The 71,933-nt window shown below is 46.4% G+C and overlaps 3 protein-coding genes and 1 long non-coding RNA gene across 7 annotated transcripts; 2 read left to right on the forward strand and 2 right to left on the reverse strand.

The window, feature by feature from the left end:
• Positions 1-2,594: 2,594 nt before the first annotated feature.
• On the reverse strand, positions 2,595-8,565 carry LOC136476476 (uncharacterized). 4 transcript variants are annotated; one of them, XR_010763587.1, is made up of 7 exons: positions 7,655-8,565; positions 7,005-7,072; positions 6,870-6,926; positions 6,482-6,559; positions 6,197-6,333; positions 5,530-5,625; positions 2,595-5,246 (listed from the first exon to the last, which is right to left on the reverse strand). It is a non-coding gene; the product is annotated as an uncharacterized lncRNA (long non-coding RNA). The 4 variants fall into 4 exon arrangements; XR_010763588.1 differs by lacking the exon at positions 6,870-6,926 and having other exon boundaries at positions 7,655-8,564; XR_010763589.1 differs by lacking the exon at positions 6,482-6,559 and having other exon boundaries at positions 7,655-8,564.
• A 3,614-nt stretch (positions 8,566-12,179) lies between these two features.
• On the forward strand, positions 12,180-14,272 carry LOC136472233 (BTB/POZ and MATH domain-containing protein 1-like). Its single transcript, XM_066469961.1, has 2 exons — positions 12,180-13,034; positions 14,168-14,272. The coding sequence occupies exons 1-2, from the start codon at positions 12,305-12,307 to the stop codon at positions 14,173-14,175; spliced, it is 738 nt and encodes a 245-aa protein (XP_066326058.1). The 5' UTR covers positions 12,180-12,304; the 3' UTR covers positions 14,176-14,272.
• A 12,915-nt stretch (positions 14,273-27,187) lies between these two features.
• Positions 27,188-27,508, forward strand: LOC136469155 (uncharacterized mitochondrial protein AtMg00810-like). The gene has a single exon (XM_066467463.1). The coding sequence runs from the start codon at positions 27,188-27,190 to the stop codon at positions 27,506-27,508; it is 321 nt and encodes a 106-aa protein (XP_066323560.1).
• A 9,069-nt stretch (positions 27,509-36,577) lies between these two features.
• On the reverse strand, positions 36,578-38,137 carry LOC136472234 (uncharacterized). The gene is made up of 4 exons (XM_066469962.1): positions 37,987-38,137; positions 37,513-37,902; positions 37,201-37,434; positions 36,578-36,871 (listed from the first exon to the last, which is right to left on the reverse strand). Exons 1-4 carry the CDS (start codon positions 38,116-38,118, stop codon positions 36,686-36,688), a joined length of 942 nt encoding a protein of 313 aa, XP_066326059.1. The 5' UTR covers positions 38,119-38,137; the 3' UTR covers positions 36,578-36,685.
• Positions 38,138-71,933: the final 33,796 nt, after the last annotated feature.

A 71,933-nucleotide genomic window follows, 5' to 3' on the forward strand; every position in this document is an offset into this window, starting at 1 on the left:
ACCCAAAGCCTGCATCCCCAAGCTCATAGACGTTTCGGAGGAGAGGTCCAAGGTCACTCGACGACCTTGTTGCCCCACGCAGTGAGAGGCTAATGACTCACCCAAAGCCTGCGCCTTAGAGCTCACAAACACCTAGGAAGAAAGGTCCGAGGTCGCTTGACGACCTCAACACCCCATGCAGCGAAAAGCTAGTGTCTCACCTAAAGATCGCGTCCCTGGACTCGTGAATCTAATCCCGGTCAAATGGGTCAAAAGGTCAATGAGGTCTCACTCGGATAACATGACCACAAAACGTGTGCGGTCAATCTGCATGTAGCGAACACGTAGAAGCTTCACAAGTCGCGGCCAAGGTGCCCCCATGGAAAGGCCAAAAGTAGCCCCGCAACCTCGCTACCTAGCGCAGCGAGAGGCTGACAACCCACTCAAAGAACGTTGGTTCGGCACCTACAAGCCTAAATCTGGCCACCACGGACATTCCCTAGAGGAGCAAATGACGGGAACCACGCAGTTCTCCCCAAGCTTTTCTCTCCCATTTCCTCGCCCTCTCAACAGAAAGGTGAGAAGCGATTTGTGTACACTGCCATGAGTGGTTCGAACGAAAGGAAGGCCCGTATTTATAGGCCCAAGAGTGGACTGAACAGCCTAAGACCCCCACGCCGCGTGCTGAACTAAGGGAGGTCACAACTAATGTCGGATGCCCACGTCAGATTGGAAAAATTGAGACCTACACAAAAGGCAGGGCCAGTACAGCGTCGACGTGACCACTCGGCCCCGCCTAGATCATGAGCCCTGATACAAAGCACACTGACACGGTAGGGCTCAGCAGTCACGTACCACATCATCAGGGCATCCTAACGGGGCAAAGCACAATGGTCACCAACCACATTGAACCCACCGGCCTACAAGGGATCGAGCCACGAAGCTTGAATGAGCCGGAACTACAACATCATGCTCAGACGCGCATGCATATCAGTGCTTTCACGATCACTCCATTATCAAAAAATACTCGGGGGCTACTGTCGGGGTTATAACCCTGGGGTGTCTCAAGGAATCAATTAGTCGGCAGGCCACACAGCCCGCAATACATCAGCTAGCGAAGGCCCGAACGACCGAGGCCCAGCTAAGCCAAACAAACCAAGCCGAACGCTAAGGCCAGGGTCGTCCATGACCTCTTCCTCTTACCTTAGACGCATGGCGCTCGAAAGGTGCACGACCTCACCCCCATCACGACCCCTAGAAGGGACGAGGAGAGGTCGAGCCTAGCAAAGCGCGCCCACTATGACCAAGACAGGCATGCCTCACTGACCTTGCATGGGCTGAGGGGATAGTAGTCACCTTGGTTCGGTCAGACGCCAACCCTGCGCGACACTGATCGGACAAGACAACATCGCCCCAGGGCGGTGATGACGGGTACGATGACCACCGGCTAGATACGGCCTGACAAGATACATGTATGATCTCACCCACTATGGTATGGGTTCCACGATGGGGGCCTTGACATAAAAGCCACCTAGATCGATGAGAGCCATGACCCCAATGATCGGGATCGTGGCCTTCAGCTCCTCAAGACAACCAAACGATCGACGACATAGGGGCGGCTACTAACTCTCGTACTACGCCCCAGGAATCTAGGAGACGATGATGAAGACCACGGCGGAGATCATGTCGCATAGGATGGTTGGCGAACCACCACCATGCCTATAGTGCTGCCATGGTCAGCACAATAAGCACCACGCCACACCATGCCGCGACGTGTCCACAAGACCATGACGACAGCCATGCCTGAATGTACCCTACAAGACGGTGTAGCTTGCAAGCCAAGTTAGCCAGGGTCTCCCTCAGCCTCACGACCCTTCGGTCAGGAGAACCTCCTCTTTTGTATGCACCCTAGCCCCGAACTCTATATAAGGGCAGCCAGGGCTCCCATCATGGGATGAAGACACATTCTGAGTCCCCTACTCATTCACTCATTCTCCATCGTAGTAAGGCTCCTGAGGCTTCTCTTCGGGCAGCCCATCGCCTAGCTTAGGTTCTTCTACCTCTTCCACCATTCTTGCTCCCCCATTATAAGAACTTCAGAGCATTTAAGCGAGGAACACGTACTCGATCATCTCTGAGGCTAGACGTAGAGCTCCAGCCTGAACAAGTATAAATCCTCATGTCTTTTAGATGCTACCATCATCTTCCTAGAGCAGCGCGGTAATCATATAAGTTTACTAGTCCGATTTATGAAACACTGACACTACCCAACTAGAAAGACTACCACAAGCTCTACACAAGGTAACTAAGAATGTAAAACAAGGTAGAGGCAAGGTGATTATACCGTCATGGCAAGAGACAATGGATGAACAATCAATCAATAAGCACCAAGAGATGACACCAAGATTTTTACCAAGGTTCACTTACTTGCCGGCAAGCTACGTCCTTGTTGTAGCGATTCACTCATTTGGAGGTTCATGCACTAATAGGCATCACACGCCTAACCCGCAATCGGGTGTCGCACAACGAACACAAGATCAGGATCCACAAGCTACAAGCAATTCACTAAAGTACCTTTTGGCTCTCTACCAGGAAAAGGTCAGCATCCCCTCACAAATTACCGGGAGATGGCCACGAACAATCACCAACCCGTACCAATGCTCTTTCGCTGCTCCAAGCCATCTAGGTGGCGGCAACTACCAAGAGTAATAAGATATCCCAGAGCTCACACGATCACTAGTGCCACTAGATGCTCAAACACTAATCAAATGCACTAGAATCACTCCCAATTTCACAAAGATGATGAATCAATGATGTAGATGAGTGGGAGGTATTTGTCTTAGCTCACAAGGATGCATCAATGATCAAAGTGTACAACAGAGTGAGTTAGAGCTGGCCAACATATTTATAGAGCCCCAACAAGTCACATATCTGTTGGGCTCAAGTCTCACTATCTGCGTACTGACCGAACGCGTTGCTGGTAGCACCGGATGTGTCCAGTCAGCAGCGCCCAGTCACTCTTAATCCACCATGTGTAGTTACCGTTAGCGTCCAATGGTTCCCACGTGCGCGCTCACTACCTTCTGATCAGACTCGCTGGTCCCCTGAGCGGACTCGCTCGCCCTGACGTCCGGTCACAACACAGAGAGCATCCAGATACGCTTAGTGCTAACCAGACTCCACTAGATTCCGACAAATTATTTTCCAAGACAGAGAGCACCCAAAACATGACCGGACGCGTCTGACCCCTGAGTTCGATCGAAGCCACAGCGTCTAGTCAACTCTGCCTCGTGTTTTCAGTTGATGAACAGTGCGCTCATCATGTCCGATCGCGCCCTTAGGCCAGCGTCCGGTTGCCTCGGCCAGCCAGGTCGAGCCTAGGGTTAAGCACCGGATGCGTCAAGTCCTCCTAGGGACAGTGTCCGGTCACCCTAGTGACCTCCATTTCAGCTCCAACTTCATCCCTTGTGCAAATGTGTTAACTCCACCAAGTTTCATCACTTGTGCACGTTAGTTAGCATTTCACAAACATGTTTTCAAGGGATGTTAGCACTCACTAGGTCCTAATGCACACGCATGTAGTCAAATCACCTAGTGGCACTTACACAACCGTATTTGCATCGAGATCACCCCTCTTAATAGTATGACTATCTATCCTAAACCCACTTACACCCTCTATGGTGTCTTGAGTGGCAAAACAAAATGACCCTATCAAATATAACTTTGTCTTGAGTCCATTTTGTTTTTCTCTTTCTTCTTTTCAAGTTGGAGCACTTGATCTTCACATTTGGCCATCACCGTCACCAGGACCATCATCTAGCTCCTTCACTTGGTGTGTACCAACCTACCTCATGTTAATCACTTAATGACAAAGTTGGTGATGGAGAAGAGGTAGACATTTGGAATGACCCATGGCTTCCAACTGATCATACCCAGCGACCGGTAACACCAAGGGGCAGGAACCTTGTTCGCCGGGTTGCTGAACTTATTGATCCTATCTCTAAAGATTGGGATACCCAGCAGGTCTTGGATACTTTCAGAGAGGAAGATACAAAAGTAATTTGGCCTTGCCGGTGAATATTTCGATGAGTGATGCCCTTGCCTGGCACTATGACCGTAAAGGGGTCTTCTCGGTTAGGAGTGCCTACAAGATATATAGATGGAACTTACTGTCCAACCAACAACGTAGCGGAGGAATGGCATGCTTGAGCTCAACAAACCAGCAGGAAGATATGTGGAAGATGTGGAGCATGGAGGTTCCGAATAAAATCAAACACTTTCTGTGGAGAGCTGCACATAATAGCCACCCTCCAAGGTCTAATCTAGAGCATCAAGGAATGGATATCATCAATATGTGTGTTGTCTGCAATTGCGTAGCTGAAGACGGTGGGCACCTCTTTTTCAAATGTGATATGGTGAAAGAACTATGGGCTAGGCTAGGGTTGCAAGGCCATAGAGAGCAGCTGGCAGTCATAGAGTCAGCAAGAGAGGTCATCAGGTATGTTACAAACCTGAAAAGGGAGGAGCAGCTGAAAATGGTAATCGGCTTATGGTCATGGTGGTCAGAAAGAAAAAGGATTAGGTAGGAAGGACAGAGGAGGCCCGTTCATCTTATTGTAAAGGATGTGGAAGTTTATGCGAGCCGAGGGAAATCTTGCAGTTTCTGACCAAGGTACATAGAAGCCAAATTGTGAAACAACAGAAATGGAGGAAGCCTAGTCCGGAGGTGCTCAAGCTCAATACTGATGCATCTTTTCGAAAGGAGAGTGCTTATGGTGGCTGGGGCTATATTATTAGAGACAATGATGGTTATACTGTCATTGCTGCACTACAGCAGCCAGTGGCTTCCCCGAGTGCCAGTTGCACTCAGGGAAGGCCCAGTTGCACTCGGGGAAGCCTTCCCCGAGTGCAACACTCAGAGAAGACCCTCCGGCTAATCCTCATCCGGTACAGGCGTCTTTCCCGAGTGTCGAAAATCATGCACTCGGGGAAGGCTTTGCCGAGTGCCGTGCTGGCACTCGAGAAAGATTTGACGCCGTTGGCCGACGGCCGACGCCGTTTTTTATTATTATTTTCTTCCCCGAGTGCAACACTCGGAGAAGATTTTTGATTTTTTTTAAATAATCTTTGCCGAGTGCCGCAGCTCAGGCACTCGGCAAAGAAATTTGTTTTTTTTTTAAAAAACCCTCTTTGCCGAGTGCCGCAGCTCAGGCACTCGTGCGATGCCGGCGACCCTCCGACATGGTTCGACGCCGCCCCCGATTGTGCTGCAAAAAAGAGAAGAGATTGCACGTGAGTGACAAGATAAAAATGTAAGGAGTTTAAAGAAAAGTTGAAAATTTCGGTAGCACCTCCCGTGCACGGGGAGGTTTCCAAAACCTGCAAGAAAAACGTCGGCACGAAGGCCGACAACCACATTTCCGGCACAAAGGCCGACAACCACATTTCCGGCACGAAGGCCGACACATCAACAAATCCGGCACGAAGGCCATCACTAGGTTTGACACTAAGCATGAGCAAAGAAAGTAAAACATCCGTACTCATACTCACCGGAGTAGACTCTCGACGATGTGGTGGTGGTGGTGGTGCAAGCAGCTGTGCTGGGATCTCCCGCTGCCCAAGTTGTTGCTGCCCAAGTTGACCTGTCTAAAAGATATTTTCAGAAAGAAAAGATCAGTAAAAGAAAAGGAATGAAGTAGCACACTTTAAACATCTTGAAAAGCATCACCACATAAAATATCTAGCAACTTTTAGCACTGCAGACGGTAGAGAAAAAGTACCTGTCAAATTCTAAGCTCACAGATTGAAGGCATTGTGTATTTCATTAGAGGAGGCAGATTGAAGGCATTGTGTATTTCATTCAGAGTAAGCTAAGTTATAAAATATAAATATATACAAATAGAAAATTTAACAACTATCAATGTATTTAAGGTTGCATCAGACTGCTAAATGAAACCAGTTACAACTGTACACTAAGCCTGCATCAGACTGCTGTGAACTTTTCATTTAAGCCCGCTAGAATTAGACCTGAACCATCTTGCCACCTCTGAATTCTCTCTCATTTAAGCCTGCTAGAATTCGTCAACTTCACCAAACATAAACAGCATGAAATTCTCCCAGTTAAGGCAACTTTTAGCCAACTTATAGAAAAGGTTTGGAAAAAGTAGTAGTAGTAGAATAAAATGCATCTGGTAACTGAAAAAGAGCAGCAAGCCACCTTTTAAACAGACCAAAAGAAGAAAAACTGTAGTTAGAGAAATGGGAGTTGGCCTTGAGGAAGCATTGAACTGTCCAGCAAAGTTCAGTGAATCCCCTCTGTCAACTGGTCACAAGGCAAAGTTCATCTCCAAATGTCTGCAAAACAGTAACTAATGTCAATCTTTTGCACTTGGTGTTAGCACATGCATCATATCATAAAGGAACAAATTCATTTTCTACAAGCTCTGCCCATTTGATAAAAAACAAAAAAAAAAATAGAAGAAAGGATATTAGTTTGTTTCACCTAGTATATCCGGGAAAGTTTGTGAAATAGGTACATTGGGAAAGCTTGTGAAATTTGATCCTAGTCGCACCTTGGTATCTGGAAGGAAAATAAATAAATTTCAAATTAATGGGCAATGATTCTTGTTTCGTTGTACTGTCCATTTAGAACAAAAGAAATTCCATGAAATTTAGCAAGCATAAAGATGAAGATGATGCAAGCAATTTATCCTGTTTACTTATCTACATGTACTGCTTATTTTCCAAATCGTACTATCAAATCATAAAAAGTCATACTTGCTGAGATAAACATATAGCATACAAATCTCCTCTACATCACCCTGCAACTTGGTTTATCCAAATGATAGGCATGTATTGATTTGTATGTTTGACTGATCGAACTATGCAACCTTTTCATGAAGAACCATGATCCCGAGCAGCTATAGGGCTGGAATGAAGAGCATGTGCTGCACAGTGATAGAATTATATAAAAGATAGAACATAAAAAAGCTGCAACAGGGAAGGAGATATGATTCATAGTCTACCTTCTTTTCTTCACAGGCTTGATTTTAGTGATGCCCCCAAAGACTTTCCTGACAACTTCATAGTCATCCTGCTCAATGATCAAAAAGAGATATGATACTTGTCAGAAACCCAAATTCAATGGGTTGGGAAAATAGAACTGCACAATAGTAAAAAGGTCTAAATTTTTCAGTCACAGCATGGCTGTCACAAGGACTAAGAGTAATTACAAAATGATTTAAACCAGGATATATTAATAATTAATAAATTAATTAATTAATTAAAGCATGTGAATAACAGCAGCCATTACTTGACGTAGACATAATGTGCCCCTGCAGTTCACAAAGCAACAAATCAGGTGCATTGGACAAGAGTTGAGATTAAACTGAAATCTGCACCTATCTCATTTGTTGAAACATCAAAATCAGAAAAAATGTATGTTCTATGGGACTAAACTTCAGAACAAATTTGATGAAATTTAATAGTAAATTAATGTAACCCAAACCTGATCTGTAGTGGTGGTGCCCCTACAGTGCATTCTAATTGAGTGACAAGCATTCTAATGTAGCTAAAGCAGTAAGAAATTAACCTGAAGTTTCAACTGTGAGCTAGCCCCTACTTACTCAAATGCTCAAGTTTTGAAAATATAAATGTATCTCAAGTTTCAACTTGCCTGCTCTGATGGTTCACTCTGAAGTCTGAAAACGATTTGCTAAAATTTGATACATTGAGCTGGCAGCACTCCCTGTTTAAAGATTCAACATGGAAATTCTGAAAGTTGCTGACTCTTCGTTCAGTTCAGGTGAACTCGACTGGGATAAAGAACTAACAAGAAATTTCAGTCTGGACGTATCACATTTTAGGCAATATATATGTGGAATCCGATATGATGCAATGTCTATTTTGTGTCCTATTATTCAAATCTTCTATGAGGAATGTGTATGCTTAAAAAACTGACAAATTTGCATGACTCACAGTTGCATCGATGGCTCTTTGATAAATTTGCTTTTTTTGCTATTGAATCGCAAACTGTAACCGGCAAGAAAAGGAAATTATTAGCTAAACAGGCAGATATTAGGGATTGGGTTCCTACCAATGCATGGTGGTGATCCTAGAGAGGTCGTTGCACAGCCAACCCCTCGAGCACCATGTGGCCGAGCTCCCGCTCCTGCGATGCGTACCGGCGCCAAAGCTCGGAGATCTGGATCTGGGTCCCTACGAACTTGAGCTCCGCCATGGGCACCCCTGCGGCGAAGCGGCGGCGGCCGCAATAGCGCAGTGGAGCTGCACGCGATGAAGTGCTCGAGCTCGTGGTCCACGGGAGAGCAACCCGCCCTCCCGCAACCCCTTCGAGACGAAGGATAAGGGGCATGGTCGCCCACCCGGCTCCGATGCCCGCGATCCCTTCGATAGGAAGGACAAGGAGCGTCGCCCGCCTGGCCAAAGCTGCCGCCGCTGATGGAGACCGATGGAGGCTGCGACGCCCTCGTCCGCCAGCCGATTCCCCGTAGCTAGGGTTTTCCGATTTGGAAGTCATGCGGCGGCAGGATTTGGGGACAACAGTACGTTTGCCACCATGAGTCGATGGGCTGGGCCAAAATTTGCGAGGAAGCGGGGCAGAGATGGGGGCGTGCAAGGTGGGTCCATCTTTTACCGTCAGATCATTCAACGATATAGGTTTTTTTTTAGCGTCAGAGAATCAAACGGTAATTGTAAGTACTTATAGCGACAGACAATTAATCGAAAAAGTACCGTCAGATGATCAGTAAGTTATCTTTAGCGTCAGATTATTCATCGATAAAAAAAGTTTTAGCGTCAGATGTCTGATGCTGATGCGGTGTTGTGGTGCAGTGACCATAACATGTCAAGTGTTACTGTGTCAGCCCGCGGCTCTACAACATAACTTTATTTTGGTCCCTAAGGCCTCCTTTGCATTGGAGGATTGGCATAGGATTTTTTTTAGGATTCAACTTCCTAAGGATTATTTCCTACTCCCTCCATCCCAAATTATAAGTCATTCCAAGAATCTTGGAGAGTCAAAGCATCTCAAGTTTGACCAAGTTTATATAATAAGATAATAACATTTATGATGACAACTAAGTACCAATAGATTCTTTGTTAATTATATTTTTATAGTATACCTATTTGATGTCATAAATCTTTGTAATTTTTTTTTATAATTTTGGTCAAACTTGAGAAGCTTTGACTCTCCAAGATTCTTGGAATGACTTACAATTTGGGATGGAGGGAGTACACAGTACGTCCTTTGGTTCACAAGAAAAAGGAAGGAAGAATTCCATAGGATTACTTTCCTATGGCTCAATTTCACAGGAATCTAACATGAGGTGAGATCTGAAGATGTGCGTCACCTTGAAGTTTTGCTGACATGGTATACTACTGCAAACTCAAATATTCCTGTCGGAGCTGATAGCCTGATACTGCAAGGTTGCTGCACGCACGGAGCCACGGAGGATCAGTGGCATGCCACCATTGGTGACCCTTGCACTATATTATGGTGTCTCTGTCTAGACGAAACGTCAAGTGGTGAAATAGTAATGTATAGAAAGACCACGAGAAAAAGCAGGGAATCTGATCCAAAATAATCAAAGCATGAATTGAATCCAGACCACCCCGACAACAAAGGCCAGACATGGTCTATCGGGCACGGATCCTCAGTATGAAAATGGAGGACCCTACCTGCTTTGTTTTCCTGGCCTTTGAGTGAGGCGGTAATCCTAGGATTACTGCTGTGTAACTTGTTTTAACTAACCTGTACTCTGCTTCTCTTAATAAAATACGTGTCATAAGGACCCACGCGGTCGTGAAAAAGAATAGTTGTCAATCAATTCAATCCCTGTATATATTGCAATATGTAATGCTGTGGCGATGGCTATCATCAACCATATTTAAAAGAGCCAGGGGGCGTACTGGAAACAAAAAATACCCTGTCGGTTGGTCCCAACCCAACAGGAAAATGGTGAATCACCTGCCATTCATCAATCGGGCCGGGTCAGCTCAGGAGTTCGGACACCTGCAAGTAAACATCGATCGATTCGCTGTCTATACAAGCTATATGTCGTGCTAACTTGACAAATTAATAGAGAGCATGCACAACATGCATGGCATGTGGTAGTAGTGTGCCAATGGAAATATCTTTATACTCTACTGCTCGCTGATCTGTACATGCTCCAATGTCAAGAATCGTTCAAGGAGTTAATATTAATACCACCAGATCCAAGGTTTAGGTAGGCCCTACCCATTCGAATCAAGAAACATATTAATACCAAAGATGAAAAGAACAGATCCCGCTGCGTACTGTACTGGGTTAATTAGAAGTCTCAGATCGAGGTCAGGAATATATGTTTGCAATTAACCTCCACTAATAAAAGCCAGCCACATCATCACGATCCATTTCTCGCCGATCAATGAGAGGGAAACAGAGTGAGTTTTTTTTAGCTGAGCTTCAGTTTCTGAAAGGGCCAAATAATATAGATATGGCCGGTCAGGTTATTATCAAAAGCAAGAAAAGGCCAGGTAGATGTCTGTGTTTTAGGCATCCGACGTCACAACTTGCTCGAAACCTTCTCAATTTTTTATCATAGCATCTACATGCGATAACATGACGCCCCGACAAGTTTCATGATTTTCGGACTTTGTTCGGATTTTATATGATTTAAATACACTTTTCCCGCAAGTACCTCGTCATGTTACATCAACAAGATGCTCGACATTTCATGTGAGTTCCTAGATACGGCCTCAACATACACCGAATATCATTAATATCATTTTTTGAATCACCAAATTCCATTATTTCATGCACCTGCAGTTCAAATTTGAAGTATGCAAAAAAAATTCAACGAAACGAAAAAAAAATAACAAAATATACAAAAAAAGTCAAAATTGTCCTAAATTTGAACAAGGAGTTTTAAATAATATGAGAAGACATCACAAAAAAATGGAGCAAAAAAAACAAAAAAAAAAATCTTCCCCGAGTGCCTTCCCGGGCACTCGGCAAAGAGGCCCTTTGCCGAGTGCCATGATAGGGCACTCGGGGAAGCCAGCCTCTTTGCCGAGTGTCAGGGTGCGACACTCGGCAAAGCAATTTTTTTTAGTTTTAACGGCGTGGGCGGGCTGGGCTGTCAAGTAACATTTTTCTTTGTCGAGTGCCGCTCTTCCCCAAGTGTTGCACTCGGGGAAGAGGGCATTTGCCGAGTGCCGCTCTTTACCGAGTGCTAGGCACTCTGCGGCACTCGGCAAAGCCTCTCTTCTCCGAGTGCTATTCTTCCCCAAGTGCAACACTCGGGGAAAATTGGCTTTGCCAAATACCCGATTTTTGGCACTCGGGGAAGCCTGCGACACTCGGGGAATTTTGCCTCTCCCGTAGTGCTGGAAGGGGTAGATTATCACATCTCCTAGATCCTTTCCAAGCTGAGCTAATTGCATGTTTGCAAGGGATTCAAGCTGCCATAGATATCGGTATTAGAAAAATTATTGCTGCAAATGATGCTGTGATGGTGAAATTTACGGTGGAAGCGAAGGATTGGGCTTATCGGTGCCAGGTAGAATAATCCAAGAGATCCAGGAACTTGCTAGTTTAAACTTTGTTTCTTGTATTTTTTCTGCAGTGCCTAGAGAGTGTAACAAGGCTGCCATGTATTAGCAGCTTTGGGGTGTGAGCGTGAAGAAGGGGACGTTCCATTCTTGGACCTCTTCCTGACTGTATTCGGTCGATTGTAACTGCTGAGATCGATTGTAATGTAACTGCTGAGAGTGCAGTACATGAGTAATGGAATGCATTTCCATTTAAAAAAAAACCCTCCCCTGACGATGGGACGACGCCACCACTGGATGTCGTGCACGTGCTGTCTATTTCCTCCAATCACCAAGCGACGGTATCGGTCGCGGCGGTGGTTGAATACACAGATTTTTGCCACGGCATGCACTAACCGACTCGACTGAAATCAAGGATAACCGACATTCATCAAAACCAGCTCTGTCCTCGAATTGCAATCAATCACGATCCGATTTGGACCTGGAGAGAGAAGAAGTCTTGGACGGAATAATCTGCATGCTGACATGCAAAGAGTCCTTTTTCAATTTTATTCCGATATGCAAGAGTTCTCTTGCCGTGCGTAGCACATCCTGATCTGCAATGCAACCGACCTAAAGTGATCCATATATATCGACGACGTCTTGAGGGTTCCAGGCATCGATCATCCAGAAAACCAAAAACCAAACCAAACCAAACCGCAAGGCTAGGACTAGGAGCTGTAGATTTGATTTCAGCCGGCGGCCATCTACCTTACCACCAACGCCGGCAAACATGTCGTCGGTACCGCCGCTACTGTCCGCCCCTGGCGCCGGCAAGCCGTCGCGCTCCGCTTCGGCCGTGGTCGCCAAGGCGACGAGGGGCTTCCAGGTGTTCCGCATCGACGGCTACTCGTGGACCAAGGCGCTGCCGGGCGGCGAGCGCATCACCTCGGAGCAGTTCAACGTCGGCGGCCGCTTCTGGCACATCGACTACTACCCCAACGGCACCGACGGCTCCAACGACTCCGCCGGCTCCATCGCCCTGTACCTCCGCCTGCAGAACACGTACAAGAAGGAGCGAGTGCGGGCGCAGTACAAGTTCAGCCTCCTCGACCTCGCCGGCAACGAGGCCTACGAGCTCCCCGCCGAGACGGGCATCTTCAGGTCCACCGGCCGCAACCCGCACAACCCCGGCGAGGAGTCCCCGGAGGACCCTGGGTGCGGCTACGCGGGCTTCATCACCAAGGAGGACTTGGAGAAGCGGCGCAACAGCCTCCTCAAGGAGGACTGCCTCGCCATCCGATGCGACGTCGGCGTCACGGAGGTGACGACCATGGCCGTCGGGCCAAAGAACGGGAGGCCGGCGACGATGAGAAACTACCCCGGCGGCTACGGCTACGGCTACGCTGGCGGCGCCGAGTCTCCCGACGAGGACTTGGAGGATGACGGCGGCTCGCACAAGGGCAGGCGTAGTGAGCCGGATGACAAGGAGTACATCCGCCGCTGCCTCTCTGCCCAACGCCGTAAGTAGTGACATTGGATCAGATGCAATCGAATTGGGTGTTATGTTAGGGATTGCATGCGTCCTGTTTTGATTATTTCTTAATAATAAATAATAAATTTTGTTTCTTTCCCTTGTTGTTTGGTTTCTTCATTTAAATTATTTTTGGGATTATTTTTTGCATAAATTTCTTGTTTACTCATACCTATAAATGAGTGCCTACATATAGTCAATAAATTCATGCAAGGAAGTAAAGTTCAACTAAATAACGATCAAGGTGTATATAATAAGTTAAAGAAATTCTGCCTTAAAATATTGATATATTAGAGGTTTGTTCGGATTCGAACAAATGAGCTTCACCTCATGCAAGACCTCTCTACTATTGCACTATACACTTATTTGTGAGTACTTGTAATATGTTATCTTTTTATCAACTTTTTATAATTTTGTACTCCCTCCATTTCAAATTATAAGTCATTCCAATTTTTTTGGAGAGTCGAACCATCTTAAGTTTGACCAAAACTATAGAGAAAATTACAAAGATTTATGACATCAAATCGGTATTACTATGAAAATATAATTAAGGAAGAATCTAATGATACTTATTTGGTATCATAAGTGTTATTATTTTATATTATATAAATTTGCTCACACTTGAGATGCCTTGACTCGCAAAAAAAGTTGGAAGAACTTATAATTTGGGATGGGAGAGTATTGGATATTTTGGCCACTTGTTGGTTATCATTTTTGAAATTGAAAAAATAGACAAACAATCTACATGTATCATGAATATCTCAATATTAATGTTTCTTTTGAATTCAATAGTAATGGCCATATCAGGAGGACATAACTAAGGTCTGTTTGTAACACCCTAAAATTTAACTCTTTTGAAAATAGGTGTAAAATGATTTATTTCTGAATAAACTTGTGTAAAATGATTCATTACTCATGTTTACCTGATCATATGTGTATGGGTTTGTGAATAAACTTGTTGCCACCCAATTGCTAAAAGATGACTCATCAAAAGCTAATCGCAGTTAAACCAGTGTCAGCCTTTTGAGCCTCATGAACCCCATGTTATATTTGTTGAGTACGACATGTACTTACGCTTGCTTTACTTTTTAAATCTTTGGAAAAATCCCGGATGGGTACCAGATTGCTAGAGTTTGGAGGAATTAGGCTTGTGATCAACCAGTCAATTGTCCCTGTGGATTTGGAGTCTTCGCCTGAAGATCGGAGTTGTCTTTCCGCTATCTATACTCTAAGGTTATATTCTTTACACTAAGTACGTTATATATTGAGCATTGTCTATTGATATTACCCTTATTTGTAGCTATATGTGAGATTTGACTTCCTGGGCTCACATATGGTGTGTATCTGGTTTTGTTCTTAAAACCGGGTGCTACAGAGTGGTATCGGAGTAATGCTGACTGTAGGACGCAAGCCTAGTTAGAAATTAGCCGTCTTAAGGTTTTGAAATTGCTATAAAATCCTTGTTCTATAAATCTTGATATTTTCTTCTCTACTATATCTCTATCCTTGATATTTATCTCCTCCTTGATGCTTATTTTAAAGTCTTTGTTCTCATCTTTACTTCTTGGTTTGATATGCTTTTAGAACTGTTTCTCACCACTATCTTGCGTAATCCGAAGATAAGTCTTAGGATTGTTACCCCTAATACAACAAGGACGATAGTATCGTAAGTTGAGTCAATGATTGAGTTGTGCACCTTTATTGCTTTGTTGAACTGTCATTATGCTTATGATTGTTTTAGATTTTTGTAATAATTGCAATGATCTTGTTGGGTGTCCCCATAATTTCATTTAGTTTATAGGCCTAAGGTATAAGGATCAATGAAATAAATAGTTGGGCTATGGTTTTCTTCTATTTTCCCTATCCTGTCCTTTCAGAGCAGTCTGCACTCTTTAGCTTTTATCTCTATTCTTGTACAACCAAAAACCATGAGAAAATTCTGGACAATAGAACACTTCAATATCTTTCTTTGAGCGCAAGAATCAGCCTGATAGCTATTTTGGTTATGGAGATAAGAAAATCATAAGGCGATGAATCTGTGCTGTTTGGAATCTAGAGTAGTTTCTATAGTGTACTACTTTTGTCCAAGTTAACTGCAGAATTTAGAAAAGTATTCTATAAGGAAGTTGTTGAGGATTTGATAAGCTTTCCAACGATATAAGCTACAACTTCATTGGATTAACAGAATGAGAGTTACAGCTGTTTTACGGCACTGTTGTTTTTCTGCTCGCGAGAAACTTTAGATTTCTTATTCTTGCCCCTACACGAGAGTTTCTTTGCGATGTTAGGATGACCTTATGCTAGTTAATCCATCTAGAAGAAGGTGCAAGCTATCCTGATGATCTTTTTTTAAGGGGGGTAGCCAAGTTAAAGAATTTGTAAGGTGAAGTATCCTACGTTCTAGTTTGCACAGCAGAAGCGTGGTGGTACCCAAAGATGTGAGAGAAACTTAGAGTTTCAATGATGTTTGATTAAAGATTCAAGAGAAGTTTATTCAAGATTATCAAGATTTTGGTAGAGCTACCAGAGAAGTTTTCAAGTTAGCTTGGATCGAAAGACCTCAGCTGAGTGTTGATGGAGTACAAGAAAAGATTGAAGTAAAACTTATGTATTAGCTTTGCTAGATCTAGATGAGAGCTTCATATCTACAATGATGCACCTTGTCAAAGGTGTGGGATGTGTCCTTAAACCAGAAGAAAAGTAGTGGCTGGTTCATTAGGTCCACTAATGAAGCGTGAGTTGAACTACCTAACATGCTAACTGTGGTTATCCATCGTGGAGCATGGAAGTAATATCTACTTAGAAGAAAAAGTGACATATAGGAGGTTCACAAGAATCTACAGGACATCTTCACAAAGTTGGCCTTGAGTTTGTGAAATCCTCGTTGGAATGAGCTTGTGACATCATTGTTGGATTGAAGCCTTCAAGGTTTTATGACTTGGAAAAGTGCTATCACCTGGATAAGTAAAAGTCGTAGCCAATGCCCTTAGCAATGGAGAGTCATGCTAAGAAGGTTTGGGTGACACCAAGAACTCAGAATTGTATTCCAAGTTTGAGCCACTTAACCGGAATCATGAATGATTTGAGAGTTGGTAGTAGAATCCTCTTTTGACTAAGAGATTCATAAGGTTTCATTAGAAGGTGAATATCTTAAGAAAAAGAATTGATATTATAGACTAAAAAGGAAAGGTAGCCTAGTGATTGGAGTTACCTGAGAGTTGTTCAAGGTGCCTATCAGAATATTGGAATCAGTTTGACAAGTTACTTGGAGTAAGATTTACAGGTATGCAAAGTAAAGTGGGATCCTTATCAAGACGATGGAACTACACGAGAAAGTAAAGAAGAATTCAAAGGCAGAGTATCTCTATCTCCTGGTCGACGACTTCCGAATCTCGAGGACGAGATTCATCTTAAGGGGGGTAGAATTGTAACACCCTAAAATTTAACTCTTTTGAAAATAGGTGTAAAATGATTTATTTCTGAATTTTGTGCTCATGAAATATAGGAAAGTAAAAATTTTCATTAAATTAAAATTTAACATAAGGCATAGCGACATGTTTGTGCATACATGCCCTTGCATTTGATGTATTTGGTTGAGTGGCTTTGATTGAAAATTTAAAATGGTTTAAATTGCTTTTGCAAATGAAATTAAAATTTACTTTGAAATAAAAGAAAAACAATTTGAAAATAAAAGAATTTAAAAAGGTTGTAAAATTTATTTTTGAGAACTTACTAAAATTTCTCACTATTAGTCAAGTTGAAAAGTATACTCAAAATTCTAATTGAATTTGGTCTGAAAAAGAAAAAGGAAAATAGAAAAGGAAATTTGGAAAAACTCTCCCTCTCTCTTCTGGCCCATCGCCGCCGCAGCCCAGCTCCTCCTATCCGCCTTGGCTTCGGCCCACGCTAGCGCACAGCCCAGCCCAAAGCACCGCGCCGTGTGTCCGTGTCCGCTCCGCAGTGGCCCAGTCGAGCGCCGGCCCAGGTCTGCGACGCGCCATGCCCGCGCGTCTTGCCTCCATCCCGCTGACGCGCCTGGCCCCGATGTCAGAAGCAGCTTCTTCCCCGCGCCGTATTCCGTCCGGACTCCTCCGCCATGTCCGTCTCCGCCTCCGCCACGATTCCACCCGGTGGAGTGCGCCCCACGTCGCAAGGACCATAAATATCAAGCCATGGCGCATCCTGTTTTCCCCACCGCGTGCCGTTCCTTGCACTAGCTACCTTGCGTTGCCACCTTCGGATAGGATCTCGCCGAAATTGTCGAGACGCTCACTGAAGCCGTCGCTGCCGCCGTGCTCGCTGTTTGCTGCCTCGCTGCTGCCAAGGACTCCGCACCGGTTTTCGCTTCAAGGAAGGTCGCCGTCGCACCGCCGAGCCCTGCGTCGCCTCGCTCCGTCCCCGTCCATTGTCTGCCATCGAAAATCCCCTCGGTGAGTTCTCCTTGGTGCTCTCTGTCTTCCCATACACTTGCCGCAGGAAACCGTGATCTCTAGGCCCCGTTCGTGTTAAGCCTGTGAGCTCTCGGCGTTATCCATGGACGATCGTCACGCCGGCGTTCTTCACCGGTGCCGGCTGCTCTAGCGGCGCCGTGCCCAACCCACCGCCGAGACGAGCGCGCAGCTCCCTGTGCTCACTCCGCACGCATGAAAAAAATAGACATGTCGAAGCACCGGCCGTGCGCCGTGCGTGCTCTGCCCTGCTCCAATTCCCAGCTGTTACGATTGCTAGCTCGATGACATCATATGACGTCATGGATACGTTTTGTGGCCGTTTTTCTTTAAGAAAACAACTCCAGAAATACAATAGAAATACGTAATCATCCTGAGCCGTCCGTTTTCAGATCTGTGGCCCAGATTAGAAGATACCCTTTCACTGGTATTTTTATTAAAGAGCCCCTCGGTTTCTTCCAATTAGATGCCGCAGTCCAAAGCGCTATCACAGATTACGTCTTCTTCTTTTGAAAGCGTAGTGTCGTCGGTTTAGATCTAAAATACGTTTTCAGTTATTTACAGATTTACCACTGATTTTGTTTTAGCCATAACTTTTCCGTTTTAACTCCGATTTGACCCATTCAAATCACGTTAGATTCGTAATTTCATAATCTACATGTTCATACTACTGTTAAGTAGGTTTTCAACTTTTAAAATTCGTGATTAGATTTAATCTATTATTTTAATAAAGGAAATCTTGTTTATTTCATATCTTTTGCGTTTTAGATCCGTTTTAGTCCATCCAAGTTGCGTTAGATTCATAACAACGAGATCTACGCGTTAGTAACAATGTTTATCATGTCACTAATACTGGGATTTCCTGGTTTAAATCATATCTTAAATAACAATTATGCAACTGGATTTATAAATAAAATATGATTTGTTTCACTTTGGATTTATAATTCAAATCTAAATTTGACTTAAATTATAATCTCTATACAATATCATATATATGTTTTTATATAATTAAAACACATGAAGCTAATAGTTTTATGAGTAGATCTTTCGGTAGATGGATCTTTTTCACCATAGCTCCGATTAGCGTGCTTTTCGCGTCTGTGTGTTCGTAGCGAGACGTAGATTCGTTTTACAAACTTTTCTTCTTGATTTTATGTTTGGTGTACTGTTCTAATATAGATCTATTGTTTGCTTCGTGTATGATTGTATGGATGCTTGTGTGGTGATATATGGTTCAGTCAATTGGTGAGGTTCACGTGGTGATTAAGAAGCTATTCTCTGAAGACTAGAAGCTGAGAATTAGAAGCAGAAGATTGAAAGTTGAATACTAAAGGCTTTCGAGCGTACTGCTTTGGGGGAAAAGCAAGTTAAGGCAAGTATAGCATGGGATCATCCTTGTTGTCCTATACACATTTAATCATTTAATTCATACTGCATGTGTCTACCTTGACTACCACTAAGGATATCCTAGTCTTTTGTACTTGTATCTTGACTCCTATGGGGTATTGCATTGGGTAGTATGATGCTAGTGCTCAACTACAACCATGATCTTGTAACTTGACTAATGGATTATGCAATAAACATTAAAAGATGCTTTTTAGCAACATGGAACAAGGGGGCTAGAGCATTGGGCTGTTTATGGTGCTCTAGATTCCTCTCCCTAAGGACTTATCTGTAAGTGATCATCCGGGACTTACAGTACAGCTGTGAGGGCTACATGGCTCTGGCTTTAGCTCAGTATGAGGACCTTTTCTAGCTTGTTAGTGGTTACCCTTGTGGCGCAAGAGGGGTGTGTTCCGGGTTGGATATAGTGCGGCCTCTGTCCGTCAGTGTATAGGCTGCGCGTCATTGTGCCTGCCGGAAGGGGAGCTCTACATTCGTAGGCCACAGAAACCTAGCGGCCCTAACTTGTTAGACGAACATTTGAAAGGCTTCATAGTGAACCCTGCCAACCTTCCTTGGTAGTGGGTCAAGAGGCTGATCACCTCGGGCAAAAGGGTAAATCACGACTCACAGTGAAAGTGTACAACCTCTGCAGAGTGTAAAACTGGTATATCAGCCGTGCTCACGGTCACGAGCGGCCTTGGAACATTTACGGAATAGATGATGAACACTGATGATACTGATGATGAAGATGCTCATTAATGGTTAATTGTTTATGCTATTCATTACTCATGTTTACCTGATCATGTGTGTATGGGTTTGTGAATAAACTTGTTGCCACCCAATTGCTAAAAGATGACTCATTAAAAGCTAATCGCAGTTAAACCAGTGTCAGCCTTTTGAGCCTCATGAACCCCATGTTATATTTGTTGAGTACGACATGTACTTACGCTTGCTTTACTTTTTAAATCTTTGGAAAAATCCCGGATGGGTACCAGATTGCTAGAGTTTGGAGGAATTAGGCTTGTGATCAACCAGTCAATTGTCCCTGTGGATTTGGAGTCTTCGTCTGAAGATCGGAGTTGTCTTTCCGCTGTCTATACTCTAAGGTTATATTCTTTACACTAAGTACGTTATATATTGAGCATTGTCTATTGATATTACCCTTATTTGTAGCTATATGTGAGATTTGACTTCTTGGGCTCACATATGGTGTGTATCTGGTTTTGTTCTTAAAACCGGGTGCTACACTGTTACATTATCTTAATCAACATGATAGCTTCACATAAGAGCAACTCCAACAGTTCTCTAAAGCTTTTCCTAAAACTTGATTTTAGGCATGACCAAGATGCACGCCCACGGGACTCCATATATGTGTTTTGCACTTCTTCGTGGCTTCTTCTCCTCATCCCCGCTATTTTTTTTCCATATATGGCGCCAAGTCTTTGCCATCCCCATCCTCTGCCCTTGCTATTCCAACCATCCAATAAACTCCAATCAGCGCCTCCACCATCCCTAAAAAGAGGTAAAATTGGTTGTTGTCCCCCTTCTCGTGCCCCAGCCATGGTATGGCATGCCCTAACATGGCCTCATTTAGCCGCTTGTAACCGCCATTGGTTGACCAAAACCACTGCCTGCATGACATGTTGTAGCCAATGCTAGGCCTACCATGGACGGCTGTGGCCTAGCTAGCTGTTGCCGACTGCCAATGTCATAGCCACAACGACAACACCTCTAGTCGGCTGTAGCCGCCATCGGCTGGCCACAGCCGGCGCCAGACGCCCTCTACCATCTGCGCTCGGCCTTGGTTGGCTGTGGCCTAGCATGGGGCGGCCATGGATGGCCAATGGCGACTATAGCCTAGCTAGGGGTAGGTGTAACCTGGCTGAGCTTGGGTACTACTAGCTGTGGTACAACAATATGGTTATGATTCAATATTTTGTTGTTGTTTCATGCGTATGTCATGTTGTCAAACCTGAAACGATAGATCAGGAATTTTTTGGTTCACATGTGCCCATCGTTGATCATAGAAAAGGATAATTGAATTATATAATTTATAGCAAGTTTGTACATGTATTTCATTATAGTTCCAATGTTAACGATTCAGCATGTAAGATATATTTGTATGATTAAATTATTCAACATTTTGCTTCTATTTCAGCTTGTATCAAAGTAATATGAAAAATTATCTAATGTATATCTCATTGTTTTGCGTTTTTTATAATTTTTATTGCAATGTCGGGAGGTGGAATTTGAACAAGCATGGTCATTGGTGTGGTTGAGGACATGTCCTTCAATGACCTCAGTATCCCACGTGATGTACAACCATCAGAGGTACATGCTTATGAGGTGCAACCACTTCAAGTTACACGTTCTCGAGTTTCTAGGCTAAATTAAAAAAAAGGGCGTAACCAATGCAGAGAGCTCCCGCTTTGTGTGGGGTCTGGGGAAGGGCGGGCCTGGTGCAAGCGGTAGAGTCTTACCGCCTGTGACCGGAAGGTCCCGGGTTCGAGTCGCGGTCTCCTCGCATTGCATAGGATTTAGGCCTTATTTGTATGTTGTCGTATTTGCATCAATCCACATGTGTTGGGGTGCAGTGGCCATGCACTTGGTACCACCGGCCTAGCTAAGGGCGGTTGTGAGTAGCTAGAGCTGGTTTGGGTGGCCAGAGGATCGGAGGAGGCAAGCAAAGTTGGGAAGAACTTGGCCACATATGGCCTCCTCTCTAACTGCGTTCAGTGACTTGGAGGCTACAAAGTATCCCTACCAGACTTGGGGGTGTATGGTGGCCGGGTCTGGCTCGCTGTGGTCACCTAGGATGAGCAGGAATCCATTTTGGTGTGTGTCCTACCTGACCGCAGGGGGGGATGAGGGTAGGCAACTAAGCATGGGGCGGCGACCAGGGCCATACCTACGATTTGGAGGACCCTGAACAAAATGTGTGATGCTGCCCTAAAATTTGAGAAGAAAACTAAGATTCTTTCACAACATATGTATCAAGAGCACCCCTTTGAGTTTAAGCTGCAGCTTCTAATCTTTGTTTCTTGTTACGCTTTTCATGGCCAGAATCATACCTCCTATTTCTAAAAGAAATGATGCAGATCAATGAAATAAACAAATCTCCTCTCCAATTCTCCATGTTTATAATGCAAACTTTCAGATTATCTAATCGACTAATCTGCTATCCAAGATACAACAATATCCAAGACACAACAATAGGCCTTACATTGGGCCAATACTCCACAAACCAGTGATTGCAGGTCTGGCCACATGTTATCTTTTCTATTAAGGATTAACTATTGCTACTACTTAGTGTAAATTTGGTGGCCCTGTAATTTTTGAGGCCCTGAACCATTGCTCCACTTGTTCCTGTCAATATACGGGCCTGGCGGCGACTGTGTACTGTGTAGGAGGGTTGACAGTGATGGGCGTGTTATGAAACCTAGCATGCCAATGAGACCGAGGATCTACAAGTGGGTCCATGCCTTTTGATTTTCTAGGAGCAAATTATTGAAAATTGTTTGTGTTAAGGGTTATTTTTTTCCAATATTTGTTAATAGAGTTGCAAAACCAAAAACTTGGAATTATTTTTTTAATTGTTGGAGATGTTGTAACAAATCTTACCCAACAGAGATATATAATACATAGTACTAAAATAAATAATATGTGGAGTAACGTATATATAAATTTTTTTTAGAGAAAACATATATATACATAATCGACAGTTCCATTGCAAAGGGGTGGAGGCAGAAATTATACAGAGAGAGGCCAGCCTCGGTGAAAGAGATTCCAAGTATGCTAACCGAACTGGATGATTTATTTATGTTCTTGTGGTGGAACTTGACCCTTAGTCATCAATGTAGTTGCTACTATTTTTCTAGACTTATTTTAGTATTTAACAATTTCACAATGCTATTCTTACCGTATTAGCCAACCGTGTCTGTCCACAGCAGGGCGCATATGGTGACTTACGAATCTCGAAATTTACGGGCTTAGTATTTTAATGGTGCTCATGGTGAGGTAAAATAGAAAAATGTTGTTCATTCTGCCGGCTCGCTTGGCTCCGGCCCTTGCAATTTCAACATATAGCCGGCTAGGGCGAACAGGACTCCATCGATATAGGATCCTATCATCTCATTCCCTCTTCGTCAACTCTCCCATCTCATCTCATCTACCCTATTCCTAGCACAGCGCCGAAGTCAGCAACACGATTCCCCGCCATGTCGGCACCGTTGTTGCTGTCCGCCGCCACCGTCGTCTCGCGTTCTGCTTCGTCCCTCGTGCCCAAGGCGGTTAGAGCGTTCCAGGTGCTCTCGCATCGACGGCTACTCGTTGACGAAGATGATGTTGAATAATCTACAGCTTCCTTGTAGTCACTGTAGCCACAGTAGGGGCAGGCACCAGAAGTCCTACTGTGTTATCTAGTCACTGTAGCAGCATGACAGCTGTACTAGGACTAGATGGATAGAGTTGTATATATAGTTTGCCACTGCAATTCAGTAAAGAGAGAGTTCAGATTTGCCATCTCCTACATAGGACTCTGACCAACGCTGGTGTCTCTGCTGTGTGTGTATGCTCTGTTCTCCCTCCCTTCTTCTACCTCTAGCCATAGAGTGTGGTCGAACAACATCTGCCATGGTCGGCAAGACTGTTGAGTGATCGACTCACCTGAGCCGGTGATCCTGTGGGCTAACAGGTGGTATCAGAGCTGTACAAATGCCGTCGCCGGACTAACCGTTGGCGATGACGCACGGTTCAGAGATGGGCGACAGCAGTGGCACTGATGTGGCTGCCCAGTTGGTCGATGCCCTATGGCTGCCCAGTTGGCCGACGCACGGCTCCCTATTCGCACGGTGCGGGAAGTCAGTGGCACCAGTTGGCTGACGCTGACTCGCACCAACTATGGAGAGTGGTCGGTGACCATGAAGGTCAAGCTCAGAGCCCAACGGCTCTGGAATGCTGTTGACAAGGGCACCAAAAATAAAGAAGATGACATATCAGCGTTGGAGGCTATCCTCGCTGCTGTATCGGCGGAGTATAGGGAGCCGTTGGGGGCGAAAAGCTCTGCTAAGGAGGCGTGGGAGGCTATAGCGGCGATGCGCGATCTTCTAAAGCAGGAGTACGCCAACCTCAAGTTCAAGGATGGTGAATCGGTGGAGGACTTCTCTCTCTGCCTGCAGACGCTCATCAGCAAGCTGAAGAGCCACGGCGTCACCATCGACAAAGAGGAGGCGGTCTCTAAGTACCTCCACTTTGTGCCGGCAAAGTGCATCTAGATCGCTCTCTCCATAGAGATAATGCTGGACTTGTCCACCCTCATCATTGAGGATGTGATAGGCTGTCTACGGGCAGTGGACGAGCGCCTAGAGCAGGCAACAGCACCGAAGGACAGCAGCAAACTATTGTTGATAGAGGAGGAGTGGGCTGCTCGGAGGAACTCTGGGGTAGCCTCCTCTAGCCGCGGTGGCAATGGCAAGCGCCGCGGCAAGGCTTCCTCAGAGAGGAAGACGCAGGTCGACCCCAACGCCTGCTGGCACTGCGGGAAGATGGGCCATTGGGCATGCGAGAGCCCAAACCGCAAGTAGGAGAAAAAGGCTCAGGCTCATCTGGCGTAAGCTGATGATGAGGATGAGGTCACTATCCTAATGGCGATGTTCTGTGCACTGCACGACGTCGAGGCCGAGGAGAAGGAAGAGGTGATGGCGGTGGAAGGACCTAGGAAGGCCCTGAAGGCTGTCGACCTCGATGAACCGTGCGCCCAAGTCCTCCTTGGACGAGTGGGCGGCGAGCAGGAGCAGCGGTGGCATCTGGACTCTAGCACCAATAACCACATGACAGGCTCCAAGGCAGCCTTCTTCGAGCTCTACGACGATGTTACCGGTATGGTGAAGTTCGATGACGGCTCAAGGGTGAAATCCGAGGGCGCGGCACCATCATCTTCAGGTGCCAAAATGGGGAGCACCACGCGCTAACAGATGTATATTACATCCCGCAACTGCGTTCAAGTATCATCAGCATTGGCCAGCTAGATGAGCGCGGTAGCAAGGTACTGATCATGGACGGAGTCCTTAGGATCAGGGACTGAGAGCAGTGACTTCTCACCAAGGTGAAGAGATCCTAGAACCGGTTGTACCTACTCGACTTGAAGGTGGAGCAGCCAGTATGCCTGGTGGCAAGGCACACCGAGAAACCGTGGTTGTGGCATGCCCAGTTCGAACATCTCAGCTTCGACGTGCTTGGTCGGCTGGAGAAGATGGTCCGAGGGCTACCCCACATCGAGCACGGAGGAATCGTGGTTCAGTGATAGTTGCCTGGCCAGGAAGCAGAGGAGGCTGCCATTCCCAAAGGCGGCCAAGTATCGCGCGGCGAACGCTCTCGAGCTCATCCACAGTGATCTCTGTGGGCCGATCACGCCAGCCACAATTGGTGGTCGGCGGTACTTCCTCCTGCTCATGGATAATTGCAATCGCTACATGTGGCTGCAACTCCTGATGAGCAAGGACGAAGCGGCGGTGGTGATCAACAAGTTCAAAATACGCGTGGAGGCCGAGAGCGGCAAGAAGCTCCGCGTGCTGAGGACTAATCATGGCGATGAATTCACTTCAGTGGAGTTCGCTGCGTACTGTGTGGATTAGGGTGTGGTGCGACACCACACTGCGTCGTACTCGCCACAACATAATGGCATGGTGGAGCGACGGAACCAGACGGTGGTCGACATGGCTCGATCCATGATGAAGGCCAAAGGAATGCCGGTAAGGTTCTAGGGTGAGGCAGTGACCACGGCAGTGTTCATCCTCAACCGTGCTCCCACCAAGGTCCTGAAGGGCAAGATGCCATTCGAAGCTTGGTATGGACAGAAGCCAAGCGTGTCCTTCCTACAGACATTCGGCTACATCGGCCACGTCAGGAAGACGAAGCCGATCTTCACCAAGTTGGAGGACAGGAGCACACCGATGGTGTTCTTGGGCTACGTGGAGGGATCCAAGGCGTACCGGCTCTATGACCCATGCGGAGACAAGGTGCTTGTCACGCGGGACATCGTGTTCGACGAGAAGGCGGCTTGGGACTGGAACAGTCCAAGCACGGGGGAAGCTGGTGGCTTCACTAGCACCTTCGTTGTCGAGCACTTGGTCATCCATGGTGGTGGAGACGCTAGGGAAGAGGTGCTGAGCACTCTGGGAGGGATGCCGAGCACTTCTGGGGCAATGCCGAGCACTCCTAGAGGGATGCCGAGCACTCCAGGAGTGGTGCCGGGAGATCCTTTAGTGGTGGCGACCACTCCAGGAAGGGTGCCTAGCACTCCCGTAGCAAAGCCAAGAAGTCTCGTAGTGGCGCCGACCACTCCAAGACTGAGACTGAGCACTCCTACATTGGCGCCGAGCACTATAGGAGCAGTGACGAGTGGTCCAGGAGTAGTGTCGAGCACTGCATCTAGGGTGCGAGCACTCCAGGTGCTATGTTGAGCACTCCAATGGAACAGGGAGCTCCATCAATGTTGATCGAGTTCGCCTCACCTCCAAGTGACATCATTAAGTTCGTGGATGCCTTCCACGAAGGTGAGGAGGTGCGGTTTCATAGGCTGGACGACATCGTCGGTGGCACAGGGCCCTCATGCCTGGCGGGTAGGCTGCTCAACGACCCTGAGCTACTTCTTGTCAGTGCTGAGGAACCACCCACATTCACGCTAGCCGAGCGCGATGGAAATTGGCAACGGGCGATGCTGGAGGAGATGAAGGCGATCGAGGAAAACGAGACATGGCAGCTCATCGATCCACCTCTAGGATGTCGTCCGATCAGTCTGAAGTGGGTGTACAAAGTCAAGCAGGACGAGCACGGCGCCATTGTCAAGCACAAGGCGCGCCTCATCACCCGAGGCTTTATCCAGCGCGAGGGCATCGACTTCGAGGAAGTCTTTGCGCCGGTAGCGCGCATGGAATTTGTTAGTTTGCTACTGGCTTTGGCAGCAGTAGAGGACTAGCGCGTCCATCACCTAGACGTTAAATCGACCTTCCTCAACGGCGAGCTAGCGGAGATGGTCTTTGTTAGACAACCTCTGGGTTTCGCCGTCAAGGGAGCGGAGCACAGGGTGCTTCAACTGTGCAAGACACTCTATGGGCTGCAGTAGGCCCCACGAGTGTGGAATGCCAAGCTTGACACCACGCTAGGTGAGCTTGGGTTCACACGGTGAGCAACCAAGCACGCGCGCTACACGCGGTGATGGGGGAAGGAGGAACTCATCGTCGGCGTGTATGTGGACGACTTGATCGTCATCGGCACGCGTGCGGAGGACATCGACAGCTTCAAGCTCGAGATGGCGGCTCGTTTTCGAATGAGCGATCTCGGCGTGCTCTCCTACTACCTCGGCATCGAGGTGAGACAGGGAAAGGAGGCGCTCGCGCTTGGTCAGAGTGCGTATGCGTCGAAGCTATTGGAGCGGAGTGGCATGGCTAAGTGCAAACTATGCATGACTCCGATGGAGGAGCGGCTGAAGCTAACGAAGGCTAGTACCGCGGTGAAGGTAGATGCAACACTATACCAGAGTATCGTCGGTGGTCTGCGCTACCTAGTCCACACGAGGTCGGACATTGCGTTCATCGTGGGCTACGTCAGTCGCTTCATAGAGGATCCTTGAGATGATCACTAGGCTGCAGTGAAGCGGCTACTATGCTACATCAAGGGGATGGTGGATCAGGGGATCATCTTCCCCAAGACCGGCGGGAGTAGGCTGCAGCTCACTGTGTTCAGCGATGCAGATATGGCGGGGACATCGACGGACAGCGAAGCACCTCTGGCGTGCTCGTCTTCCTTGGGTCAGCTCCAATCTCATGGCTATCGCTGAAATAGAAGGTGGTGGCGCTATCTACGTGCGAGGCAGAGTACGTAGCGACGGCCACAGCGGCGTGCCAAGTTGTGTGGCTGCGCTGGCTACTGGGCGAGCTGACCGGTGTGGAAGCTCACCCACCAGCACTGATGGTGGACAACCAGCCCGCCATCGCCCTCGCGAAGAATCTGGTTCTCCATGACCGGAGCAAGCACATCGACGTGAAGTTCCACTTTCTCAGGGACTGTGTCGATGAAGGGCAGATCGTCATCGAGTTCGTTAAAACTGGTCGGCAGCTCACGGACGTCCTCACCAAGCTACTCAGACGTCTTCGGTTCACAGAGCTGAAGGAGATGATCGACATGGAAGGGTATAAGGGATAGCAGTAGGATTAGGGGAAGAATTGTTGAATAATCTACTGCTTCCTTGTATGAACGAACTGCAAGAGAATGTGGCGCCGAAAAGGCTCCCTACTGTGGTACTGTAGCCGCTGTAGGGGCAGGCGTCGAACGGCTCACTAGCCGCACTATAGCCACAGCAGGGGTAAGCGCCAAAGTCAGCCCTGCTGTGTTATCTAGTACTATAGCAGCATGGCAGCTATACTGGGACTAGATGGATAGAGTTATATATATGTTTGCCACTGCAACTCAGTAAAGAGAGAGTTCAGATTTGCCATCTCCTACATAGGGCTTCGACCAACGTTGGTGTCTCTACTGTATGTATGCTCTGTTCTCTCTCTTCTTCTACCTCTAGCCATAGAGTGTGGTCGGACAACGTCTGTCGTGGTCGACAAAACTGATGAGTGATCGACTCACCTGAGCTGGTGATCCTATGGGCTAACAGATGATTCCCTGCGGCGAGAACATCAGCAACAGTTTCCTCGTCGGCAACCGCGTTTGGCAGGTCGACTACTACTCGAACGGCGCCGACAGATCCAAGGACTCCGACTACATGTCCCTGTACCTCCGGCTGCTCTTCCGCAGCGGCGGCGGCTACAACTACAACTACAACTACGACAAAGACTTGGAGCGCGTGCAGGCGCAGAGCAAGTTCAGCCTGCTCGACGCCGCCGGCAACCCCGCATACGAGCACCCTGCCCAGATGAGCATCTTCACCTGTTCCCGCCATCCGGAGAAGGACCTGCAAGGGCTCGGGTGCGGCCATGGCGAGTTCATAAGCAGGGAGGAGCTGGAGTGGCGGCGCGAGAGCCTGCTCAAGGACGACTGCCTAGCCATCCGGTGCGACGTCGACTTCTTGCAGCTGGAGCAGCTGCCCCTAGGGCAAAAGTACTACAACTACAACACCGCCCCCGCCCCCCACGACTACTTCGACTGGAGCGACTACGAGTCCGACGACGAGATGCTATGCCGGAGAAGGAACAGTCGTCAGCCGGACGACAAGGAGTACATCCGCCGGTGTCTCGCCGAACGGCGCCACCGCAAATGAAATGAAAGACCCCAATTCAGTCACACCTTGATTGCCGAAGAGCGCCGCCGCAAATTAGATCATAATATAGCAAATTAAAATAAATTGTTCATGGGATTCTCGTATTGTTATTTGTGCTAATTAACTGAAACGGGTTAAATTCAGAATGGGATTGAATTGTCTAGATTTTATTTCAAATCCAATTTATCTTACCTGTTTGGATGTGCATGTTACTATTTTTACCTGTATGGATGTGCATGGAACTATTTTTAGGATTTAAATTACAAATGTTGTCAATTCGGATATCATTCATCAAATATGAAATCATGGTCACCCCAACATCAGTTTCATTAAATTAGTACAATGCCATTGTATAATCAACAACTTTATTCTTGCAAAAATATACCCAAAGATGTAAAAGATGACATAGATTAAAAAGTTTCAGCAAAGCAGGTCTTCATCAACCATAGTTCAAGACTCAAAACAATCCCTTATAAGAATCCAACCGTAGTTCAAAAATCAAAACTCAGGGATTGAGATGTCATACTTAACCCCACGAGCATCCCAAGAATTTCACGAAAAATCGTAGAGATAGTTTCAGAGTTGGGACACATACTGTTAATCTAAATTAGTTTATTCGCACATGATAATGTTTCTGGAAACCTCAAATGAAATGATTTAGTTTTTTTTTTGAAATGCACAAAAAATTCTACTCTTGATCTCTATTCGCATTAAAAGACCAAAACGCACAAGCATGCAATCCGATATATAAAACAATTTATTTTTAGCAAAGAATATTTTGCTAGCAAATTTTGCCTATTTTCACTAAAAAATGTTGGAAAATGTATTAAAATATGAAAATCAATAGGCCTGCAATCCAATATGTAAAGCAATTTATTTTTAGCGAATAATAATACTCTCTCTGTTCCAAATTATAAGTCATCCTAATTTTTAAAAAAGTGAAAGCATCTCAAGTTTGACCAAATTTATATAATAAAATAATAACATTTATGATACCAAATAAGTATCATTAAATTCTCCATTAATTATATTTTTAGTATATACCTATTTAATACCATAAATATTTATAATTCTCCTAATAATTTTGGTCAAACTTGAGATGCTTTGCTCAAGAATGTTGGAATAACTTATAATTTGGAACAGAAGGAGTATTTTACTAGCAAACTTTGGCTGTTTTAACTAAAAAATGTTGGAAAAGCTGTTCCAAAATATGAAAATCAATAGTTTTTGCTCTGATGAGTTGGCGTGCATGCTCTCCGGCTCCTCCCTCGTTATATAACTTGCGTTTTTTTATCTCATAACTTGTGTTTTTCTAGTATGTTTTTTTTAGAATAATATCACATCAGTAACGATTTGCCCTTGAAAATGAGGTTCAGAAAAGGATTACACGGCACTATACCTAATTAACCCTAAGCGTTTGCTTGCATCGTACTCAACTGAAGTTATATCATGCAGCGGATACATTCATCCCAAATTATAAGTTATTCCTTGCGAGATATATATATCTACTCCCTTCCCATCCGTACGCCATCAACATATATATCCAGTATCCACCGCACCCACCGCACTACCGAAGCACCCTATCAACAAACAATCATGCACTACGGGAGACGCGCTCTTTGCCGAGTGCTCGGCGCTTTGCCGAGTGTCGAAACACGGGCACTCGGCAAAGAGGTAGTTTGCCGAGTGCCGCACTCGGCAAAGCCGGCACTCAGCAAAGGCCGTATTTGCCGAGTACCAAACACTCGGCAAAGAGGGATACTCGGCAAACGTCCTCTTTGCCGAGTGTCAGGCACTCGGCAAAGAATAACCCTCGGCAAAATACCTCAGGCGACGCCGGTGGCCCCTCCGTCATCCTTTGCCGAGTGCTGGCCGTTAGCACTCGGCAATCGTGCTGTCTTTGCCGAGTGTCTGGCCTGGCACTCGGCAAAGAGGTTCCTTTGCCGAGTGCCAATTCCAACACTCGATAAAATATTTTTATTTTTTTTTATTTTTGTTTTCAAATTTTTTCAGTGGCATTTATCCTGTACCTTGAAGCACATGTTCCAATTTGGAACTTTTCTATGACTTTTTGGTATATTTTTTAAATTTTTTATGTTTACTTGAAATTTTCTCGAAAAAGTAAATTTGAACTGCAGGTGCATGAAGTATTGGAATTTAGCGATTCAAAAAATGGTATTCATGTTTTTTAGTGTATTTTGAGGCCGTGTGCAGGGACATTCGTGAAATTTCGAACATCTGTTTCACGAAACATGACCACCAACTTGTTAAAAAAGTGTTTTTAATTATATAAAATGCAAACGAAGTCCGAAAATCATGAAACTTGTCGAGGTGTCGTGTCATCGCATGTAGAGGTAGTGGTAAAAAATTTAGAAGTTTCCGAGCAAGTTGTGACATACGATGCCTAAAACCCAGACATCCCCACATGTGATCACTCGGCAAAGGAACCTCTTTGCCGAGTGCCAGGCTTGCAGCACTCGGCAAAGAAAATTCAGAATTTTTTTCATCTTTTGGATTAAAAGAAACCCCCCCTGAATTTCTTTACCGAGTGCCCGCATCTCGGCACTCGGTAAAGGGCCGCCCCACTTAACCCTAGCGGGCCGACCGGCCCGCTCCCACTCTCCCTCTCACAGTCGTGCGCCCCGGCCCCGCCCCGCCGCCGTGGACCACCGGCGCCGCCGGACCTCCGCCGCGGTCGGCCCGCGCCTGGGTCTGCCCTCCCCGGCCGGTGGTGCGCCGCCCTGCCCTGGCCCCGCCCCGCCGCTGCCCGACCTCCGCCGCAGCCGGCCCCGCCCTGGCCCCGCTCCGCCGCCAGACGCGGACCCGTCGGTGGTGCCCTACCCCGGCTGCCCCCCGCCCCTGAACCGCCAGAGTGGAGGAGAGGAGAAGGGAGAAGGAAGAAGGAGAAGGGAGGAGAAGGAGAAGGGAGGAGGAAGGAGAAGGGAGGAGGAGGAGCCTCGGCCGCCGGCCACGCCCCTTGCCGTTCGTCCCCGCCGTCGTCCCCACCCCTCGCTGGAGACGAAGGTGATCCTGGCACCGCGTCGCCCGACTCCACCGCCACCCAAGGTATAAAGCCCCCTGGTTGTTGGCCTTCGTGCCTTGTATGTCATTGACCGCCTTCGTGCCGTATGTGGATGTGTGGGCCTTCATGCCGTATATATGCTGTCGGCCATCATGCCGGCTTTTTTCTTGCAGGTTTTGAAAACCTCCCCGTACAAGGGAGGTTCTGCCGAAATTTTTAACTTATAGTATTATAATTCTTCTTTTGCAGAGCAGGACCCGTCGGAGGGGACCCGGAGTACGTAGGCGACCCTGATCGTCTTCGTCGGCGCTGCGGTCCTGCCTGCACAGCGTCGCCTCGCCACTGCCCCGCTAGCCTGACTCCACCGCCACCCTAGGTATAAATAACCTCTCTTCCTTATCGTTGTCGTAGATCTGTGTAACCCAGTTAGGTGTCTCCCGTTCGAAACAGATACGGTTGCTGGGAATATATTGTGGACACCTGGTTAGACGGGGACTGGCAGAAGAAGCACGAGGAGGCCCGCGATAGGCGTTTGCAGATGCCAGGTGTACCTCACCATCAGGACAGCCGCAGCCTCAGCAAATATGCAAAGGCATATGTAAGTCTCCGCCATTGCTCTAATCTAGCCGTGCTCAATTCTGCATTATTTCTAACCACATGTTGTTGTCTTTCTCGTAGTCGGATGCACACGGTGGCCAGCCAGTTGGTCAACTCAAGGCATATGCTCTGGCTCACATGGGCAAGGCGACGGCCGACATCGAGTACGACCCAGATGCCCTACTTGAGGCGTACACCAACTCCAGCGTCCACACCTGCCTTTCTTCGTACACAGAGGCGGCAAGGTCAGTCCATGGGCCGGGCTACGATCCGAGAACCGAGGAGCGCCTTGATCCTCAGCTCGTGATGAGGGTGGGGCAAGGCAAGAAGCATGGGCGGTTCTGGATTGGCGATGGCGTCCTCGACACGGCCTCTACTCCTCCTCTCCACCAGCTCCGAGCAGCGAGCACGAGCTCAAGCGTGCCCATACGCCAACGGCCGACCGCGGTGTCGGCGCTCTAGGTAAGCATTCATGTTTCATTCATCGTTCTTTGACTTTTACATACCTTACCTATGCATTATTGAAACATTGGGGTCAAATGCTGCAGGCCCAGGTGCAGGAACTGTAGGCCGAGCGGGAGGCCGAGCGGCAGAGGCTACAGGCTTTGGAGGCCCAGCGGGAGCAAGATCAGCGGCAGATGGCCGAGATGATCAAGTTCATGCAGCAAATTGGCCAACAATAAGGTTGGGCGATCCCACAGACGCTGCTTGCTCTAGATCTACCTCCACAACGTCCTGATTCTACCCCGGTGAGTATAAGTACGAAGTTTTACTTTCTATGCTGAAACTTAGAGAAACCTAGTGAAACCTAGAGAAACCTAGTGGTGGTGGTGGTGGTGGTGTGGTGGTCATGGTGGTGTGGTGGTGGTCACGGTGTTGTGGTGCTCATGGTGGTGGTGGTGGTGTGGTGGTGGTGGTGGTCATGGTGGTGATGTGGTGGTGGTGTGGTGGTGGTGGTGGTGGTGGTGGTGAAGTGTTGGTGATGACGGTGATGTGGTGGTGGTGGTGGTAGTGGCGGATATTTATCTTACATATTTATCTCTTCTCTTGTCGCTCACGTGCAATCTCTTCTATTTTATGCAGCATCAAGCGGGGGCGGCGTCGAACCACCTCGGAGGGTCGTCGGGATCGCACGTTGGGCCATCCCAACCCGGACCGTCGCCGTGAGCTTCAAATGGCAGCCGTTGTGATATAATGCACTTGTGAACTTTGTGAACTATGCTTGTGTGTTTGGACTTTGGACTTGGGAGTCAAGATTGTGATACTTGTATGCTATGTTTGTGTTTGTGGTGGATTGTGATATACATTTGTATTATATATATATATATTTGTGTGATATATAGTTGTGTTATATATATATATATATATATATATATATGTGTGTGTGTGTGTGTGTGTGTGATGTATATCTTGTTTGCAACAATGGAAGACTAAAAACCAAAAAAATTGAATTTTTTGACACTCGGTAAAGCTGGAAATCTGGGACACTAAGCTTCCCAGCTTTGCCGAGTGCCATGGTCAAGGCACTCGGCAAAGAAAATTAAAAAAAAACTGCTTTGCCGAGTGCCTACCTACAGCACTCGGCAAAGAAAATCCAAAAAAAAGAAAACAAGCTTTGCCGAGTGCCAGATGCAGGCACTCGGCAAAGCATTTTAAAAAAATAAAATAAAAAACACATTTCTTTGCCGAGTGCCGACGCGTGGCACTCGGCAAAGGGGCCGTCATCGTGACCTGGCCGTCATGGCGGCTTTTCTTTGCCGAGTGCCGTCGTGGCACTCGGGAAATCCTTTGCCGTGTGCCCGACATGCGGCACTCGGCAAAGAAGCATTTGCCGTGAAGGGATATGCCGACAGCTCTTTGCCGAGTGCAGCACTCGGCAGAGGCTTTGCCGAGTGCAAAGCCATCTTTGCCGAGTGCAATTGCACTCGGCAAAGCACGCGTCTGCTGTAGTGATGTCAGCGGCGGCGCCGCTGTTGTACGCCACCGGCGGTGTCGGCCAGCCGGCGCGCTCCGCTTCAGGCATCATCGCCAAGGCGGCGAGAGGGTTCCAGGTGTTCCGCGTAGATGGCTACTCGTGGACCATGACGGTCCCCGGCGAACGCATCACATCTGATTCCTTCCCTGCAGGGGCGGATCCAACGCGGGGGGGGGGGGGGGGGGGGGGGGCTCAAGCCCCCTACCGATATCGGAGTAGTGGAGCCCTTCTGGAGCTCCATGAATTTTTAGGCAAGGTTCTATGGTGTATGTGGAGCTGAAACTTAAGATCGAGCAGCAGTCGGAGTTATGTGAAAAATCAGCCCCCTAAAATTTGTCTTGCTGCTGCTTCCCCGTCGGCGGGCGCCATTGGTTCATCGAGAACTACCCGAACGGCGTTGACATCTCCAAGGACTACTCGGACTCCAGCTCCCTCTACCTCCGGCTCCACTGCGCCGGTTACGACAGTTATCGCGTGCGGGCGCAGTACAAGTTCAGCCTGCTCAACCTCGCCGGCAACGCCGCGTACGAGCTCCCTGCGATGGAGATCACGTGCCAGCCGCCAGGAGACGTGCCCGCATTTTTCAGAAGGGTCGTCTGCGTGTGGCCACCGGGAGTTCATCACGAGGGAGGAGCTGGAGAGGCGGCGCGAGGTCCTGCTCAAGGACGACTGCCTCGCCATCCGCTGCGACGTCGGTGTCATGCAGCTGGACAGGGTGTCCGTCGCGCCTAAGGACAAAATCACCAATAAGCACGACTACAGCGACGATTCCGACGGCGAGCTCTCGGGCGAGAGCAGGCACCAACGGCACCAGCAGCCAATGGACGACAGCGAGTTCATCCGGCGGTGCCTTGCTAAAAACCGCCGCGTGTGAATGAAAACGCAGGTGGCACCATGCATCTCCATCCGGCCAAGCTAGCTAGCGCAAGCAGTAGCAGGAAAATGAAAAAATGGTTTTCTCCTGTTATAAGATCATCAATTTTTTGCTTTTATTTTGTTCATTCACATCATTAGCTGATGGCGACTATCTTATCTTACCATGCAAAGTATCGATCTAATACTTTTGTGGTACAAATGGTGTCTTGTTTAAAATAAAAGACGCTATAGAACACAGCAGTACAAATGGTCATTCCCTTTCAATTTTAATAAGGCCAATCTCAATGGGACGGCTCCGCCTTGTACCGAACCGCTGCTCACAACCGGATTCCCCTCCTTTGCCGAGAGCCCGAAGCTCTCGGCAAAGAGGATTTCACTCTCGGCAGATCATTTGCCGAGAGCTGCTCTCGGCAAAGAGCGGTCGGCAAAAGGTCTCCCGGCAAAGGTTTATTTGCCGAGAGCCCCTCTCGGCAAACTCTTTGCCGAGAGCAAAATAAAAACTCTCAGCAAAACCTAACTCTCGGCAAAATATCACCGCTGTAACGGCAACCCGCCCGTAACGGTCGTCCCATACACTTCTTTGCCGAGAGCAACTCTCGGCAAAGAATTTAAAAAAAAAAAATAAAATAGATTATGGGGCTGAGGTGGTTTAAAAAAAAACTTCTTTGCTGAGAGCCAGCGCTCGGCAAAGGAAAGGTTTGCCGAGAGCCAGCTCTCCGCAAAGGAAAGCTTTGCTGAGAGCCCTAGAATATGCTCTCGGCAAAAAGTCATATTTGCTGAGAGTTAGGTGCTCGGCAAATCTTACTCTTTGTCGAGAGCCCAGTTAGTTGGGCTCTCGGCAAATATTAGCTCTCGGCAAAGAGTCCAGAGAGCATTTTTTTTATTTTTTTTTATATTTCCAGCTTCAACATCACATATTTCACAAATATAACACATCATATATATCACAAATATCACATATTTAACAAATATGCCATCCACATCACATGTCTCACATAATCCATCTTAACATCTCAAATCCAACAGTTCATCTCACAAAGTGCACGACAATACATTATGAAGAGCAACAAGCTCACCCCCAAGCATCCCAGTCCCTCGACCCTCCCTCCGGCGGCTGCTGCTGCTGCGGCGGTGGATACTGCTGGTACCCCGACGCTCCCGACGGCTGCTGATGCGGCGGAAGTGGTGGATACGGCGCGTGCCACGACCCTCCCGACAGCGGCTGCTGAGGCCCCTCATTCGAACCCGCCGATTGATTCTGCACAAAGGAGAAGAAAAATTAGTAATTATAGTAATACTAAGGCATATAATTGTAATCTAAGCGTACACAAGTCAATATTTGCAGAACTAGGTATAAAATTGAAATCTAAGCCTAGACACATCAAAATTTCGGCAGCACCTCCCCTGCACGGTGGGGTTTCCAAAACCTGCAAGAAAACTAACGGCACGATGGCCGTCCACCACATATCAACGGCGAGATGGCCGGCACACATATATATGAACGGCACGAAGGCCTCCCATCACATATCAACGGCACGATGGCCGACATGCACAGTAAAGAGCTTTTGTTAGAGAAGTTGAACTCACGGATGGGTAAGGTGGGTATGGGTAAGGCGGTGGAGGAGCGAACAGCTCTGGTGGCGCTGGACGACCCATCGTGACGCCAAGACTTGCCACGTACTGAGCCAAGGCGTCAAACCTCGTCCGCTCGGCCTCCAACCTTTGTCGCTCGGCCTCCATCCTCTGTCGCTCGGCCTCCCGCTCCCTCTGTCGCTCTTCCTCCATCCTTGCCTTATGCTCCTGGAGCGCAAGCACCTGGGCCTGTAATTTTTCACCGCATTGTTACAAGCAGTTTTGAGGAATGTAAAACCAAAGAACGACGAATAAAACAGAAATAACCTGTAGTGCTGCCACACGATGCGTCGAAGTGTCCTGCCTTGGGCGTATGGGCACGCTACCGCTCGTGCTGCTTGCCCGGACCTGTGAGAGAGTGGGAGTGCTGTGCGGGTCGAGCGTGCTGTTGCCGATGAGGTACCGCCCATGCTTCTTGCCTCCTCCCACCCTCATGACGATGTCGCCGTCAATGTCCGCGGTGTGCGGATCCCAGTCTGCCCCATGGACCGTCCTTGCCGCCTCGGTGTACTGACTGATGCGCTCGGGGATGCTCTCGTTGGTGAAGGACTCGGCTGGGTCGTCCGGGTTCCAGTCGATTTCGTCTGTCGCCTTACCCTTGTGGGCCAGAACCCATGACTTGAGCTCTCCGCATGGCTGGTTTTGATGTGCAGCCGACTGCGACAAAAACAACAAGACGGTTACAAATCATGCAGGAATAAGCGTCTGAAAGAATAATTGAAGCTACACCAAGTCACGTACCCATCTTGCCCCGTATTCGTGGATGTTAAGGTTGCCCTGGTGGTGTGATACACCTGGCATCAGCAAACGCCGTTCCCGGAGGACGGTGTGGTTATCCGCCCAATCGGCACTCACCCACCTGTCGACCATCATCTTCCAGGCCCGCGTTTTATTGGCGCACCAGCTAGGAGGCACCTGTACGACATCAAGTACATTGACAGATATAAGAACAATTCAAGCTACCCAATCTCAGAAGAAATCAATATTGATGTTGTATATTTACCTTCAGGTACTGCTCTTTGGTCAGATGCATTAATCTTGCATCTTCTTTCTTCACCTTCCGAGCCTCGTAGACGGCACAGTAATCGATGATGGCCTGGAGCCGCGCCTCGTAATGCATGTCTGAGATGCGGCATCTAAAAGATTTGGCCAACGCCTTGGTCGCCCTCTCCTCGTAGCCCTCGGCGCATCTAAAGAAGTCCTGCATATAGAAAAGATGTATCAATACACTGGTTCAACAAACTCTGGCGAATGCAATGTATTGAGCAAAGTAGTGGGAGGAAGACTTACCCAAAACTCGGTCATAACCCGCTCCGCCACGCTGTCGTACGTGTGGCCCGTCTCGTCCTCCGCATCAGGGGCGCTGACGTAGTGCTCGTACGTGTAGGCCAGCTCTCGCGCTCCGGCGTGGGTAACCAAGCCTAGGAAGTGTTCCCTGCAGAGAAGACCCATGATGCCATTGGGCAACCTTTTGTGAGCACCTGGGACCACGACCTTCCAAGACCTGCGTAAGTGATTAAGAAAAAACTGTTAGTTTCCATTGTGATTCTATCATATGTAGTAGCAAAAAATATAAAAGTTACGTACTTTTGCCCAACGGGTCGAATGACCGGGCGTAGAGCCTCAGGTATCGGCCGATCAGGTAGTCTCGCCGCACCTCGTTGGTAGACACCCGAGGTTGCGGTGGAACTGGAACCTCCTACCTCGGCCTCCTGCTCGTCCTGCCGCTGCTCCTGCTTGTCCAGCTGCTCGGCCTCGTGCTCGTCCAGCTGCTCGGCCTCGTGCTCGGCCTGCAGCTCGGCCTCTCCCTGCTGAGCCTGCTCGTCCACCTGCTCCTCCTCCAGCTCCTCCTCGGGCTCTGGTGCTGGTGCTGCTACAGGCTGAGGCGGTGGCGCCCTAGGCCTCCTCCCGGCCGCCCTCCTCCTCCTCCTCCTCCCTTAAGGCGGTGCCGACCCCTCAGCTTCACCTGAGGGCGCTGGTGTACCGCTCCCCGTGTCGTAAAGCGACCTGAGCTGCCGCAAAGCTCTGCGGCCCGCCATCTTTGCACAATCACCTACACGACATAAACAATAAGATCGGATTAGCTGGAAGTGTGCTTCGTGAAAGTCATCTAACCAATCTGCTACCCCGGCATCAGCATTATAATCCTCGACACGTGGTCTCACCACCTCCTCTCTCACATGATCGGCTTCACCGTGGTGGGTCCACTGGGTATAGTTTTTCGTAAATCCATTCCTAGCAAGATGTGAAGTCATCACCTCCTTTGTCTGCCTCTTTCTGTTCTTACAGTTGGTGCAAGGACAAAAAACGGCAACCGCTCCGGGAGCCTGGTCAAATGCTTGCTCGATGAAAGCCTCGGTCCTGACGACCCATTCTCTGGTAATCTCACGGGTGCTCCGGCGGCCCGAGTACATCCACTCACGGTCATCCATCCTCTAACATATATATCACCAAGTAATAAATATGACCATGGACTTGCATCTACACGTCGTTCCTACCATCTAATAGGTAAGGATAGGTCCTAATCCCACCTGAGGATGCATAGATGGGGTTAGTTCCCATGGTCTAGTCCTATCCAAGACAGAAATTCGGCAGCACCTCCCCGCTGTTCTCCAAATACACGTCCGGACAGGGAGATTGTGTATCCGGAGAACAACAGGAAGGTACTGTCGAAACTCTGTCTCGGATCGGAGCAGACCATGGAAACTAACACCATCTACGCATCCTCGGGCTGTCCAAAAAAACGTGGACAATTCAAAACAAATACGGTTATAGATATGCAAAGATCTGCATATTTGTAACCCTATCTCTTTCGAACGGGAGACGCCTAACTGGGTTACATGGAGATACATGCCCAGGACAAAGAAATAGTGGTTATACCTTAGGTGGCGGTGAAGTCAGGCTAGCGGGGCCGTGGCGGGTCGGTGCAGTGGCGAGGCGACGCGGTGCGGGCAGACCCGCAACGTCAAGGAAGACGAGGTACTCTGGCTAGCCTCCGACGGGATCTTCTCTGAAAATCAAAAGGACACAAGACCATCAATTCAAAATTTCGGCAGCACCTCCCCTGCAGGGTGAGGTCTCCAAAACCTGCAAGAAACAAACGACACGATGGCCGGCAAGCATATATATCTCAACGGCACGATGGCCGGCATGCACATATACAATTCCAACATAAACAACAATCGACAATCCCAAACGTCGAAACGCCATCGGCACACCACCGCTGAAACCTCCGCCGAAACCTCCACCACCACTTCAACACCACCCCAACACCACCACCATGACCTCCACCACCCCAGCACCACCGCCACCACTCCACCAATCCACCACCACTCCACCACCACCCCACCACTACCACTACCACTACCACTACCAAGAAATACAAGATTGCAATACCTAGGGCGCCGGGCACGTAGAGCGGAGACGGGCGGACGCCGGCGGGGGCGGGGCTGCGGCGGCCGGGGGGATGCGGCTAGGGCGTGGGCGGGCGGACGCGGCTGGGGAGGGCGGGCGCGGCCGGGGCGCGAATCGCAGGGGAGCGTTGCGGTGTGGCCGTGGCGGTGAGGGGCTGCCGCTGTCGGCCGGGCGGGCAGGCGCGTGCTGCCGGGCGGCTCACGAGCGCGGGCCCGCGTCGTTTCGGCCGCGCCATCCATCGCGGCGACCGTGCTCTGGCCTTCTTCCTTCCGGGTCCGGTCACTGCACTCCTGCCGTGCGGCGGGGTTGTCCCGCGCCATCCAGCTTCGCGCTGCCAGTCGTCAGCCTCTGCGGCGGCCTGACGCGGGCGGCGTTCTGCGGCGGCTGGACGGCGTAGGCGGGCAGCGGCGACTGCACGGCGGCGGCGGCGAGCTCCACGAGCGGCGTCGGCGAGCAGCAGAGTGAGCGCGGGCGTGGTGGCGGCGGGCAGCAGTGAGCGCGGGCCTGTGGCGGTTGGATAGCCTTTGTGTCGCGGGCGCGTTGGATAAGACCTGGAGGCCCACTTTTGCCGAGAGCCAGATCACGGCGGCTCTCGGCAAACATCCCGCCTTTATCGAGAGCCAGGCCGATCCGGCTCTCGCAAACATTTTTTTTTGAAAAAATTATTTATTTCTTATTTAAATAACTGCAGCAGCAAAAAAATTTAAATAACCTGGAGGCCCACTTTGCCGAGAGCCAGATCACGGCGGCTCTCGGCAAACATCCCATCTTTGCCGAGCACCAGGCCGATCCGGATCTCGGCAAACATTTTTTTTGAAAAATATACTTATTTCTTATTTAAATAACTGCAGCAGCAAAAAAAATTTCTTTTTTTACTCCGCCCAGATTTTTTTCAAAATAAATGGAAAAAAATTTTAATCCTTTGCCGAGAGCTGCTCTCGGCAAAACCTAATAAATCTTTGCTGAGAGCCACTCTCGGCAAAGAAAGGTTTTTTTAAATATTTTTTTTCAAAATGATTTTTTTTTTAAAAAATAACTCTTTGCCGAGAGCTTCTAGGGGCGCTCGGCAAACCCTTGATGCAGGCCAGGTAAAAAAAAGAAATTAGAGCCGAGAGCTAACCAGAGAGCTCTCGGCAAAGGTTCTTTGCTGAGAGCAAAACCCATATGCTCTCGGCAAATAATTTGTAAAAAAGAATTAAAAAATAGCAAACAGCTCCCAAAAATTACGAAATTTTGACGTGTTACAATTTATGCTTTCTAATGACTATAGAAAAAGTTTGGAAGTCCAAAACCTAATTCACGCGTGACATTGTTTGAAAATCCTAATGGATCCTTCTCAACTCTATGAAACATATTCGGAGATGTTTCAGATTGTAAGAATCAGACGCCACCGCTTGTGCGAAACTTTTTCAAATTTTTACCACGGCCTCCAAGTGTGGTACCATGACTTTATTGCAAATATCACAATTTTTCGACTTCGTTTCCGTTTTTTAAGAATTTTTAAATCGTTCGGCGACATTTTCGTGGTATTCGATTCGTAAAATAAAAGGTGAAAAAAACGTCAACAAGATGTTATTTGGCCTCAATAATGCATAAATAGCATGAATATCAATTTATACTTAATTATTTCCCGTGTTTAAATCACTCGTCGTTCAAATTTTAATTTTTACCCGTGATTAAAAAAACTGCTTGAAATGCAATTAATTAAATAGATATAGCAAATAATTACAAAAATACACAAAATTTTAATATTGAGTAGAACCTATAGTATGTGTATAGAGAAAAAAGTTTAGAGCGCCCAAAATAAAAAAAAATAATAATATTTTTGGACAAAAGCGAGGAGAAGAGAAACACATGAAATAATAAGCACCCTTTGCCGAGAGCCACACATGGCTCTCGGCAAATAGGTCACTTTGCCGAGAGCGGCTCTCGGCAAATAATTAACGCCGTAAGCCTAAATAACGCTGGAAGCCTATTGCCGTGCGGACTTCTTTGCCGAGAGGCCGGCTCTCGGCAAATGTTATGTTTGCCGTGAGTTCTTATTTGCTGAGAGCGCAGCTCTCGGCAAAGGACAAGTTTGCCGAGCATTTTTGTTTGCCGTGAGCCGTGCTCTTGGCAAAGTTAACCTTTGCCCAGAGTTTTACTTTGTCGAGAGGTGCTCTCGGCAAATCAGTTCTTTGCTGAGAGCCCTTTGTTTTGCGCTCGGCAACTATTTAGGCTCTCGGGAAAGGCCGGTTTTCCCGTAGTGGCTGCCGCCTAGGTAGAGCCGCCGCCTCCGCTCCTCGCTCTGCCGCCGCCGCCACACCTAGGGCCCCTCTCCTTCCTCTTCGGTGCATCTACCAGGGACAAGACGGGGAGGGGCCGGACCCATCCTTTTTTTCGCAGTTTTTCTATCTACTAGTTGATTAGGGTTTAGTCCAATAAATCTTTCAGCGAAATCAGATGATTTTCGGTCGGCATCATGTTTCATGCGATGACTTCGGTGATTGCCACGACGAGATCGTCGTTGTAGGCGTCGATTTCATCGGCAGGCGACCAATTTGTGACCTTTATTTGCAAGGGGAGGGGTGCTTCTAGGAGCCCCTAAGAGGACAGCGGCTCTGGATCATTGATCTCATTGTCGATGGTCGTGGAGAGAAATTCAAGGTCTCTGGGTGATGATTCTGCAGCCTATGTCGTACCCGACGATGCAACTGTCGATATTCTTTTAGGGATTTAGATGTGTTTTGGACTGGTTCCGAAGCGTTGGATTGGATCTTGTGGCGTGTCCAATGTTTTGGAGTTGGTCGTTGGATTCGGCATAAGGACTGTACTTTGGCTCCGGCGTTCAAGGGAAGCCATTGGGAAAGAAGAAGATTGACATAATATTATATATTTTTTAGTTCAGATTTTTTTCATGTGTAATTTGGGGATGTACTGAAGCAAGATTTAATATAAGTCCCCCTTCCCTTCGCAAAAAAAATCTCAATGGGAGTTTCATAGAGTTCCCTGGGTATTAGATATGCTGACATGGTACTGTATCTATTAAGAGAGATTATAAAAGTTTCACATGCTTTAGCACTGTTTCCAACATTTGGGAGTGTTGGAAACTGGGAGATAAAACCCACTTAGACTGGCCTATTTCCTCCATTCCAAAATAAATTAACTCCTAGAATAACTCTAAATTCTAAATCACACTATCTTACGTCTGGCCAACACTATAGTGAAGAATAACAAAATTTATTATATATATCAAATAAGTAGATTATGAGAATATATTTCATGATTTATCTAGTAATACTAATTTGATATAAAAAATATTGATGTTCCTACAAATTTAGTAAAACTTGAGGACAACTCTAAAAATTCATTTGTTTTGAATCTGAGCAAGTATTTGTGAACAAAGGTTAAACATTATCAACTGAATTCGCTAGTATTATAAATTGATAAGAGCAACTCCATCAATATCCATTTTAGAGTCAAATGGGCTGCCTTAATTTATTATTCCAAAAAATGGCACCACCTCCAGTAAATAGCCCTTATTTTTTATAACGCGGGTGGCACCACCTCCAGCAAATACCCCTATATCGCAGGCAGTGCTAGGGCAACCTGCAGGTCGCCACCCAGTGCGAGGAAGAAAGGTGGTTAACCTGCAGGTCGCCACCTAGTGCGAGGAAGAGAGGTGGTTGACGCACTCCCCCTGTAGGTATGTCGGTATGCGTGTGAAGGGTCAACGGTTCACCAAACAGGCAAATCATGCCCCGTCGCAGCCGCCTAACAGCCCTTGCGACATGACCTCACGCCAGTCAGCGTCAGAGTGGAGAAGCGCTTGCGGCTGCCGAAGATAGGTTGTAGCCCGAGCCTTTGAAGGGCCAGCACACGCCGCGTGTAGTCACGTGCAACCTAGTTGGCCCTGACGTCTGCGCTCCTGCCATGGACGGAAACCCATGAATGAGCCATGGGCGTGGCCGACGATACATGGGCCACTTGTGTCGCCCACCACCACTGCCAATCTGGCTGCCTGTCTCGGCTCAGCGCCACGCGTGTATCCCGATGACGGTGGAGCGCGACTGGGCTCTCGCAGGCAACGTTGGCGTATTCCGCGGCTAGCTGCTACTCTCTATGAACCGTGTCAAGCTAGGTAGGGAGATGAGGAGGCAATCGGCGACTGCTACGCATCATAGACGTCAAGAAGACCATCCTCTCAGCAACGAGCCATGCGATGCCCCACCGCACTCCTCCTTGGGTGAAAGGGGAGGCTAAGGGAGAGAGCGAGGACGGCGAGCTCAGAGCAGGGCCGCTCGTGGCTGCCTGCCACGCCGGGCTGGCCGCCGATTGGGGTCACCTTCCTCAACGCCAAGGGCCTCAGATCCACCGCCCGGAGGGCTCGGATCATAGGGCACGGGGCTCACCGCGTCGGCCGGTGACCTAGTCCCTAGGACAAGTAGATCTGGGCGAGCAAGGTGGACGAAGAAGAGGTCAAGGGGACCAGGGCCAGCGGTGCAGCCGAGGTGGTGGACGCCGACACCCTCGTCGGCGGAGCGCCGGAGGCTCCCTAGGGCCACGTGCCCTGAGGCCCGTGCCTATTGGGTCCCCCGGGTGTCGGCAGAGGGTGGGGTGGTGAGGAGAGCGCTGTCCCAGAGGCCTCATCGGGCCTTCACCGCCCTGGAGGGAGCTGCTACCGCAGGTAGGTGGGCATAGAGGTCGATAGCTCCGGTGTGTCCATAGTTGCCAGCAAGGGTTGAGTGGGCCTTGACGAGCGGTGGCGGTAGCCAAGTGGCAGGTCTGCCGTCAGGACCGTCGGGGGCTACGACTGGCGGAGAGGGTCTTGGCATCCCCGAGCGCCCGAGGGGGCTGCGATTAGCGGAGAGCGACGCTCGTCGGCTGTGGCTCTTTTAAGAAACTCTGAGAGATGCTATGATATAAGCACCGTGGCTGTCATGAGACCACTGCGACGACAATGAACGAAGACCAATCTCGGATCACCTATAGCACGAGGGCATTTGGGACACAGGTTCGCAATGCCCTATTCCTAGCACACTTCTAGGTGCCTACCAACATCTCTATGTATGCTGGTGAAAGCAAGGATCTAGGAACTGTCTAGATGGGGTGAATAGATGATGATAACTAAAAACCAAAGACACTAGGCAAATTTTGATTAGAAACACAAAAAATTCCCTAATAATGATACTTCTTAGCTAGTGGTGCTTGCAACCTACAGTGGCAAGTAAGCAATTCAATTCTAGGAAAGTACATTAAGCAAGTAACAACTAGAAATAGAGTGAATGGTCAATAATAGGAGCGACAAATGAAGTGAATGGTCGGGAATACCCTTAAGCCCACCAGTCAGATTTGTTCTTCCTCTCCTCTCTTGTCACCGTGGTTACTCGTTTTAATGATGCGTTAGTGCAGTGCGACATCGGCAGATGATAGTCGAGGTGGGCTGGTCTCGTTCACACACGTGTGGTGAAATATTTCAATGCACATGGTGTTTTCAGAAATAACAATAATTTGGTATAATGTCTTCCCAAGAAGATCTACTATTACGGTATCCTACAATTAATACCACTAAGTCATGATATCCTACAATAAAATTTTGTTTTATTGAGGTTGTTGCCTTTGAAACTAACAGCAACCTCAATGTGAACATTGAAAGTAACCACTAGAACACCACCTAGCTTGTACACCCAAGACCCAGATTTAAGTTTTAGGTCCTGTTTCCAATCTAGAAATTCCACAGAAATATGATATTTGAATGGACTTATGCAAAATGCTTATAATATAGTCCATTTGGATCATTAAATTCCTGAGAGTAACTCATTGTTACAGAGGCTTACCTAATTAAGTAATTAATGTACATGAGCAAGTATTTAGTTTCAGAAATACAGATGCCTTAAATTAATATTTGGCAGGTAGTCGGAATTGACCAGCTGAAAAATATTGGGATGGAAATTCTTGAAGAGTGTGATGGCTTACCACTTGCAATTAAAGTGGTGGGGGGACTTGTAAGCACGAGATACCCAAGTGAGGATGAGTGGAATAGTGTTTAAAACACGCTTGCATGGTCGATGACCGGACTGCCTCAAGAACTAGATAACCAGCTTTACTTGAGCTACGAGCACTTGTCTCCTCAGTTAAAGCAGTGCTTTCTATACTGCTCACTGTTTCCTAGAGGTCAAAAAATTATAGAGAGAACAATTACTGAAATGTGGGTCAGTGAAGGATTTATTACCCCTATTTCACGTTTACCACTTGAATATGACCTAGAAGACATAGCAATAGGATACTACCGGACGCTGATAGAGTGGAATTTTATGGAATCTACAGAAAAATATTCTCTTACTGGATACATCACTACTGGATTCAGGTTCTTTGCCGAGTGCCTGAGGCACTCGGCAAAGGCTATATTGCACTCGGCAAAGCCTTTGCCGAGTGTGGCACTCGGCAAAGCACACACGGCAAAAAATTGATCGGCAAAGCACTCTTTGCCGAGTGTATTTTATCGGGCACTCGGCAAAGGCTTTGCCGAGTGCCCCGGAAACACTCGGCAAAGAAAAGCGACCGTCACGGCGCCGGTTCCGTTGACGGTCACTTTGCCGAGTGTCAACCCTGCCGGCACTCGGCAAAGATTTTTTTAAATTTTTTTTAAAAAATTCTTTGCCGAGCGCCAACCCGGAAGGCACTCGGCAAAGAGCTTTTATTTTTTTTTTGAAAATTTTCTTTGCCGAGTGCCAAGCCTCCAGGCACTCGGCAAAGATTTTTTATTTTTTTTTAAAAATTATTTGCCGAGCGTCAACCCGGCAGACACTCGGCAAAGAGCTTTTATTTTTTTTGGAAATTTTCTTTGCCGAGTGCCAAGCCTCCAGGCACTCGGCAAAGATTTTTTATTTTTTTTTTTAAAAATTATTTGCCGAGCGTCAACCCGGCAGACACTCGGCAAAGAGCTTTTATTTTTTTTGGAAATTTTCTTTGCCGAGTGCCACCACTCCAGGCACTCGGCAAAGTTTAAAATTTTTTTTTTTTAAATTTCTTTGCCGAGTGTTATAGTCATAGCACTCGGCAAAGCTGGAAAATCTGTTTTCTGGTCGCCCATTTTGCCAGCTTTGCCGAGTGTTTTGACCATTGCGCTCGGCAAAGGGGTCCTTTGCCGAGTGCAACACTCGGCAAAGTGACCCAAAACGGCAAATAATTTTTTTTTTTGCGTTCCATCATGACAAATACATTCATACAAACATATATCACATATATATCTCGTGACAACACTCGGCATGCACAATGTGGTCCGCTCCTTTGCTGAGTATATGGCTCGTGAAGAAGCGTTGGTGGTTCGGAGGGAGCAGCAAATTGAGAGCATTGGTGGTCAATCAAATTTATTACGGCGTTTGTCTATAGAATTAACTGAATCAATACCAGTAGAATGGGCTGCTTTACAGAAGCTGGTATCACTAAGAGTATTGATCATAAATTGCAAAATCAACTTCAATTCTAGTGATTCACAGAGTAGTTTTTCCAGTCTACGGGTACTGCACATAGTAAGGCTTTCAGACTCCGATAGGTTGGTAAGCTCGCTGTGCCAGCTTAAGCATCTGAGGTACCTGTACTTGTATGACTCGGATATATCTAGGCTACCAGACGACATAGATCGAATGAAGTTCCTGCAGTACATTGGAATTGTCAACTGTAAAAGGTTTGTCCAGCTTCCAGACAATATTATAAAGCTAAGGCAACTAAGATCCCTGGACTTGGTTGGATCAAGTGTTGATGTCGTGCCCAGGGCTTTCGGTAGTTTAACAAATTTGAGGTCACTTTTTGGGTTTCCAGTACACACTGACAAGGACCAGGACTGGTGCAGTTTGGAAGAGCTAGCGCCTCTATCTCAGCTAAGGAGCCTGAGGCTTGAAGGAATAGAAAAGGTGGATGCTAGCCATTTAGCTGCGAAGGCCCTGATTAGCAGCAAGAAACACCTTAGTTCTTTGCAATTGAACTACAGAGGCAGCACAACAAGATCTTCAAATGCATCCAATTTGGAGGAGGAGCAGCAGCTAATCCAGGAGGTATACGAGCACTTGACCCCTCCACCCTGCTTAGGGACTCTAGTAATGGAGGGATACATTGGACGTCGGTTACCGAATTGGTTGTGGGCGCCAAAAGCGGCGCATTATGCAAGCATGAGGTATATGTCGCTGCAGAACCTGGCTAGCTGCATGATGGCTTGTGTCAGATGAGCTATTTAGAGCGCCTGGAAATCAACAAAGCCCCACTCATCAGGCATGATAGGCCTGAATTTCTGCATCGTCGCGGTCTAGAATATGCATTTCCCAGACTGCAGGAGCTGGTCTTGGAGGGAATGGTGGAATGGCGCGAATGGGAGTGGAATGATATGCAAGCCATGCCAGCATTGGAGGTGCTTCTTGTTAAGAGGTGCAAATTGAGGAGCCTTCCTCCCGGCCTTTCCTACCATGCAAGGGCATTGAGACGATAGTCATTACCGGTGCTCCGCTGCTGGAATCTATCGAGAATTTTTCACCTCTTGTTGAACTAGAAATTTGTTTGAGCCCAAAGCTAACTAGGATAGTTGGTACGCCGTACGCCCAGACTGCAAAAGCTCACCATCAGGATTTGCCCAAAACTGAGAGTATTGGAGGACGTGCCAGCACTTACGAGCCTTGTGGTAGAGGACTACGAGATGAAAACTCTTCTTGATACTTTGGCCCGTGTTTAGTTCGCGAAAAGTTAGAAATTTGGCTACTGTAGCACTTTCGTTTTTATTTAGTAATTAATGTTCAATCATGGACTAATTAGGCTCAAAACGTTCGTCTCGCAATTTCTAATCAAACTGTGCAATTAGTTTTTTTTTCGTCTACATTTAATGCTCCATGCACGTATCGCAAGATTCGATGTGATGGGTATTATAGCACTTTTTGGGAAAACTTTTCGCGAACTGAACACGGGAGCAATACGTCCATTGTACCTGACACTGGACTGTAGCAAAAAGCTGTTCGATATAGTATAAGCTAGGCCCATATAATATTTAATAAATCAAATAAAACTCTATGGTACGTAACATTAAGCGTTGTATGGTTTAATACCATACGGAATTTTGACTGAACGTTGACTCAGCTTATATGATTGGAAATTATTCATCTAAATTGAGAAGCTGAGAAAAGGATAAAGGCGTGCCACACGCGCGCGCGCCGCCACCGCTGGCCGGGCCATGGCCGTGGGCGCGGGCCGTGGCGAGGCAGGCAGGCGGCGAGCGAGCGCGCGGGCGTGGCAATCCACGTAAACATGGGAGAGTTACTCCCTTTGATGGTAGAAACGAACTGATTGCGTCAGTTACCGTCCTTTCCGCTTCCGTTTCTCTGTCTCCTGGGATTCTCCGCTGCCTCTCTCCCTTCCCGTCGCACCCATATATCCGAGTTCTCCGTCAGTCCAGATCTCCGTCTTCTGCAACCACTCCCGAGAGAAACCACATTTCAGCAGCCTTCTGGCTTCCCTGTCCCGTATCTCTGCGTGCACGGAGCAGCGAGAGAGCAGGTGCCTCCGGAACCCTCGCCCGCTTGAGAACCTTGCACGGGGTGTGCGGCGATTAAGTTTTTGGGGAGCGATCCGTGACTACTCGTCCACGTATGTCTTCTTCCTGGTGATTACCTGTGGAACATCAAGGCGTCTTCTTCCTGGTGATCCGTTCGTAGGACTGCACTGCGAACATCATCATGCACCGACTATGGTCCACGACTTCGAGCAATGCACTATGTCGACTAGTGCGAATGGAGCCTCCGATGCCCTCGGCATGGGACCCTCCGCTGAATACAGTCTAATCTTTCTATAGTATGTGCTTTTACTGTATCTATCTGTATGTCATCTCTGCATGCTGTAGCGTTTGTTAGAGATATACACATGCACATATATGTTGTCACAAACCTGCTGATGTTATTTTTCTGGATTAAACTGATAATGAAAATGCCTAAATTTCTAACAATCCAAAACCTAATGTTAAGCAATTTTCTGTCAGTGGTTTTGTCACTGCTTTGAAGCCAAATAATTTTGATGGCAAGAATTTCATGATATGGCGTGCCAAGATGGTATTGTGGTTGACTGCGATGAACTGCTATCACGCCGCACAGGGGAAGCCTGAACAGTTTACTCCTGAGGAGGAGAAAAAGTTCTTGGCTGCCGATAACCTATTTCGAGGCACCGTGATCAGTGCACTTCGTCCCAAGTATGAGAAAAACTATATATCTTGCACATCAGGCAAAGAGTTATGGGATGCTCTTGAGGCAAAGTTTGGAGTTTCTGATGCTGGCAGTGAGCTGTACCTTATGGAGCAGCTGTATGACTACAAAATGGTTGAAAACTGTTCTGTGGTCGAACAGGCTCATGAGATACAGGCACTAGCAAAGGAACTAGAACATCTCCCATGTTTGTTGCCCGACAAGTTCGTGGCCGGCGGTATAATCGCTAAGTTGCCACCTTGTAGGGATTTTGCTACTTCTCTAAAACACAAGAGACAAGAGTTTAGCGTGGCTGAGCTTATTGGATCTCTTGATATTGAGGAGAGGGCGAGAGCAAAAGACAACCGTGGAAAAAGAGTTGAGTCTTCCGCCACCAATATGGTGCAGAAGAAAAACTCATTTGCATCTCGTAATAAAAATAAGAAGAATATGCAAGAGAACAACAATGCAAAGCCTAAGCAAATTGCACAGTTTAAGAAGAAAAACAATAAGAAAGGTGGAGGTTGCTTTGTTTGCGGGAGTGATGAGCATTGGGAAAGTGCGTGCCCAGACCGTAAATATAAGCAAGAAAAGAAATCAGTAAACATGGTAATTAGCGATACTGGAGGAGGAACATCTGGGTTTGGTAATTCTTTACCTTTTGTTCTCTCAGTTTGTCTTTCACCTAAGTGGTGGATGGACAACGGTGCTAATATTCATGTGTGTGCTAATGTTTCTTTGTTTACTTCCTATCAGGCCAGCAGGACTAGAGCCTTGCTGATGGGAAACGGTTCGCATGCGAGAGTTCTTGGTGCTGGTACGGTCATTCTGAAGTTTACTTCGGGAAAGACGGTGCTATTAAAGAACGTGCAGCATATCCCCTCCATCAAGAAGAATCTTGTTAGCACTTCTCAAATGTGTCGCGATGGCTTTAAAATTGTGCTTGAGTCCAATAAGTGTGTTGTGTCGAGACATGGAACATTTAATGAAAAAGATTATGATTGTGGAGGCTTGTTCCGCTTATCTTTGCTTGATGATGTGTGTAATAAAGTGGTGAACAATGTTAATGTTTCGGATGAGTCGAATATATGGCATTCACGATTTTGTCACATTAATTTTGGTTGTCTCACGCGGCTTGCAAATCTGAATGTGATCCCAAAATTTAACTTAGTCAAAGATTCTAAGTACCAGGTGTGTGTGCAATCGAAGCAACCACGCAAGCCTCACAAGGCTGTCAAGGCGAGGAACTTGGCACCATTAGAACTCGTTCATTCTGATTTATGTGAAATAAATGGCGAATTGACTAAAGGCGGTAGACGATACTGCATGACATTTATAAATGATTGTACTAGATTTTGCTACGTGTATTTATTAAAAACTAAAGATGAAGCGTTGCATTATTTTAAAGTCTATAAAGCTGAGGTAGAAAATCAACTTGAGAAGAAAATCAAGCGTTTGCGGTCCGATCGCGGGGGAGAATATTTTTCAAATGAATTTTCTGAGTTTTGCGCGGTGCATGAAATTATTCATGAGAAGACGCCACCATACTCACCACAGTCCAATGGGATTGCAGAGAGAAAGAACCGTACTCTAACTGATTTGGTAAATGCCATGTTAGAGACTGCGGGACTATCTAAGGAATGGTGGGGTGAGGGTATATTGACAGCAAGTCATGTCCTGAATAGAGTGCCCACAAAGAATAAAGAAATTACACCATTCGAGGAATGGGAGAAGAAGAGATTAAATCTCTCTTACCTACGAACTTGGGGTTGTTTGGCAAAGGTGAATGTGCCAATAAATAAAAAGCGAAAGCTTGGACCAAAGACTGTTGATTGTGTCTTTCTTGGTTATGCTATTCACAGCGTGGGTTATAGATTTGTAATCATAAACTCTATTGTTCCTGAGATGGCTATTGATACAATCATAGAATCTAGAGACGCTACATTTTTTTAGAATGAGTTTCCCATGAAAAATGCACCTAGCACGACTAGTCATGAATTTATAATTCCCTGTGAGCATGAAAACTTTATTCCGATAGAATAAACTGAGGAACCCTATATGCAAAATCCTAAGATGGATGACACTATAGTCACAAGGAAAAGAGACAGAGGACTACAAAGTCTTTTGGTGATGACTATATTATGTACCTTGTGGATGACACACCAACGATCATTGAAGAGGCATATTCCTCTCCTGATGCTGACTTATGGAAGGAAGCAGTACGGAGTGAGATGGATTCTGTTATGTCTAATGGAACTTGGGAAATTGTTGATCATTCCTATGGGTGCAAGCCTATAGGGTGCAAATGGGTGTTCAAGAAAAAGCTTAGGCCTGACGGTACTATCGAGAGGTACAAGGCAAGGCTTGTGGCCAAGGGCTATACTCAAAAGGAAGGTGAGGATTTCTTTGATACTTATTCACCGGTTGCCCGATTGACCACAATTCGAGTGTTGATTTCCCTAGCAGCCTCTTATGGTCTTATCATTCATCAAATGGACGTTAAGACAACTTTCATAAATAGAGAGTCGGAGGAGGAGATCTATATGGATCAGCCGGATGGGTTTGTAGCAAATGGTCAAGAAGGCAAGGTGTGTAAGTTATCAAAGTCATTATATGGCCTGAAACAAGCTTCTAAGCAGTGGCATGAGAAGTTCGACAGAACTTTAACATCTGCTGGCTTTGTTGTGAATGAAGCTGACAAATGTGTGTACTATCGGTATGGTGGGGGTGAAGGAGTCATTTTATGCTTATATGTTGATGCCATACTGATCTTTGGATCCAGCCTCAAAGTGATCGAGGAGGTGAAGAAATTTTTAACTAATAATTTTGAGATGAAAGATTTGGGAGAGGCTGATGTTATTCTTAATATCAAGCTTCTGAGAGAAGGTGATGGTGGGGTAACTTTGTTACAATCCCACTATGTGGAAAATGTGCTGAGTCGCTTTGGGTTTAGTGACTGTGCACCTGCTCCTACACCTTATGACCCCAGTGTGCTATTGAGGAAAATCAGAGAATAGCAAGGGATCAGTTGAGATATTCCCAGATCATTGGTTCGCTCATGTACCTTGCTAGTGCAACAAGGCCTGACATCTCATTTGTTGTGTGCAAGCTGAGCCGGTTTGTGTTAAACCCGGGAGATGATCACTGGCGCGCTCTTGAGAGGGTGTTGCGCTATCTAAAAGGCACCATGAGCTATGGTATTCGTTATACCGGGCATCCAAAAGTGTTGGAAGGCTATTGTGATGCCAACTGGATCTCTTATGCTGATGAGCTTTATGCCATAAGTGGATATGTATTTTCGCTTGGAGGTGGCACTGTTTCCTGGAAGCCTTGCAAGCAGACTATCTTAATGAAGTCTACAATGAAAGCAGAACTCACAGCATTAGACACTGCTGGCTCTGAGGCTGAGTGGCTTCGTGATCTCCTTATGGATTTACCGGTTGTTGAAAAACTCATACCGGCTATTTCTATGAACTGCAATAACCAGACTATGATTACAAAGGTTAATAGTTCTAAGGACAACATGAAGTCCACAAGGCATGTTAAGAGATGACTGAAATCTATCAAAAAATTGAGAAACTCAGGAGTAATAGCGTTGGACTATGTTCACATGTCTAACAATCTGGTAGATCAGTTCACTAAGGGTCTGTCATACAATATAATAGAAAGTGCATCGAGAGAGATGGGTTTGAGACCCACTTGAAATTTACTATAGTGGTAACCTGTTCTATATGATCGGAGATCCCGTGAAGTAGAATGGTGAAACAAGCTAGTAGTAAATTGTGAAGAAAGATCCTTAGTAAGACTTATTTCTGATGCACATCTTTCCTATCTGTAAGGCAGGTTGGTTTTTACCTTAATGAGTTCCAAGCAGCTTGCTAAAGCAAAGATGTTATCCTACAGAACATCTTTTGAGGAGCACACCTATATGAGTTAGGCTGCTGGTCACAGTCTATGAGATTTGAGTGATCTCTAAATACTCATGAAAGACACTGGAGTATGACTTATATGCTTCAAATAGAGGAGATGCCTTTTGCAGCCAAGTATCAGCTAAGTACTTTAGTGACATTCACCTCACACAAAACTGACAATTCAAGGTCTAGTCCATTGTTCAGTTGTGACTGAGTAAAACTATTGCTCTAGATGGATATTCAACTTAACAGTCTCCATCGAAACACTAGTATATAAAAGAAATGTGGTTCTGAGACTCTTTGTTACAAACCCTAGAGTTTGGTGGGGATTGTTGATATAATATGGGCTTGGCCCATATAATATTTAATAAATCAAATAAAACTCTATGGTACGTAACATTAAGCATTGTATGGTTTAATACCATACGGAATTTTAACTGAACGTTGACTCAGCTTATATGGTTGAAAATTATTCATCTAAATTGAGAAGCTGAGAAAAGGATAAAGGCATGCCACACGCGCGCGCGCCGCCACCGCTGGCCGGGCCATGGCCGTGGGCGCAGGCCGTGGCGAGGCAGGCAGGCGACGAGCGAGCGGGTGGGCATGGCAATCCACATAAACACGGGAGAGTTACTCCCTTTGATGGTGGAAACGAACTGATTGCGTCAGTTACCGTCCTTTCCGCTTCCGTTTCTCCGTCTCCTGGGATTCTCCGCTGTCTCTCTCCCTTCCCGTCGCACCCATATATCCGAGTTCTCCGTCAGTCCAGATCTCCATCTTCTGCAACCACTCCCGAGAGAAACCACATTTCAGCAGCCTTCTGGCTTCCCCGTCCTGTATCTCTACGCGCACGGAGCAACGGGAGAGCAGGTGCCTCCGAAACCCTCGCCCGCTTGAGAACCTTGCACGGGGTGTGCGGCGATTAGGTTTTTGGGAAGCGATCCACGACTGCTCGTCCACGTATGTCTTCTTCCTGGTGATTGCCTGTGGAACATCAAGGCGTCTTCTTCCTGGTGATCCGTTCGTGGGACTGCACTGCGAACATCGTCCTGCACCGACTGTGGTCCGCGACGTCAAGCAACGTACTATGTCGACTAGTGCGAATGGAGCCTCCGATGCCCTCGGCATGGGGCCCTTCGCTGGGTACAGTCTAATCTTTAGTCTGCGCTTTTACTGTATCAATCTGTATGTCATCTCTGCATGCTGTAGCGTTCGTTAGAGATATACACATGCACATATATGCCGTCACGAACCTGCTGATGTTATTTTTCTGGATTAAACTGATAATGAAAATGCCTAAATTTCTAACAAAAGCTACTCAAATCAATTTCCATGGGAGAGCACTACGCCAGATCTTAACATCACTACCGGTTCAAAATACCCCTTCACTGCTGGATTTTGAACCGGCAGTGGTATACCGGTAGTGATGTGGGATTGACATCTCTGCCAGTTCTTATTAACCGACAGTGATGTGAACCGTCAGTGATGTGGTTTCTAGGAAAGCTAAAACATTCATTAAAAAATAGGGAATTTTTTTTAAATACCGGGAGAGACCCCACTAGACAGCCACACGGTCGTGGGTCGCAAGTCACAAGTCAAGCGATTTTTTACCCGAAAAACGCGTGCTTCGCGGCCACCGGCGCTCGAACCCCTGTCGTCCTGCTTCGCGTCTTCGGCCCCTAACCACTCCACCTGCAAGTTGTTTGTGTCCAAATGAGATTTTCGTCCTAGCCATTTTATGTTCATCTAATTTTGAAATGCATATTTAAGATCCTAAATGAATTCAAATGAAAAAGTTGTCAACTATAAAGTTTTATAACTTTTCGAGATCTACAACTTTCATTTCGCTAGTTTCTCCATCCGATGTCGTTTACAAAATTTAAATTTTAAAATTGAGAAATTCAAACGTAGTTTTCCATGACAAGATGATTTCAAATCAAAAAGTTATCAACTACAAAGTTTCATAACTTTTTGAGATCTACAAATTTTGTTTTTGCTGTTTGTCCATCCGAGGTCGTTTAAAAAATTCAAATTTCAAAATTTTTGATATTCAAACGTAGTTTTCCTTGAGAACATGGTTTCAAATCAAAAAAGTTATCAACTACAAAATTTCATAACTTTTTGGGATCTACAACTTTTATTTTGGTAGTTTCTCCATCCGAGGTCGTTTATAAAATTTAAATTTCAAATTTTAGAAATTCAAACGTAATTTTCCTTGACAAGATGATTTCAAATCAAAAAGTTGTCAAATACAGAGTTTCATAACTTTCCGAGATCTACAACTTCTATTTTGGTCATTTGACCATTTATTCATCCAAAATAATGGTAGTAACATTGTTCACAAAGTTACATAACCCTCTTATTGGTTATGAAACTATAGGAGAGATATGTAAATTTTGTGAACAATATTATTACCACTTTATCGGATGAAGAAATGACTAAAATAAAAGTTGTAGATCTTGATAAGTTCTACAACTTCTATGTTCGTGATTTTTTCAGCTGAAATCATTTAGTGTTCCAAAATAACATTTGAAGTTGCCATTTTTTGAAATTCAAAATTCAAATAGATAAAACACGGTCACATAAAAAGATGGATAAATAGTAGTGGTAAAAACAAAATAAATTGATAGAGCATGATTTTAGAAATTTTTAGAAAAAAAAATCATCAAATTTGAAGTTAGAATGAGGGAGAAAGACTAGTTACAAGTTTTAACCAGAGATTAAAAAGAGAAATCAGAGTTCTTCAACAATTTCAAATTTTAATTTTAAACAGCATTTTCAAGTACTAAATGATCTCAAATGGAAAAGTTTTCAGCTACAAAGTTGCATAACTTTTCGAGATCTACAACTTTTGTTTTGGATGTTTCTCCATCTGAGGCCGTTTGAAAAATTCAAATTTTAAATTTTAGAAATCAAACATAATTGTTCGTTAGATAGATTATTTCAAATAAAAATATTTGGACATCCAAACAATATTAAATTAAAAAAGTTTGAACTACAAAGTTGTAGATCTCGTCGAGTACTATAACTTTGATATAAAGTTCGTCTTCATCGGACATCGTATGAGAAACTTATGAAGTTTTCTTACAATATATCACTGTCGGTTCAAGCCACGAACCGATAGTGATAGTATCAGTGTCGGTTCTTGGCTAAAACCGACAGTGATGACCTAATATCACTGCCGGTTCTTGGCTAAAACCGACAGTGATATGAACCGATAGTGAATACCCGAATATCAGTGTCGGTTGGTCCTATCACTGTCGGTTTTAGCCAAAAACCGACACTGATGGTCTATCACTATCTATCACTGCCGGTTTTTTAAAATCCGACAGTGATATCCAAATCTGTAGTAGTGGAGGATGGCCCCAAGTGGAAAAAAAAATCAGCGATATCCAGCAAGTAAGGGCCTATGCAGAAGATGGGGGCTATCAAAGGAAACGTTATGTTCTGTACACCAGAGAACCCTACAGCTTTGTGGTAGATACAATGCTGGAATCGGAAGGTATGTACGCATGTCAAAACTACTTTAATTTGTTATGCTATGTCATCAATTGCCCAGCTGTTCATTTCTTAGCTACATTGCTACTTATTTCGCCATGATCAAATTAATTAATTCAATCTTTTATATTTGGCTGTTTCATCTTTTTAAATTTGCCTCTCTGACTCGTGCAACAATTGATTCTCTGCAGAGATACTCACTGACGACTGGCTTGGTGGCAGTTACAACCCGACACTACTGGAAACGGGGACTTTGCCGAGTGCCTACGGCACTCGGCAAAGGCCTAAAAACACTCGGCAAAGGCTTTGCCGAGTGATGCACTCGGCATAGGCCACTCGGAGAAAAAACAGTCGGCAAAGCCTTCTTTGCCGAGTGTCATTTGTCGGACACTCGGCAAAGCCTTTGCTAAGTGTCGACCGGACACTCGGCAAAGAAAAGTAGCCGTTAACGGCGCGCTATCATGACGGTTGCTTTGCCAAGGGTCTCAAGGACGACACTCGGCAAAAAATTTATATAATTTTTTTCCCGAAATTGTTTACCGAGTGTCGGCTCTCGGCAAAGAATTTTTTTTTAAAAGTCCCTTTGCCGAGTGTCTGCGGTGACACTCGGCAAAGCCTTCCCCTTTGCCGAGTGACGTGGCCTGACACTCGGCAAAGAGCCCAGCTTTGCCGAAATTGTTTGCCGAGTGTCTGCGGTGACACTCGGCAAAGCCTTCCTCTTTGCCGAGTGCCGTGGCCTGACACTCGGCAAAGAGCCCAGCTTTGCCGAGTGTCCTTGCAATTACACTCGGCAAAGCTGGGAAATCTAGTGTTTTCCTCCAGTTTTTGCCAGCTTTGCCGAGTGCAGTGGCCATTGCACTAGGCAAAGAGGCCTTTGCCGAGTGTGACACTCGGCAAAGCGTCTATAATTGCCTATTTTTTTCTTGTTTTTACATTCCAACACTTCCATCACACATTCAAACAGAAATTTCACATATATTCATCACATTCTTCAAATCCATGACATTCATCACTTACATATCACAAACACCATTTAGAAGTCACAAACATAAGTGTCTGAATATATCACATCGAAATTCACAAGTTCAAAAGTTGTTCATCATCTAACATCCAGTTTATTACCACAATTCCATGAACATGGACAAGTTCAAACTCATTACCAAATACACCTTTGATCGGGCGGTGACTGATACGGATCCTGAGGATTAGGCGGATTATTGGAACCCGCCGACTGAGGCTGCACAAAGGAGTATATATTCTATGTGTTAGACATGTACTTGGCTAGCTAATTAGAAATTACTTGCATGTAAGAGACTGCAATTAACTTTCATACTCACAGGTGTAGGTCCATCCCAGGGTGAGGCTGCAGGTGGAGGTGGTGGAGCGAGCAGCTCAGGTGGCACAGCAAGACCCGTATGTTGCCCAAGGCTTTGAAGAAAGCCCGTGATGCTCGACAACCTACTCTCATAGGTCTGACGCTGGGACATCAGCTGCGCCTGTAGCTCTTGACGCTGCCGAGCTTCTTCTTCGAGCCGGGCCTGCAACATTTCACTCCAATGTTTCAGTAATGCATAGCTAATTACGGTGTGTAAAAGTCAATATACGACGAGTCAAACTTAAATTACCTCGAGGACGTCGACCCGCTGCTGTGCAACAGTCGGCCGTGTGCGTATGGCCGGGCTCTCGCTCGTGCTCCGGGCTCGGATCGTGGAGAGGTCGGGGACAGCGGTCGAGTCGATTGTGCCATCGGTAATCCACATGCGGTCGTGCTTCTTCCCTCCTCCCAACCTCATGACGAGCTCCATATCAATCTCCTGCGTGCACGGGTCGAAGTCTGGCCCATGGACTGACCTTGCCGCCGATGTGTACTCGCTGATGCGGGTGTGGACGCTCGGGTTTGTGTACTCCTAGGCCCGTCCTCCAGGCTGAAGGAGACGTCGGACGTCGCCTTTCCCTTGTGGGGACATGCACCATGCCTAGAAGTCCGAGCACTCCTGGCCTTGATGTGCCGCCCTCTACGAGAAAGACATCAAGAAGATTAGAAATCAGTCATAATTGAGCATCAGAATAGATAAATGAATTCGTGTACCCATGCGTCTCTGTAACCGGCGAGGTTGCGGCTGCCTTGATGGTGTGCTGGTCCTTGCATCTCCAAACGCCGTTCCCTTGCAGCGTTGTGCGTCGAGGCATACCCCTCTGTAAACCAGTTGTCCACGATCTTCTCCCACGCCTCGGGATACGATCCACACCACCAGGGAATCATCTGCATGTCATCCGGTAATTGACATATAAGATGATCGAATTAAACCTACTTATTCTCAAAATGAATCAATCTGGATGTTCTCATGTACCTCAATGTACTGCTCCTGGGTCAGGTCCATGGTTCTAGCGTCGGCCTTTTTGACCCTCTGTCCAAGCTTCGACCCGTAGTAGGTGACAACGTCCTGGATCTTCGCCTCGTGAATCATGTCGACGACGAGCTTTTTGCAGGCTTTGGTCGCCACCTGATCCTTCCTGCCCTCAAATCCCTCCTCACATTTGAAATAAGCCTGCAGACAAACACGATATTTGTATGGATATTTTTTAAAGAAAAAGTTCAATGAAAGAAGCAATGCTATGCGAGGAGACTTACCCAGAACTCCCCAATGACCCGTGCTGCCTTGTTGGGGTACGGCTCCGTATCAGCGGCGATGGTGTAGTGGTCAAACGAACAGGCCGCCAACGTGTTGTTCTTGTACGTGACGATGCCGGGGTAGTGTTGCCTGCACAGAAGACCCAGGATGCCATTGGGGGTGCGTGCACCAGCACCAGACACAACCACCCAGTTCCTGCACATGTGATTAAGAAAAATTAGTAGTTCATCTTTGTTTGAACTTATCATATGAAGTAGGGGCAAATAAAATGTCAAGTTTACTTACTTTTGCCCTTCAGGGCGAATCACTGGGCGACGGTGAGGAAGCGGAAAAGCAGGGATGCTCACGGGACCTCGTAGGTACACCCTCGGAGCAGAGGAAGAGGAACCCGTGCCTCCCGCCAACGCCTCCTGCTCGTCGAAGGACGCCTCCTCCTCGTCGCCCTCGGGGGGCGTCTGCGAAACCTCCTCCTCCTCCTGCTCCTCCTCCTCGTGCGCCCTCTCCACGGGCGTCACCGGCTCCGCCTCCTCCGACACCTGGAGACATGCCAGGGGCCTCCTGCTCCTCGGGTTCCTCCTCCTCCTCGCGTTCGACCCCTCGGCCTCCTCCCCCGCTTGGTAAAGTGACATGACGGGCCTGTGACGCCCACCCGCCATCTTTGTTGAATCACCTAAAAAAAAGAAAAGTATTACATGTATTAGAAATAATATTCATGCTTACAAAACACTTAATTAGAAATAGATGCAAAATGATAATCAACTTTAGTATTACATTTATTAGAAATAATCGTCATTATTTGGATTAGCTGGATCATAGGTCTCATCATCGCTATCAACATTGTCCAAATCATCAACACTAATTGAAGGAGGAATGTTGTCTTCATTGTCATTGCCTAAACGTAATCGCTCAAGTATTTGTAGGTCATCCACATTTTGGACCTCATCTCCAGCATCCTCATCATCAACCCTTTCATTGTCTACTTCCATTTCTATCGCTTCGGTTAAGTCTATCACAAAGCTTCCTTGTAGCCCCTCTTCTTGAAAGAACTCTCCCTCATATGTGCTTGGATTGAAGTTGTAATCTTCATCGTTTGGGGCAGATAGTTTACCATGTGGTGATACCTTGTGCACAATAGCCCAACCCTTAAGCTCTTTGTCTTGGCACGTGTATGGCATATAATACACCTGGTAGGCCTGTTGAGCCACAATATAGACATCTTTTCCTGGGTAGACAGAATCTGGTTGAATCTCCACTAGCCCAAGATTAGGGGTTCGTCTTGTTGCTCCAGGATCAAACCAGTGGCATTTGAATATGACAGGATTAAGAGCTTTGGAACCATGAAATGAAAGTTCATAGATTTCCTCAATTCTTCCATAATATTGGACCTCATCAGTGCCTGGTGTTAAAACTCCGCTATTTGTGGTCTTTCGATTGGGCCGACTCTACTCGTAGCATGTTGTTTGAAAGCGATATCCATTCACATCGTAGCCGTTAAATGACTTGACCCTAATGGCACAGCCGTTTGCAACCTGTCTTAACTCGTCACTTATAGTAACATCAGTTTGGGCCTTCCGTTTGAACCAAGAAATGAAATCAGGCCTCCCTGGTCCCGCACCCTTTGAAAGAAGGGTATCAGTTTCCTGTGGGGTTGGATCCCTTCGTCCTTGCTAGGTTTGACGAGTGAATTCCCTGTACCAAAGAGAAATAAGGGGTTTGGATGCGAAATAGTGTGACGACGTATCGAAACAAGGGGGTTGAGAACTTACCCAATGAACGGCTGCACCTCGACAAGGTTGGTCAACACATACAGCATGATACTGCGCTACTCTTCATTTTTCAATTGCTTAGTGGTCGATGCACTTGCGCTTCTGAGCTGCCCTTGGAAAAGGCTGAGATTCGATTCATTTTCGCCAGCAATGTAACGAGGGGGTGGATTATGCACGCTAGGAAGGAGGTTCAGTTTGTAGTATTTCTGTGTGAAGGTTCCCACCTCCTCCCTAATAGTTTCCTCTGCAATGGAAGCCTCAATTTTGGCCTTATTTCTACATTTTGTTCGAACAATCTTCAGACATCTCTCGATTAGATAGCACCACCGGGCCTGCACGGGCCCCCCCATACATGCCTCATAGGGGAGGTGCACACTCAAATGCTGCATCGGCAAGAAGAAGCCGGGTGGAAAGATCTTCTCCAACTTACAGACCAACACAGGTGCCGCTTTTTCCAAGTCACGAACGATGGACCGGTCAAGCTCCTTTGCACAAAGCTAGCAAAAGAAATAGCTCAACTCTGCAAGCACTTGCCATATATGATCAGGGACATAGCCTCGAACCATCGCTAGAAGAAGCCGCTCAATCCAGATGTGGAAGTCATGACTCTTCATCCCGTTGACTCGCAGAGTGCCTAAGTTGACTCCCCTCCTCAGATTCGCTGCATACCCATCAGGGAACATTAGCGTTTGGATCCATTGAAGTACTTCCCTCCTCTGATCCCTGGTCAAGACGAAATCGACCTTAGGCCGCCTCCATGTCTTGTTGCCTCTAGGAGGCTGCATCTCTTGCTTTGATCTATCACATAACGTTGCCAGGTCCACTCTAGCCTTAGTGTTGTCCTTAGACTTTTCAGTGTCCATGAGTGTTCCCCAAAGTGCCTCGGCGATATTCTTCTCGGTGTACATTACATCGATGTTATGTGGCAGAAGAAGGTCATCGAAATAGGGGAGCCTCGTCAAGCCTGACTTATGTGTCCACATATGTTGCTCACCATATCCCACAAACCCACCATCTGGAGCGGACACGAGAGCATCTATCTGTGCATGAACCTCGGCACCAGTCATCATCCGCGGTGGAGGGTCTGTCACTACGACCCTAGTTATTAGGACCGGACCGGACCGGCGGTTCGACCGCTAAAAGACCGAACCAGAGCCTAGACCGGTCCGGTTCACTTAAAAGACCGTCCGTGCAATCGAACCGCTAAAAACCGGTTGAACCGGCCGGTTTTTTACGGAACCGGTGAACCGGCCGGTTCCTTACGAACCGGTGAGTTTTTGAGTTTTTCCAAAATTACCCCTCTGTGCACTCAGGACGACTTTATCTAGTTAGGGGTATTATTGGAAATTGGCTCCAAATGCCTCTTTAGGGTTGTTATTAGGCATCTAATTAGGCATCTATGATCTGTCAATGTGAAGATTCATAAATATATGAAGCTCGTGTTCGTGTTAGAGTATATTAGTTATTAGGCATCTCTTTTCTCCAGATTTGATTAATTTAGGATTGATTTCTCAGTTTTCCATGACATGGCTAAAGTAGTAACAGATGAGCTGCATTTCTTATCAGTTATCAATTTATCATGCACTTTTGTTTTGAATCTAAAAACTTGTGCAATTAAATTTGTGTTGTTTATTTATCATCTGTCAATTATTAATTATAGCAAATATATATATATACATATACATATATATATATATACATATATATATACCGGTTCAAAGTAACTGTGGCCGGTTCAATTTGTCCGGTCCAAAACAATTGAACCGACGGTTCAACCGGTTCTAAACGGTTGGACCAGTGAACCAGTGAACCGATGGCCTCGCCGGTTCAATCTCCGGTCCGGTCCTAATAACTTTGACTACGACACCTTTTGTAAAGTTCTTGATGTCTTGTCTAAATGGATGCTCAGAAGGGAGGAATTGCCGATGTGCGTCGAACGATGAATACTTGCCACCCTTCCATAACCAGATGAACCTCAAAGCTTCCTTGCATACTGGGCATGGGAACTTCCCATGAACACACCAACCGCTGAATAACCCATACGCCAGGAAGTCATGCATAGAGTACTGGTACCAAACGTGCATTTTGAAGCTTGTCTTTGTAGCTCTGTCGTATGTCCATACCCCTATCTCCCAAGCATGGATCAATTCATCAATCACCGGCTCCATGAACACACCCATATTACTCCTTGGGTGTCCAGGAATTATCAACGACAAGAATATGTTATGTCGTTCAAAGGAGACACTGGGGGGGAGATTGAGGGGGATAACGAACACAGGCCAACATGTGTATGGGGCAGCCATCATTCCATAAGGATTGAACCCGTCTGTTGCCAACGCAACATGTACATTATGAGCCTCCCCAGCTTTTTCATGATATATGTCATCGAAGTGTTTCCATGCTTCACCATCGGCTGGATGCACCATCTTCTCCGGACTATACCGTTTTCCATTTTTGTGCCATGTCATCTGTTTCGCGGATTCCTCGTTCATGAATAGCCGTTGGATCCTCGATAGGAACGGAAGGTGCCATACGATCTTCACTGGGATTGTCGTCTGACTCTTTTGACCATCACCAGAGTCTGTCTCCAGGTACCTAGACGATTCACACTTTGGACAGTACTTTGCGTCCACATGTTCTTTCTAGAATAGGACGCACCCCTTCAGACAAGCATGTATCTGCTCATATGGCATCTTAAGTGCCTGAAGGAGCTTCTGTGAATCGTACATGCTCTTTGGTAGAATGTGGCCCTCCGAAAGCAGGGTGCCAATCACGATCAACATCTTATCGAAGCAATCTCGACTGATGTTTAACTCGGACTTCAACACCATCAAGCGTCCAATGGCATCAAGTTCAGACACCAAGGACCGATCGTAAAGGGGCTTCTGAGCAGAGTTCATCATCTCGTAGAAAGCCTTTGTGGCTGCCTCCATCTCCTCCTTCTCGCGTTCATCAATGCCGAGTGCTTGGTGAACATCATCTAACAAGTCTGGTACACCGGCATCATCATCAAAAGCTTCGACGTGTGGTCTCACCACCTCCTCTCTCGTACGATGGGCTTCACCATGATAGATCCACCGGGTGTAGCCCGGCATATATCCATTCTTCACAAGATGTTTACCCATGTTGACCCTATTTATCCTTCTCCTGTTTGCACATTTGGAGCAAGGACACGGCTCTAGCAGATGTGATGACGAAGCCTTGCCAAATGCCTTGTCCAAAAAAGCCTCGGTCTTGTGAAACCATTCATCTGTGCACTCCATGTGACTTTTCCAGCCCGTGTACATCCACTGACGGTCATCCATCCTCTAAAATGCCAGCGAGTAATGCAACCATCAACTACATCTACACGACTTTCATACTGTCTAATAGGTGAGGATAGGTCCTAATCCCACCCGTGGATGCGTAGATGAGGTTAGTTACCATGGTCTGCTCCTATCCCAGACATAATTTCGGCAGCACCTCCCCGCTGTTCTCCCAATACACGTCCTGGTAGGGAGAGTGTGTATCCAGAGAACAATGGGGAGGTAATGCCGAAACCCTGTCTCGGATCGGAGCGGACCATGGAAACTAAACTCATCTACGCATCCGCGGGCTGTCCAAATAACGTGGACAATCTAAAAAAGATACGGCCGTAGATATGCAAAGATATGCATACCACCAACCGTATCTCTTTCGGACGGGAGACGCCTAACTTGGTTACGCGATCTACGACCAAGGTACGCAAAAGAGGGGTTATACCTAGGGTGTCGGTGGAGTCAGGCTAGCGGGCGGTGGCGAGTCGGTGCAGTGGCGAGGCGACGCGGTGCAGGCAGACCCGCAACGCCGAGGAAGACGATCGGTGTAGCCAAGGTGCTCCGGCTCCGCTCAGACAGTTCCTTCACCTGCATGAAAAACAAATAGATTTGGGTCAATTCTAAATTTTGGCAGCACCTCCCCTGCACGGGGAGGTTTCCAAAACCTGCAAAAAACAACGGCACGAAGGCCGACAATCACAACGGCTCAAAGGCCGACAATCACAACGGCTCGAAGGCCGACAATCACAATGGCTCAAAGGCCGACAATCACAATGGCACATCATTATACCTTGGCGGCAGAGGCGTCGACGAGACGGGAACACGGGGAAGATGGCGCCGGGAACGGAACGGGAAGGCAACCTCCTTCCTCCTTCTTCCTCCTTCCTCTCCTTCCTCCTTCCTCTCCCCCTTCTTCCTCCTTCTGCACTAGTCGTTCGGTGGGGCGTGGCGGGGCGAGGAGCGGTGGGGCAGAGGCGGCAGGGCCGGGTGCGGTGCTCTTCGCCGGTCGCGGCGGCGGGAAGCGGGGCCAGACGCGGCGCGGCGCAAATCGGTGGCGGGGAGGGTCAGGGCGGGCCTTGATGCCGGCGTTGGGGCAGCGCGCGCGTGCAGCCGGCGGAGCGGGGAGGGGCGCCGGGGCAGACGTGCGCGGGCTGCGCAGGCAGCGCGCGCGGGCGGCGCGGGCGCGAGCGGGCGGGGCTGCGCGGGGCGAGGCGTCGGGGCAGCGGCGCGCGGGGCGCGGGCACGCGCGGGCGGCGGGGCAGCGCGGGGTGGGTCGCCGGGGGCAGCGGCGAGCGGGCGGCGCGGGCGGCGGCGCGGGTGCGGTTGTGTGGATAGGGTTTGGCCGGGGTGGGCCGGCCACGGCCCCAATTTGATGTTAGGTCCTTTGCCGAGTGCCACGGGCCGGCACTCGGCAAAGGTTTATATTTTTATTTATTTATTTTCTTTGCCGAGTGCCCTGTCTCTGGCACTCGGCAAAGACCCCCTTTGCCGAGTGCCAGGTCTAGCACTCGGCAAAGATTTTTTTTTGCTCCTAGTTTTTTTCTTTAGGGTTGCTATAGTGCTTTAAAGTACATGTTAAAATTTGGTTGAATTTTGTGACTTTTTACTATATTTTTAGAATTATTTTTGTTTTGTTGATTTATTTCACAAAAAGCAAGTTTGAACTGCAGGTGCATCGAATAATGAAATCTAATCATTCAAAAAATGATTGTCACGCTAGTGAGTGTGTTTTGAGGCCGTATCCAGGAACTTGCGGGATATTTTTCACATCTTGTTAACGAAACATGAGGACAAAGTTGCGGCCAAAGTGTTTTTAAATTGTATAAAATTCAAACGAATTCAGAAAATCACGAAACTTGTGGATGCATCGTTATATAGCATGTGGAGCCTATGGTAAAAATTTGAAAAAGTTTCATGCACGTTGTCACGTACGGTGCTTAGAAACCAGGACATCTCCACTTTGTCACATGTGATCACAAAGTGCATGTCCTGGTTTCTCCACTTTGTGATCACATGTGACAAAGTGGAGATGTCCTGGTTTCTAAGCACCGTACGTGACAACGTGCATGAAACTTTTTCAAATTTTTACCATAGGCTCCACATGCTATATAACGATGCATCCACAAGTAAGTTCGTGATTTTCTGAATTCGTTTGAATTTTATACAATTTAAAAACACTTTGGCCGCAACTTTATCCTCATGTTTCGTTAACAAGATGTGAAAAATATCCCGCAAGTTCCTGGATACGGCCTCAAAACACACTCACTAGCGTGACAATCATTTTTCGAATGATTAGATTTCATTATTCGATGCACCTGCAGTTCAAACTTGATTTTTGCGAAATAAATCAACAAAACAAAAATAATTCTAAAAATATAGTAAAAAGTCACAAAAATCAACCAAATTTTAACATGTACTTTAAAGTACTGTAGCAACCCTAAAGAAAAAACTGGGAGCAAAAATAAAAAAAAATTCTTTGCCGAGTGCCAGACCGGGCACTCGGCAAAGGGGGTCTTTGCCGAGTGCCAGAGACAGGGCACTCGGCAAAGAAAATAAACAAAAAATTAAAAAAAAATTAAAAAATTCTTTGCCGAGTGTCTGACGGCGACCACTCGGCAAAGCCTAACGGTGGGTGGCCGCCGTCACCTCGGTTAGCCTTTGCCGAGTGTTTAGCTTTGCCGAGAGCCCGACACTCGGCAAAGGGAGGCTTTACTCGGCAAAGAAGGATATGCCGAGTGTTTGGCTTTGCCGAGTGCGGCACTCGGCAAAGTGTATCTTTGCCGAGTGCGGCACTCGGCAAAGTGTATCTTTGCCGAGTGCCCGACATTTGGCACTCGGCAAAGTAGAAAACACTCGGCAAAGCCCCTGTTTCCCGTAGTGCGAGTGGGTCGACAGGTAGTTAATTGAACTACTGCATCCAATTTTCAGCTATTCGTCTGTTTTCTTGTTAGTTTTAACCATGTGCGACAATATATGCTGTACAAATTGGTTATACATACATGAATTAATGTCTCCAGTTAACTTTGCTTCAAATCTTTGTGTCTAGATGTTTCATCTTTCTTATTTACCTCACTGATGCATGCAGTAATTGGTTCTTTGCAGGGAACATCGCTGACAACGTCGAGCTTGCTGGCAGTGCAATACCTAGTGGGTCGAAAGGTAGTTAATTAGGCTACTAAATCAAATGTTCAGCTATGTTCATATGTTTTAATTTCTTGTCATTACCATGTGCAGTGATATATACACATAAACTTTTGCCCCACAGTTATTTTTACTTTTTATTTATATATTTAGATGTTCTATGTTTCTTCCTTTACCTCGCTAATGCAGGCACTATTTGGCTCCCTCCAGAGAACCTCACCGACAACGACCTTGTTGACAATGACATCCCGAGTGGATCAAAAGGTATGCAGTAAGCTACAACATCAAATGTTAAGATATTCTATATTTTCTTGTTCCCATGAGCAGCGAATATACAAAGGAATTGTTTTCACACAGAAAATCTATTATGTACCCATGCACAGTGCCTGTGTACGGTGCGCACATCCTTTCTAACGTAGTTTCTCCCACCAAACAAAAGCAACTGCAACTCTCTACTCCCTGAATTGCAATTTAAATTACAATGCAGTAGCAATAAGAGTTCTTATTTGATTACTTACAATTCCACCACACCAACTTGACACACATGTATGTACCGAATCATTTCATGATTGAAATATTCAAAACACAATAACTCATATCGTAAATCAGATTTTCAAACAGTTTGAAGATTATTATTGAAACAAAATATGCCAAACAAAATGAGATCCATGAATACTATATTTCGACAAGTTCTAAAAATAAACACCTGTAGTTGCACTTGATGTAACAGTGTTGCAACTTACGGTGATAATAACCACTTGCAATAGTGATTACTATTCAATTGCAATTAGTGTGTAACTGTAACTCTTTTCATTATGCAGTTGCAATAGGCTATTTAGATTAGCTGCAGATGTATAATTTTGCAGTTGTTTATGTGTCGTTTCTTTATACCATAATATTTACAATTACACACTAAACAAGTTATAATTGAGTAGTAATACGTATTGCAACTCTGTTACATGAAGTGCAATACAAGCTTTTGAAATGTTTTTTTAAGCTGCAACATGGATTACTACTCGATTGCAACTCTATCATTATGCAGTTGCAATAGGTAGTATAGATTAGCCATAGATGTATAATATACTATAGGTTTCTATGTGTTATTTCTGTATATTATAGTATTTACAACTATACACTAAATCAAATTGTAATTGAATAGTAATCCATGTTGCAACTATAATATGTGTACAATGTGTAATTTATGTGATCGTTCTATGTACCATAGTATTTTATGTTACAACTACACAATAAATCAAGTTGTGTAGTTATTGAGTAGTATGGGGTGTTTTTTGGAGGGAGTAACCTCCCTCCTTTGTGTACTATTTCTTCTTCTTAATGAAATGAAACGCAACTCTCCTGCGTTGTTGGAGAAAAAATAAATCAAATTGTTATTGAGTAGTAATCCATGTTGCAACTATATTTCATTTGAAATGTAATTGTTTATGTGTTGTTTCTGTATGTCATAGTATTTGTAACTACACATGACTAACATGTAATTGAATCGTAATTCATGTTGCGCCTGCATTTCATGTGTGATGTACTGATGTGTAATTATTTATGTATTGTTTCTGTATACTGTAGTATTTGCAACTACACGCTAAATCATGTTATAAATCAGAAGTAATCCATGTTGCAACTACATTTCATGTGTAATGTGTAGTTCTTATATGTTGTTAGTGTATCATAGTATTTGTAACTACAAACTAAATCAAGTTGTAATTGAGTTGTAATCCATGTGTTGCAACTACATTTTGTGTGCAACTTGTAGTTGTTTATGTGATGTTTTTGTATGCCATAGTATTTATAATTACACATTAAACCAAGTAATAATTGAGTAGTAATCCATGTTGCAACTACTTTGTTACACACGTAGTGCAACTATAAGATTTTAAAATCTTTCTTCGGATACATTTTCGAGTAAAAAAACTTTTTAAAATACTTTGTCCAAACACAGCCTTCATGGATCTCATTTTGTTCGGCACAACTTTTTTAATAATAATCTTCAGATAAATTAGTGGTGTGTGGGATCTAAATAAGCTCTAGTTGCAACTGCAATACAAATCGCATTACAATTCAGAGTGTAGACTATTGCTTTTGTTTGGTGGGAAAGGGCCGCGCGGGCCGTTGGCAGGAGGTGAGAGTAGAGCTATGTGTGTAGTGATAAGCTTAATTAGTCCACGTCTTCTCTCTATAATTGTATATAGATATACATGCATGCACTAATTGGATATCTGCAGAGAACCTCATTGTCAATGAGCTTGTTGGGAGCGACATCCCTAGTGCATCATCAGGTAATTAATTATTAAGTAATAACATCAAATGTTCTTGTTCTTTTTTTTTTTTTTGCCTTTAGTCCTTAAGCACATGCAGCGATATATACACATAAATTTATTATCTACTCAATGGCAGAAGTGGATTTACTCAATAATGGTGATAGAAAGCTTCTTGGAATTGCGAGGCCACGTGACGAAATAATCAAAATGTTGGGAGAAGTGAAAGTGGTGTCCATATGTGGAATTGGAGGTTCTGGCAAGACGAGTGTCGCCAAAGCAGTCTACAGACATATTGCAAATCAATTTGAATGTAAAGCTTTTATTCCGGTGTCGCAAGGACCTGCAGCTGACGAGAGTATCATCCCACGCATATTTGATCAAGTTGGTTGTCCTTATCCCAGCTCCGAAGAATGTGTCAGTCATCAGCAACTAATTGATACACTCAAAGAATTCCTCCAGGATAAAAGGTACAAATTGTCTTTAAATTATGTTCCTCCAACAAGGATCGCATCAAAATTGATGACCCTAAGGCCAGTCTAAGTAGTGGTTTCATTGCCCAGTTT

This window comes from Miscanthus floridulus, chromosome 8 (assembly GCF_019320115.1).
Source record: "Miscanthus floridulus cultivar M001 chromosome 8, ASM1932011v1, whole genome shotgun sequence".
In the NCBI taxonomy this organism is placed as follows: Eukaryota; Viridiplantae; Streptophyta; class Magnoliopsida; order Poales; family Poaceae; genus Miscanthus; species Miscanthus floridulus.

Coding starts and splice junctions, on each gene's coding strand:
- LOC136469155 (XM_066467463.1), top strand. CDS start 27,188: ATGGCGGCTCGTTTTCGAATGAGCGATCTCGGCGTGCTCTCCTACTAC.
- LOC136472233 (XM_066469961.1), top strand. CDS start 12,305: ATGTCGTCGGTACCGCCGCTACTGTCCGCCCCTGGCGCCGGCAAGCCG.
- LOC136472234 (XM_066469962.1), bottom strand. CDS start 38,118: ATGATGGTCGACAGGTGGGTGAGTGCCGATTGGGCGGATAACCACACC. Junction 37,903..37,986: donor ACGAATACGGGGCAAGATGG/GTACGTGACTTG, acceptor TTTTTGTCGCAG/TCGGCTGCACATCAAAACCA. Junction 36,872..37,200: donor CATACCCACCTTACCCATCC/GTGAGTTCAACT, acceptor TCCTTTGTGCAG/AATCAATCGGCGGGTTCGAA.